At 38.3% G+C, this 72,089-nt stretch overlaps 1 protein-coding gene and 2 non-coding genes across 3 annotated transcripts; 1 reads left to right on the top strand and 2 right to left on the bottom strand.

The window, feature by feature from the left end:
- Positions 1-26,567: 26,567 nt before the first annotated feature.
- On the bottom strand, positions 26,568-56,175 carry LOC127214562 (melanoma inhibitory activity protein 2-like). Its single transcript, XM_051174937.1, is given in 14 exon segments — positions 26,568-26,710; positions 29,481-29,571; positions 30,326-30,372; positions 30,918-30,987; positions 31,193-31,303; positions 39,999-40,121; positions 44,423-44,527; positions 45,838-45,909; positions 47,102-47,225; positions 48,384-48,466; positions 50,011-50,095; positions 50,191-50,216; positions 51,558-51,689; positions 56,089-56,175. Coding segments are annotated over 14 exon segments (1,230 nt in total). The 5' UTR covers positions 56,107-56,175.
- Positions 28,112-28,240, top strand: LOC127214563 (small nucleolar RNA SNORA61). The gene has a single exon (XR_007833862.1). It is a non-coding gene; the product is annotated as a small nucleolar RNA SNORA61 (small nucleolar RNA).
- Positions 52,946-53,067, bottom strand: LOC127214564 (small nucleolar RNA SNORA26). Its single transcript, XR_007833863.1, has one exon. It is a non-coding gene; the product is annotated as a small nucleolar RNA SNORA26 (small nucleolar RNA).
- Positions 56,176-72,089: the final 15,914 nt, after the last annotated feature.

Below are 72,089 nucleotides of genomic sequence, written 5' to 3'. Positions count from 1 at the left end.
AATGAAAATGTTTAAATACTATGCTTCCTCCTCCTCCCTCTTGAAGGAAAGGTGAGGTTCTGAATAGACCCTCCAACACAGTTGGAGGAGAGAGAATAGCTCCTTTCAGTGAAGGTCAGCACAGTATATAGGGAACATATGGGAAGTGCTCTGGAATAATTAAAACAGCAGTTGTATATACAAGGTTCTTTTGTGCACCAGGAATACATCCTGGTTCCACTGCCTGAGGTCCCTTAGACTGCGAAGTCCTTCTAGCTGAGACCCATGTTCCCAGGGAGGGCACTCCCTTAACCTAGAGACAGGAAAGAAGTCCTAGTCCCTACTTCAAATGACTTGACAGATTTATATGTCCCCACCTGGATGGCATTGCCCTACATGTGGAATTGGGTGGGGGGATGGGAGTGGAGGGTGGTCAGGGTACATGTGAAGGGGGAGAGAGGGTAAGAGGTAGGGAGGGAGGGAGAGGGAGAGAACTGGGATCGACATCTAAAAGAAAATAATAATAATAATAATAATAATAATAATAATAATAATGACAATGATAATAACAGCAGTCTTAAATGCAGATCCAATTAGCTGAGCCATAAGTCAGAATCACATTCAACAGCTCTCATTGTGTTATCCTACTGTCTGTCAGCTTATGTCTAATATGTGCCCTGAACACTGCACATATTTGAACAGAGCATGGTGTTTTTGAAGCTTTTCAACAAATTAGAAGTTTATTAAAATAACAGCATAAGGTGCATATATAAATACTCACACCTTGAATTCCCTCAGCTTTACACCTATGTAAAGAATTCTGATATTTTCAAGGTTTTCTTTTTAAATTGGCGTGTGTGTGTGTGTGTGTGTGTGTGTGTGTGTGTGTGTGTGTCTTTCTTTCTTTCTTCCTCTTATTCTTTCTTTCTACCTTTCTATCAACATGGGGGTCATGTCCATGAAAGGTACAGTGGCCAATGAGGCCAGAGGCATTGGATCCTCTAAAGATGAAGTTTACATGGACCATGAGCTATTCAATATGTGTGCTAGGAACTGAACTCAGGTCCTCTGCAACAGCAATATGTGCTTTTAAAAGCTGAGTCACCTGTTCATCTCAAAAACAATTCTGATTTTTAAAATAGGAAGGTCATAAGTTTGAGTGGAATGGTGCTTATTTTTATATTTATATGTTCAATGTGGAAGGCAGGATACAAGCTCTAGAGAAATTTTACCTGGGTAAATAACACAACTCTCAAGATGTATTTTACATAAAACCAAACAAAAAACAACAGAACCACACACAATGCCAAACTACTATCTACTGTATATAGCCACACAAGTTAAACAAAGGTTGCTGTTGGTATTTAGGAGTCACTATAGGATTGAGGGAGGATGATGTGCATATGCTTTTTGTGTTTCTTTGTTATCTTGTCATTTTTTGTGTTGCATTTTATTTTGTTTTCTGAAATGGTTTCATTATGTACCCCTAGCTGGCCTGGAATTGGGTATGCATACCCAATTACCTGAAAATGAAAATGATTTCCCTTTTTGACTCAGAGTACGATTCAAACGTGTCTGACAACATACACAGATATTTTTGGAAATTTGTGACCATATACTTCCCAATAATCCAACTTAACCAGTATGATAAACGTATTTACAGAGTGACATCTCCCATCACCTTATCATACTGGTTAATGAATAAAGTATTGTTGGTCAATAGGAAAGCAAGACAGGTAGTACTAGGAGACAAGAAGGATTCCAGGAAGTAGTAAGGAGGAGTCAGCATGGAGAGACTGGGGAGACCAGATGCCGGCCCCATTCCCCGTAAGATGAAACCACTTGGAAATTCTTAGATTAACAGAAATGGGTTAATACTTAAGACAGAACTAGCCAATAAGAAACTAGTACCTGGCCAACAGCATTATATCAAATATAGAGTCTCTGTGTGTTATTTGGGGCTAGGGTGGTGGTGGGCCCAGGCGCCGGGGGAAAAAAACCTACTACATACATGAAGGTTTGCAATGTGAAAGTGCTTGATTTAAGTCAGAGCCACATAGGTCATGGCCAACCATGAAATGTTCTAGTCACACAGTTTGGGAGACACAGTTTGGGAGGTTTTATTTTGTTTTGATTTTTAGTTTTTTGAAAGAGCATCTCTCTGTGTGTAGCTCTGGCTATCCTGGAAATCACTCTGTAGACCAGGCTAGACACAAAATCAGAGATCTACATGTCTTTGCCTCCCAAGTGCTAGGACTAAAGCCATACACCAACACTGCCCAAGTAAAAGTCAGATTATAAAAGTAAACAAATTCATAAAATACTGTGGAGAATCAGAAATTACTTTTGAATTCTTCAAGTTAAAGACTCAAATATCACCATGTATTCAATATATAATCCAGATGACTGAGACCCCTATCATTTTACAAATTCATCATTCCCAATTGTGATTATGCTTCCAAATGTAAAAAAAAAAATCAACAAAATCAGCAACAAAAGGAAATTAAACACCAGGGAATTCCTGTTTCAAGTACAGTAAATCTTACAGAGTGTGTACCATCCCAACAAATGGTCTACAGAGACGATCAAAGCATGGTTGACCCATCATAGTGGCATCGTCTATATATTTGTCCCACTCCAAGCATTGTTACTACTTGAAGTCTTCAATATTTGCAGTGTAATATATATTTACATTTTAGTGAAATATGACTCTCAAAATGATTGCTGACGTCCATAGGTAGTTGAAGGTATATTCTACCCATGAAGATTTCTCTTTAATTCCACTTCAACTGGAAAGCACAATGCAAATGATTAGCTCTTTGGAAGTCATTAAAATGCTAACTTAGTAAATCACCAGCAGAGGTACTAAATACATCTTTGAAGGACTAAGCTCCCTGGGATTATTACAGTCATCAAACTCTAGACCTTGTCTTAACTTTTAAATCAATACTCTGAAATTTGCTTGATAATTAAAATAACCATTCAAAAATTCTTAAAGTATTGTTAATATGTAGTCACAATGCTATTCCACTTAAATACTTCTCATTCATTCTCCCCAAAAATAACTAATGGTACCTTATTAATAGCACTGTGCCTTTAAAGGACCTGTCAGGACATTTCCCTGAGAAAATGAGGTATCAGTCATTTTCATTAATGCTAATAAGCCAAAACCCAGAGTTAATGAAACAATTTCAAATAAAATCACCACTACAAAATCCTAAATACTGTTGGGTGAAAATGTTAATTTAAACTAAACTAAACTATTATATACAATATATATGGATACATGATATGTATTTAAAATATGGGTTATAAAAAACACTACCTCTGCCAAATGCTGTCTTTATAAAATCAGGTGAATATCCTGCTTTAGTTAGTCTGCAAACAAAAAACAAATATATCTATGTTACTCATCAGAAAGAAACACCACATTTTAGGCAAAGGCCAATTCCAAAGCAGTTCCAAGCTCAAAATCTGCTGAAAAAAAAAAAAAAAGAAAAAGAACAACCACTGATCTGCCCAGATCCATTTCTACAGTTCCACACTTCTTATGGAGGTCTGGCTTCTTCTTAGAGGTGCTCATGTTTACAACTGGATGTTTTTATAAATTGTACTTGGTTGAGTGCTATCTTACAGAGTATACATACATTCATGAAGTAGAACATACTAGATAAACTAGTAGAAATGTGTCATTTTATGACTAAGGAAACTGAGGCAGGGGCTTTACCTGACTCTGAAAGGAAAAGGTCAGGGCAACAGTGCAGAACTGCTCTGAGTTACCCACACTTCCCCTTGTAAAATTTAAAATTCCACTAAATGATGAGACTATTGCATTTCTAAAGTTTGTATCTTTAAGTGTTACATTTCTAAAAAAGTGCTACTTAATTCCTGTTTCTTAGACTTGAAATAGAACAGCTTTATTTACTAGGAATGAAGTACTCTGAGAAAGCATCACAGTGTCAGAAAGGCATCCTTTCTTTTGCCCACTCTTGTTTTTTCTACACTCATCATTCTGTAATGTTTTTACCTGACACTTTTAATAGTGTGATTTGTAAAAGCATCTTGAAGTGTCCCTGAACTAACCAAACAAAAGTATTTCACACAAATTAAACTTCATAGTACTAAAACTGACCAGATATTTTATAACATTATGAAATTTACTACATTTATTTTTAAAAAATATATTTATACAAGCATTACACAATGAAGAAACTATTTCAAATAAAGTATTCTTATGAATACTTACTTTTGTCTCATCAGAGCATTTTTTCTCTTTAATTCATTGACGTTTCTTTCCAAAGCACGAGCTTCCAGCTTGAAGAAAATAATAGATTTTGAAACTATATCTATAAAATCTCAAATGTCTAGAGCATGATGGCATATAACTTCACGACTAAAAACAGGTTAAGAATCTGCACTTATCTTTTTTCACCCCCATCACCATGCTTCTTTCAGTGACCCCCATCTCCTGACTTCTGCTGGAGTGCCAGACCTCTCCCAGAATGCCTATCCATGCAGGACCACCCTGAGTCCCTGCCTACCTGATCTTTGGCCCTCATGACCGGGACCCTGCTGGAGGTGAATCTGGGACCAGTTCAGGTCCAATCCCTGCCATACCCTTCCCTGGAAACTTCCGGGTTAGCCCTGAATGTAGCTCCCACCTACATCCAGTAGCCATCGAGAACACTCCTAGAACTTTGATCCACAAACCACCCACCCAGAATCTGCCCTCACCCCAACCTGTGCCCTAACTAGGCCACTGTCCCACTGCTTTCATTGAGCACTGGACCACAGAGCAGGTCCAATAATCCCGCCAACTTCAGGGAACTTCCTGGATCTATTCTGAGCACACTAAACCACATCAAGTCCCCTCCTGCATAATCTTTGAATCCCATCGCCTGGCCTCTGCCTGATACCTAAATAGCCAGGCCTCTGCCAGAGACCAGACTATCCATGCTGGACAACTGAGTCCCTGCCTACCTGATCATTGACCCCAATTGCCAGGCCCCTGCCTGAGAGGTAAGCTCCTAGAGAGTTTGGACCACACAGAGATACAGACATCGAACTCCTGACACACTTAAGCCCACTGGGGGAGTAGCATAAACAGGAGAGAAACCCCACATGTACCCATTGGAAGAAGTGAAGGTAAGGTGACAATACAAGAAAACACCTAACAATAGAAAGACAAGAAGGAAGTCATCAGAATCTAGGGAATCTACACCAACTACTAGACCTGAAGACTTGGAAGCAGATGAAGCAGAAGAGGAGGACTTAGAAAATATCGTCATAAAAATGACAGAGGCACTCAGAGACTATACGAGAAAATCCCTTAGAGAAATGAAAGGAAAAATATGCAAAAAAATGGAAAAAAATGAACAAATTTCTTAAAGAAAGTAAGAAAAGTCAAGAAAAAAACAGATGAAGGAAATAATTCCAACAGTTCAAAACCTGAAAACTGAAATAGAGACAATCAAGAAAACACAAACTGAGGGAATGCTGGAAATAGAAAAATTGCACAAATAATAAGAACTATAGATGTAAGCATAACCAACAAAAACCAAGAGATGTAAGAGAGAATCTCGGGCACAGGAGGAAATGATTCATTGACCAAAGAAAATCTTAACTCCAACAACTCCTTAACAGAAAACACCCAAGAAATGTTGGACACTGTGAAAAGGCCAACTCTATCAATAATATGTATAGAAGAACTTGAAAAAGCCCAGCTCAAAGGGGCAGAAATCATGTTCAACAAAATCAATGAAGAAAACTTATCCAAGTTGGAAAGGATACGTCCATGAAAATACAAGAAGCATATCGAACAACAAATAAACTGGACCAAGGAAAAAGAACCCCTCGACACATATAATCAAACATATGAATGAAGAAAGAATTTTAAGAGCAGCAAAGAAAAAAGACCAGGTAACATATAAAGGCAGACCAGTCAAAATTACACCGGACTTTTCCATGGAAACTCTCAAGGACCATAGGTCCTGGATATGTGGTTCTAAAAGTGCTAAAAGTCCATGGATGCCACCCCAGGATACTATGCCAGCAAAACTCCCAATCACTATAGACAGAAAAAAAGAATCAGCCAGATTTTCACAATACATATCTACATATCCAGGCCTACAGAAACTTCTGTAATGAAAATTCCAACACAAGGAAGTTATCTAGGCTCATGAAGACATAGGCAATAGATGACCACAATTCATCAGAACCCAACTTAAAAACAGGGCAAATATATTCAGAATACCATGGCCAACAAAATATCTAAAGCAAATAAGCATTAACAATCAATGGTACTTACTTTCCCTCAACATTAATGGTATTAAATCACATATAAAATGACACAGGCTAAATGGATAGCAGGACAGAATCCATCTTTCTGCTGAATACAAGAAACACAGATAAGCTTCAAAAGCAAACATTAACCCATAGCAAAGGGTAGTGAAAAGAACTTCCAATCAAATGGACCCAAGAAACAAGCAGGTGTGGCTCTCCTAATATGTAATAAGTTAGATTTTTAACCAAAATCAATCAAAACAGATGAATAAAGTCATTTCGTATTCATCGTAGAGAAACCCATCAGCACAAAATCTCAATTCTGGACATATATGTCCCAAATACAAAGGCACCCACATTTGTAAGAGAAGCACTACTAAAACTCAAAGTTTACATAAAACCTCACATACTCACAGTGTGATAATTCAACACCCCAATCTCACCACTAGACATTTCCACCAGATACAAACATAACAAATAATCAAAAGAACTAACAGAATTTATGTCTCAATTGGGTTTAGCAGTCATCTATAGAACATTCCAACCAAACGCAAAAGAATGTACCTTCCTCTCTGCTCCACATGGAACCTTCCCTAAAATCGACCACATAACAAACCTCAACAGATACAAAAAATTGGAATAGTCCCCTGTATTTTATCAGACCGCCATGCTTTCAAGCTGGAATTCAACAACAACACACCTCGCAGAAATCCTACAAACTCACAGAAACTGAACAGTGCACAATTGCCCCTGGATCACAGAAGAAATAATGAAAGAAATGGAGGACTTCCTAGAATTCAACAAGAATGAGGACACAACATATGCGAACTTATCGGACACCTTGAAAGAGTGCTATGAGGGAAGTTCATTGCGCTAAGTGCCCATATGAAGAAAACTGAGAATAGTCACATTAGAGAATTAACAGCAAAACTGAAAGCCCTAGAACAAAAAGAAGCAAACTCACCCCAGAGGTATAGAAGCAAGGAAATAATTTGAGGGCTGAAATCAATAAAGTAGAATCTTGGAAAACAATACAAAACTCAATGCAATAAAGAGTTCACTTTTTGAGGAAATGAACAAGATAGACAAATCTTTATCCAAACTAACACAAAATAACAAAATCATAAACAAGAAAGGAGACATAACAACCGACACTGGGGAAATCCAGACAAGTTTCAGGTCATACTTTGAAACCCTATGCTCCAGAAAATTTAAAAACTCAAAGTAAATGGACAAATTTCTCAATAACTATCACTAACTAAAATTAAACCAAGAACAGATGAGCACCTTAAAAATACCTATCATCCCCACTGAAATAGAGGCAGTCATTGGAAGCCTCCCAACCAAAAAAGTCCAGGGCCAGATGGCTTCAGTGCTGAATTCTACCATAAATTCCAGCTAAAGCTAATAACGTAACTCCACAAATTGTTTCACAGAATAGAAGTAGAATGTTAATTACCAGACTCCTTTTGCAAGGCCACAATTACCTTGGTAACTAAGCCAAAAGAAGACACAACAAAAAAGAGAACTAAAGACCAATATTCCTCATGAATATTGAGGTAAAATTACTCAATAAAGTACTGGAAAATCGAATCCAAGAACACATCTGAGACATCATCCAACATGACTAAATAGGCTTCATCCCTGGGTGACAGGGACAGGTCAACATATGAAAATCTATCAATGTGATCTACAATATAAACAAACTGAAAAAGGAAAACAGCGTAATCATGTCACTGGATGCTGAAAAACCTTTGAGATAGAGGTCTTGGAGAGATCAGGGATAACAGGAACATATCTAAATGAATAAAAGCAATATACAGTAAACCAACAGCCAACATCAAACAGAGTGGAGAGATTAAGGCAATTCCTCTAAAATCAGGAACAAGACAATGCTGCTCTCTTACTCTCAATATCTCTTCAATAATGTACTTGAAGTCCTAGTTAAAGCAATAAGACAACAAAAGGAGATCAAGAGGATACAAATTGGAAAGGAAGAAGTCAATCTGTCACTATTTGCAGGTAACATGATAGTTTACATAAGTGACCCAAAATAACTCTACCAAGAAACTCCTACCACTGACAAACACCTTCAGCAAAGTAGCAGGATACAAGATAAACTTAAAAAAATCAGTAACCCTAATTTATTCAGACGACAAAGAGGTAGAGAAAGAAATCAGAGAAACATCACCCTTTACAATAGCCACAAGCAACATAAAGTATCTTGTTGTAAAGCTTACCAAACAAGTAAAAGACCTATATAATAAGAACTTTGTGACTCTAAAGAAAGAAATTAAAGACGATACCAGAAAATGGAAAGATCTCCCATGCTCTTGGATAGGTAGGATAAACATAGTAAAAATGGAAATCTTACCACAAACATTCTCAGTTTCAATGAAATCCCTGTCAAAATCCCCACACAATTTATCACTGATCTTAAAACAATAATAATCAAGTTCATATGGAGAAAAAAATGACTGAGTATAAACAAACAACCCTGTACAATAAATGAACTTCAGGAGGCATGACCATCTCTGATTTCAAGCTTTACTATAGAGATGTACTCTTGAAAACAGCCTGGTATTGGCAGAAAAATATACAAGTAGATCTATATAATCAAATAAAAAATCCTGACATTAACCCACACACCTACAAACAACTGATTTTTGATAAAACACCTAAAAGCATACAATGAGCAGAGGAAATCATCTTCAAAAAATGGTGCTGGCACAACTGGATGATAGTTTGTAGATGACTGCAAATTGACCCATGTCTATAGCCATACATAAAACACAAGTCAAAATGGATCAAGGACCTCAACATAAATCCATCCACACTGAACCTCTTAGATGAGAAAGTAGGAGGTGCCCTTGAAAAATTGGTACAGGAGACTGCTTTCTTAACATACCTCCTTTAGCACAGACAATTAATAAATGGTAGGACCTGAAACTGAGAAGTTTCTGTAAGGCAAAGGACACTTGACAAGACCCAACAACAGCCCACAGACTGGGAAAAGATCTTCACCAATCATACATCGGAGAGAGGGCCGATCTCCAAAATATACAAAGAACTCAAGAAACTAGTCACCAAACACCAAATACCCTATTAAAAATGGAGCACAGATCTGAAGAGAGAAATCTCAATTGTGGAAATCAAAAAGGCTTCAAGACTCTTAAGAAAGTACTCAACATCCTTAGCTACCGAGGAAATGCAAATCAAAACAATTTTGAGATAACATCTTACCAGAAATACTAAAATTAGGAACACCATGAGAACTTATGCTGGAGAGGATATGAAGAAACAGGATAACCCCTACACTGCTGTCAGGAGTGCAAACATGTACAGCCATTTTGTAGATCATTATGGTGATTCTAAGGAAAAATGGGAATCAGTCTATCACAGGACCCAGCAATCCCACACTTAGGCATATACCCAAATGATCCAAATCCATGCAAAAAAGGTATCTGTTTACTATATTCATAGCAGCATTATTTGTAATTGCAAGAATCTAGAAGCAACCTAGATGCCCCTCAACAGAAGAATAGATAATGAATATGTGGCACATTTACACAATGGATTACTACTCTGCCAGAAAGAAAGAATGTAATATTGAACTTTGCAGTCAAGTGGATGGAACTTGAAGAAACCATCCTGAATGAGGTAACCCAGTAACAAAAAGAGGGACATGGTACTTATTCACTTATATGGATTTTAGACATAGAGCAAAGGATCACTGGCTTATAATTTACAGTGATGAGACTAGGATACAAGACATTTCTAAGAGATTCATACATGATCTCTCATGGGGGGGAGGAAAAGATCTCCTGAGAATATTCAGAGTGGTTGGGCAGTAAGTGCATAGGGGACTAGGAGAAAGAGAAGGGCAGGAGAGGAAAACACATGACATGAGACTAGAAAGATTGAGTCAGGGAAGGAATAGACGAGAAAAAGAGAGAGAGAGAAATACCATAAAATAGGGAGCCAATATAGGATTCTATAAAAAATGATTACAGAGAAATGTACAGAGACCTACAAGTCTCATCCCAATTTACAATTTGAGCAACATTTGCTAGGCTACTATAAATGCCCTTCCCTGATAAAGAGATTGATTACTTACTTATGTACAATAATTGAGCCCTCATCTAGAAGCTGATAGAAATAGAAGCAGATACACACAGCTAAACACTGAGCCAAACTGGAATCCAGATGCAGAGAGGGAGGACAAAACCAGTCTATAGAAACACATAGAGACAACTGACCTAAACAAGGAGGAGCTAATGGGTCCCAGAGTGATAGCTAGGAATCCAGCATTGGAACAACTCAGACCCCCTAAACATGGGTCTCAGAAGGCCTGGCCAGTCTAAAGGACCTCTGACAGTGTAACCAGGATGTATCCCTGATCCATAATAGGATTTTGGAGCATGTACCCCATGGAGTGATACTCCTTTCTCCTAGAGGCAAGAGGGAGGGCCTAGTTCCTACTCCAAATGATTTGACAGATTTAGATGACCCACCCAAGAACTCATCACCCTACATGTGGAGTGGGGAGATGTTATTTGAGGGTGGTGGTTGGGCATGGGAGGGTAGAAGAAAGGGAGCAGGAAGGGATGGAGCAGAAACTGGGATTCATATATAAAATAAGAAAAATAAATAAATATTATAAATAAATAAAAGAGAATTGGCACTTATTGTAGTCAATATAAAACATTTTTAATTTTGGGAATTATTCAAAAAGGGAATGAGTTTTAAGCCATACAAATGCATAAATGTAAAGCTGGAGTTTTATTGGTACTTGACAATTAATGTTGCTGTTTAAATGCAGTATCAGAGCCTAAAATCATTTGATGATGAAAATATCCAATCATAAGTGGCTAGCAGACTAACATAGAGCAAAGTCAATGGAAATGGATGGTCCTTAGGTCCATAATACTGGAAACTACAAATGTCTAAAACAGTTTCACAGAATGACAATACAGGTCAATTTTAATAACTAAATACAATCTGTACATATCACACTACTATTAAGTATAAGACCATTCACAAACACAATTGCAGCAGTTATTATTTGTATGTGTATATTTGTTGGTAGTGTGCAGCACCATGCCCAACTTAGTTATAATAAATACCAAGAACCTGCAATACTCTCAAATAATCATCAATAAAAGCCAAACATATGGTATTCTACATGCTTCCCATTCTGTTGACTCTACAGATCAGATATAGAATATAGAGTACATTAGATAGATCAATGCAAAATGTAAGCTTACCATTTATAAGTAGCAAATACTAACACTCTTCAAATAAAAGGGACACTACTGTCAATAACTTTGCAATATACATGAGAATTGACTTTAGCCAACTAATGCACTTAACATCCACCGTAAATATAGCTTAAATATATTTTACTACTATAATTTTTTTAGCTAGGCAATGGTGGTGCACAACTTTAATCCCAGTACAAAGGAGGTAGAGGCAGGTGCATCACTAAGGCCACCTTGGTCTACAGACCTAATTCCAGGATTGCCATCAATACACAAAGAAACCTTGCCTCAAACCCCTGCTCCAAAAAGGATGTTTCTCTGTGTGTAATTATTTTCCAATTGTAATCATAAAAATCAATTTTAAACAAAAAGGAATTCAGTACAATACCCTGAGCTAGTAAAATGTTACAATTCACTTAACTGTTTTAAAATTTTATTTAGTTTTATGTGCATAAGTGTTTCTCCTGACTCTGATATACCTGGACTTATAAGGTGCTCACTGTATGACACATAAATATGAAGATGTACACATGTTAGGTGTGTGTGCATGCACACATGAGTGTGATTGGAGGTGTCTTAAGAGGACAGAAGAGGGTCTAAATTCACCTGGAAGTAGAAGACAGGCAAATGTGAATCATCTGACTTGCTCAGAACCAAACACAGCTCTGGTCCCCTGGAAGAGCAGCAAGTGCTGAGCTGAAATACTGAGCTCTCTCTCCAACCCCCAAAACTCCTTCTCAAGACTTTGTAATTTTAAAACTAATTATATTCAGAGGGAAATGTACAAGTAAAGCACAGAAATAAAAGATTAATTCTCAGTGCTTCCTATGGTCTGGCCTAAATATGATTTAAATACTGGTAAAATTAATAAAATTCATAGAAAGTGATTATTTTTAAATACCGTCTATACCTTTAACTAATATAACATGAATAGTATATGTTAGGGGACTTAAAAACTTACCCAATAGTCATGTTCCCTTTGTTCATGAGCCATAACCTAAAAAACAGTTATTAAAATTATTCATAAATAAAAAACTTTCATTGCCACCACTAAAATTCATGGCCCAAACCATAATTCCCACTGCCGAGGCATCTCTGAAGCATTATAACCATTTTGAAAGCATAATTTCACATATACAGATGATTTTCTCTCCTGAAATTTTAAACAAACCTGAACATAAGGTTTTTAATGCCAACAAACTGCAGAAGATGATCAACTACTAGAGTTTCCAAGGAACAGATAACAAGCACAACATGGGACACTGATGGTGCCAGACAGTGCTGTGCTGTATAATACTCATTCCAAAAGAAAGGAAAGCTGCAGAAGTTTTTTATTTCAGCATCTTTGGCTCCCTGTGTATATTTCAGTTTCACAAAACACCTCAGGAGTGATGAAAGCTACAGTCCTGCATCAATTCTATCCAGTCAGAGTGCTCTAACTGCATATACAGCTGTCACTTGACACACATACCTGCACTTGATAGGAGCAAATTGTTCTCTCCAATTCTTCTTCGATATCCTTGGCACGCCGTCTACATGGAACAAATAGTTACTCCACTGTGCTGACATATAATAAAGAATAACAGCATGTGGCTACAAGAATATTACTGAGTGTTCTTCCTTATTTAATTATAACCACAAGACTCCTCTTTTGAGAGATGCTGACAGGTATTAAAGACCATCTTCTCCTCCCCTAAGTCTAATGTCAATTAAACTATGTGAGCACTATTACTTGGATGTGCCTAACACGATGTCACAAAAATTTACACAGTACAGAAGGTCTCAAGCAGCCTGTTCAGGGGCTCAGTTACAATCTTACCATGCCTCCATCCTAAGTGCAAAAGTCTCAGGCACATGCAAGCATGCCTGATCATCTGGTTTTCATTTTCAGGACTCAAAATCATGAAAGATAAACTCAGATCCTATAAAATTAACAGAGTCCCAGAAAAGGAAATCGTTTTTGTTTGTTTTGTTTTGTTTGTTTGTTTGTTTGTTTACTTCAAGACAGGGTTTCTCTGAAGCCCCAACAGTCCTAGAACTGGCTCTGTAGACCAGGCTGGACTTGAACTCACAGAGATCCACCTGCTTCTGACACCAATGCTCAGCTCAGGAGAGGAACTCTTAAGAGGTAAAAGTATAACTAACTTACTGTCTTTATGAAACAAAAAAGTAATTTGTCCTTTTACACAAAGCCCAAACTTACCCTTCCTAAGGTTGATAGAAGTGTCTTATGACTCAAGTTGCTGTGGTGATCCTCTAACAGACATTCTAGTGTTTCCTCAGGTCCACTGAGGACTGAACCAAAGACTAGCTAAGCATTTACTAAAATTCTAAGAGTGGCTTGTTCATTTCATGGCAAACTTGCTGAATGCTAATACTGTGTATATTCTTTCCCAGCTGAAAAAATATTCATGAATGAGCTTGAATTAACTGCTCATCATGTCCTTCTTGACGACAGGGTCTCATGCAGGTCAAGCTAGTTTCAAGCTCACGATTTAGCCAATATTGGTCTTGATCTTGTGACCATTCTTTTCCACCTCCCAGTGCCAACACACACAACATCCATACCTATTTATAAACTTCTTCATGTTAACATAAAATATGCTTATACTTATATGTCAAAATCCCCAAAAAGAAAATTTTCCTTTTTATATTCTCTGAATATCAACAAAATTCCACGAAATTCAAATACAAAGTAATGAAACAAAAATATGCCAATTCACTTAGTAGTTGTGTTAGGACACACAAGCCTTTAGTCCTAGCACTTGGTAGGCATAGGCAGGCAGATCTTTGAGTTCAAGGCAAGTCTGCCTCCAGAAAGAGTTCCGGATGGGTCAGGGATACAGAGACCTTGTCTGAGATCAAACAAAACAACAAAGCCATTTTATTTTACTGCTTCCTGATGCCAAGCATCAAAATAAGAAAGAGGATGTCTTACCTATAGGTGTCTAGTTCTTTGTTCACATGGTTGGTTCTCTTGTTGACTTTGAAAAGTTCTTCCTCTTTCTCCAATCGACAATTTTCCTCCACTGTTATTTTCCTTAAAAAAAAAAGAGTTTTTCATTCCTTTTAATGTATGTAATCAATATAATCAACTACAATCACAAACAGTGTATCACACAAAGCAATTGCCATACACCACAGCAAAGGCCATGTGCAAAAAAACAAGAAAAAAAAATTGTGTGTCTCTGATATGAAATTTGGCACTGGGAAAAAGTGTGGTTGCAACAAACCCTCCACTTCTGTGGAACTTCCTGGCTCTGCTCTGAACCCACTGGACCCACCTATCCACTCAGGTACACCTTGATGCTACACTTTGAACCCCACCAACTGGCCTCTGCCAGGGGAGCAATCTCCAAGAGAACTTGGATTATCCATGGTTGCAGACATCGAACTCCTGACCCAACTACATTCACCAGGACAGCAGCGTAAAGAGAGACAGAAACTCCACATTCACACACTGGAATAAGTGATGGGAAGACAGAAATAGAAGAAAATGCCCAACAATAGAAATAAGAGTATGATAAACCAGAATCTAGGGACTCGACACCAAAAAGAACTAAACATATCAAAACAGATGAAGAAGAGTATGACTTAAAAAAAAAAAGTTCTTAAAAATAACACAGGCCCTCAAAGATGCTATGAAAAAAAAATCCCTTAAAGAAATGGAAGAAATCCAGACTAATGTGGTTTGATCAAGCCAGACTGCCTGAAACAGAGTACAAGGTGATCCTACATTCAAAACAGCTGGACAAAGCAGCCTTACAGACTTCTGCCAGGATTTCTGAATCTTCTTCGAATCCCCCGTAACTGCGCCCCTTACCAGCAGGAAGTAGTTTGGAAAGAACGCCCAAATTCCCAAATATTGTGTATATATGTTTGTTTTCATTTAAATGGACTTTGTTATATAAAATAAATTAAGAAAAGAAATGCAAAAAAAAAAAAAAAAACAAACAATAAATTGGAAGAAATAGAGAAAAAGGACACAGAATATATGAATGAAATAAAAAATCTCTTAAAGAAAGTATAGAAAGCAAAGAAAAACAATAAAACAGATGAAGGAAGCAATTCAAACTGTTCAAGACCTGAAAACTGATATAGAGACAATAAAGAAATCCCTAATTGAGGGAACGCTTAAAACAGAAAACCTGGGTAAATGATCAGGAACTACAGACACAAGCGTAACCAACAGAATATAAGAGATTGAAGAGAGAATCTCAGGAGTTGAAGATAAACTACAGGAAATAGATTCATTGACCAAAGAAAATCTTAAATCCAACAAAACGTAGTAGAAATGTGGGATAACATGAAAAGGCCAAACCAAAGAATAATAGGCAGAGAAGAAGGTGAAGAACCCCAGCTCAAAGATGCAGAAAATATATTCAAAAAATCATTGAAGAAAACTTTCCCAATCTGAAGAGAACTTTTCCAATTTGAAGAAATTATGCTAATGAAAATACAAGAAGCATACCCAAAACCAAATACACAGGACATAAAACAAAACAAAACAAAACAAAAAAACTCCCCTTGACTCATCATAATCAAAACATCTAACATACAGAATAAATAAAAAATATAAAGGACAAGAAGAACAAAGGCCAGGTAATTTATAATGGCAGACCTATCAATCAAAATATCAAAATTACACCTGACTTCTACATGGTAACTCTCAAGGCCAGAATGTCCTGGATAGATGTTCTACAAGTACTAAGAGTTCACAGATTCCAGCCAAGGCTACCATACCCAACAAAACTCTCAATCACTGTAGATGGAGAAAACAAGTTATTTAATGACAAAGCCAGATTTTCACAATACATATCCACAAATCCAGCCATGGAGAATGTTCTGGAAGGAAAACTCCAACACAAGGACATTAACTACAATAACAAACAACTAGCCAATCGATAACACCCCTTCACCAGAACCCAAATGTAAAAGCATAGGAAATATACACAACAATACCACTGCCAACAACAACAAAATGAAATCTAAAACAAATAAGAATTAACAATTAATGAATGAATGGTCCTTACTTTCCACCAACATTAATGGTCTTAACTTGCATATAAAAAGACACAGTCTAATAGAATTGACCTGAAGACAGAATCTACCCTTTCGGTGTAAAAAAGAAACACATCTAAGCTTCAAAGACAGATACTAACCTAGAGAAAAAGGGTTGGGGAAAGAACTTCCAATCATTTGGGCCCAGGCAGCAAGAAGGTGCAGTTATCCCAATATCTACCAAGTTAGACTTCAAACCAAAATCAACCAAGAAAGATAAAGAAGGCCATTTCATACCCATCATAGGAGAAGTCCATCAGTACAAAGTCTCAATTCTGAACATCTATGCTCCATATACAAAGGCACCCACATATATAAAATAAACACTAATAAAACTGAAAGCTCACATAAACCTCACACATTACCAAACTTTTTATGGGGCTTGTTACACAAGTCACACAAATGCACAAATAAGAAGGAGAACTACAGACCAACATCACTCATGAACATTGATCCAAATATACTATATTAAATACAGGTATATTGAATCCAAATTCACATCAGAGGACTCATCCAACATGATCAAATAGGCTTCATCCCAGGGATGCAGGGATGGCTCAACTTACAAAAATCTATCAATGAGACCCACAATAAAAAACAAATGGAGAAGGAATAACAACATTATAATCCCACTAAGATGCTGAAAAGGCTTTTGAAAAAATTGAACATCCTTGGAAAGATCAGGGAAAACAGAAACATACCTAAATATAATAAAAGCAATATATAGTAAACCAACAGCCAACATCATACTGAAAGGAGAGAAGCTTAAGGCAATTCCTCTAAAATGAAGAACATGACAAGACTGCCCTCTCTCTACATATCTCTTCAATAATGTACTTGAAGTTCTAGTTAAAGCAATAAGAAAACAAAGGGAGAACAAAGGGATACAAATTTGAAAGGAAGAAGTCAAAATGTCACTATTTGCAGATGATATGATAGTTTCCATAAGTGGTCCGATAAACTCTACCAGGGAACTCCTATGGTTGGAAAACACATTCAGCAAATTACCAGGATACAAGATTAAGTTAAAAAAAAAAAACCTTATGTCTACTATATACAGACGATGATGTGGCAAAGGAAGAATTCACAGAAACATCTAATGGATCAAAGACCTCAACATAAAACCAGCCACACTTAGAAGAGAAAGTGGGAGGCACTCTTGAACAAATTGGTACAGGAGACAGCTTCCTGAACATAACACCAGTAGCCCAGTCACTGAGATTGGTAATCCATAAATGGGACCTCCTCAAATTGAGAAGCTTCTGTAAGGCAAAGTACACAGTCAGCAAGACCAAATGGCAGTGCACAGACTGGGAAAATTCTTCACCAACCCAACATCTGACAGAGGGATGATCTCTACAATAGACAAATAACTCAAGAAACTAGTTACCAAAACAACAAATGAAGAAAGAATTCTCAATAGAGGAATCAAAAATGGCTGAAAGAGACTTAAGAAAGTGCTTAACAGTCTTTTAGCCAACAGGGAAATGCAAATCAAAACAACTTTGAGTTACCATATTATTCTTGCCAGAATGACTTAACTTAGAAACACCAATGGCAGCTTATGGTGGAAAGAATGTGGGGAAAGGGTAACACTCCTTCACTGCTGGCAGGAGTGCAAATTTGTACAGCCATTTTGGAGATCAGTATTGTGGTTCCTCAGGAAAATCGAAATCAGTTTACCACAAGCCCTGGCAATTCCACCCTTGGGCATATACACATCCATGTTAACAGAGACATCTGATCATCTGTGTTCATAGCAGCATTATTTGAAATAGCAAGAATCTGGAAGCAACCTAGAAGCCCCTCATCTGAAAATTGATAAAGATGTCCATTTACACAATGGAATACTACTACTCTGCTGAAAAAAAAAAAAAAGAACAATGGAATCTTGAAATTTGTAGGTACATGGATGGAACTTGAAGAAATCATCCTGATTGAGGTAACCCACTCATAAAAAGAGGAACATGGTATTTACTCACTTATATATGGATTTGAGACATAGAGCAAAGGATTGCCAGCATATAAGTCTCACCGCGAGAGAAACTAGTATACAAGGAGGAACCAAAGACAATAATACAAGGTCCCTCACAGAAGGGGAAAGGACAGGATCCCCTGAGCATATTGGGAGTGGGTGGGGTCAGTGAGTGGAGTGTCAGGAGAAAGAGAAGGGGAGGAGCGGAGCACATGTGGGACCAGGAAGATTAAATTGGGAGACTAATACATGAGAGAGAAAAAGAAAGAGAATATAATAGAGGGAGCCATTATAAGTTTGAAGAGAAAATTGACTCAGAGACCTACAAGGATAACCCCAATTATCAATCTGAGCAATCGTAGAAAGTCTACCTTAAATTCCCTTCCCTGATAATGAGATAGATAACTAATTTATATGCCATCATTAAGCCCCCACCTAGTAGCTGATGGCAATACAAGCAGAAACTCACAGCTAAACACTGAGCTGAACTCTTGGAATCCACTTGTAAAGAGGGATGAGTGATAAGAAAAGTGGTCAAGACCAGGCTACTGAAACCAACACATACAGCTAACCTGAACAAGGGTCAGCTCATGGCCCCCAGACTGATAGCTGGGAAACCAGCATTGTACTGAATCAGATCCCTGAACGTGGACCTCAGTTAGAAGGCCTGGGCAGTCTAAGGGACCTCTGACAGTTATACCAGGATGTGTCTGTGGTGCATAAAAGGACTTTGGGAGCACATTCCCCGTGGAGGAATACTCCTTTAGCCTAGAAGCAGGAGGGAAGTTCTAGATACTACTCCAAATGATTAGACAGATTTTGATGTCCCCTCTTGGATGGCATCACCCTCCCTGTAGAGTTGGGGGGGGATGGGATGTGAGGGTGTGAGCGGGCCATTATGGAAGGAGGGAGTGGGAACTAGGATCAAGTTTTATTATAGTAAGTCACTATGTTTGTTAGTAAGAGGGCCAATAACTACAACTATGGCTTGTGTTGTTTTGTTTGGTTTTTATGACAGTGTCTCATAATGTAGACCTGAAAATCACATTTTAAACCAGATTAGCCTCTAATTCACATAGATCCACCTGTGTTTGCTTCTTGAGTGCTTGAAGTAAAGTTTGTAGACCCAATATTTTTAATTGGTAGTCAAAAATAATAAGAGAGTGAGCCCAATCCCCACAGAGGGATAGTCTCTTAGCCTAGACACAAAGGGGAGGACCTAGGCTTTGCCCCAAATGATGTGACAGACTTTGATGATCCACCATTGAAGGCCTCACCCTTTCTATGCAGCAAAAGAAGGATGTGATGGGGTCTTGGGAAGATGGGACGGAGAGAGAACTGGGATTGATATCTAAAATAATATTGTTTCTAATTTAAACTTTTAAAAAGGAAAAAAAAGAACAAGAGAATAAATAATCCCAGCACTAGCACTAACCCTGCACTACTTTTTTTCTTTTACTAACGAGTAACAGGTAAATTATTGAACAGTTACTGTGTGCCAGAACTGTTACGAGACATTTCTGTGGGCAATTAAACTAGTCAACAGCCATACAAAACTATTATTTCCATTGCATAAAAATGAAAACAAGGTACAGAGAAAGCAGTCAGATACCATGTAACAATAAGTCTCTGAGAAATGAAGCAACAAGGCATTTCATCACTGTGTGGACATCAGAGTATACTTAAAGAAACAAAGATGGCAAAGAATCAATGGGTGGCATTGTCCTATTTGTGGTCCATTTTGTACCACCATGTTATTATATGACACATGATTGTCACCGGGAGCAGGCTTTGGGAGCATATGGCCTCTTCCTACTTCTAGTTTTATCCGTCTTCTTCAACTTTAAGGGGGTTATGATCTCTCCTCTTCCTGCTCTAAGAACATGCTCCCATGCTCCCCTCACTATCATGGGCTCTCCCTTTGGAACTGTACACCAAAACAAGTTCTACCATCTACTAGTTGCCTTGACCTGAATAGTTTGGTATTTAGGTGCTTTTGTTTGTTTGTTTGTTTTCTTTTCTGCCATTGTATTTTATCACAGCAACAGAAAAGTAACTAATACAACCTAAATGTTGAAATTTAAACTCTACTGATAGAACTTCGAAGAGAAATCACATATATAAAGCAGTATACTAAACTTCTAGATTCAAATATTTCACTTCTTCCCAATATTAAACTTAAAGAGCTGAACATAATGTATCAGTCATGAAAAAAAACAAGAAAATAACGTGAATGAAAAAAAGCAATATAGAAAATAAGTTAACCAAAAGTATAGCCTATAGAGGCAAGAACTTATTCTGATATTTATACAGTTTTACAAAGTTTCTATGTCCTACCCTAAAGAACAGCTTGTGGCATAATTCAGCTTGATCTGTAAGTTGATTCAGAGCAGAATATATAATACTATTCAAAATAGACATACTCATTGGGCTTTTTGTCAACTTCTCACAAACTACAGAAACATGGCAAAAGAGAATCTCTACTGAGAAAAATAACTCCCCAGGACGTGCTTGAGGCAAGCCTGTGGGCATGTTCTCCATGACTAATTGATGTAAGAGAGACCCCAGCCAATGCAAGTGGTGCCACCCCTGGGTTATATAAGGAAGCTGATCAATCCATGGAAAGCAACGCAATAAACAGTCCTCCTCCATGGCCTCAATTTCAGTTGTGCCTAGACTTTTCATTATGACCAGTGTGATCAGGACAGCAACAGAAAATAAAGTAATACATTAAATCGCAGTGTGAACACATACAAACAGAACACAATGCATATTTTCACCACTACTTTGAAAATGGACAAAAAAAAATGTGTTGCACCTTTGAATTTTTAAGCATTATTCATTAACTTCATTAACTCATTAACCATTAACTGGTAAATTAGCAAATACTGGGGCCACTGGTTCCTGGGGTAATACAGGATTACTTCTCTGTTGATCACTTTTCATGAAACATATGATGTAAAGAATACACAACTTTGAATCCTGTGTATTTTATTTAAAACTCGCCATGGGACTGGAGAGATGGCTCACACCTAAGAGTGCACAAACTGCTCTGTCAGAGGACACAAGTTCAGTAATCAGTAACCACATGGCAGCTCACAAGCATTTGTAACTCAGTTTCAAGAGATCCAATGCCTTCTTCGGGCCTTAGAGAGCACCAGGCACAGGCATTGTGCATAGACATACATACAGGAACTCTCACATACACATAAAATGAAAATAAATATCCATGGGCAGGAGCAATAGTTCAGCCATTAAGAAGAGTACATCCTGCTCTTGCAGAGGACCTGAGCTCAGTTCCCAAGACCCATATCCAGTGACTCATAACAGCATGTTATCTACAATTCCAGGGAGGGCCAACATTTCTGACTTCTACATGCACCAGCACTTATTTTTACAGGTTCACACACATCATACATAATTTAAAAGAGCAAATCACAGTTTTGTTTCTTTATTTTGCTTTGGTTGATAAGATGGGGTTTCTCTATGTAGCTTTGTAGACCAGACTCACAAAGATTCAGCAGCCTCTGCCTCCTGAGTGCTGGGATTAAACGTGTACACCATCCATGCCCAGCATAATAAATCATTTTTTAAAACTAGATAAAATCTACAATGGTGGAAAACATCTGTTCCAAGCACTTGGGAAGTGACAGCAGAAAGATCAGGAGTTAAAAGTCACAGCTGACTGTAATCAGGGTCAAGCCAGCATGGACTACATGAAACAGTCTCGAACAAAATAAAACACATCTTGGTTAACATAAGTTGTGTATTTCCTAAAGTAAATTCCCAACCAACAGCACTGTAAGTTAAGACAAAACAAAGTTAATCTTATACATGGCATTTTTTTCACAAAGTATATTATGGCCTTCTCACCATCAAGAACACGTGACAGCACTCAAGCACATGCTTGGGTTCTATGTGAACAGGTACCTCACCAAATAAACAATTCTAAAAAGAAGAGGTAGTCAGAGAAGACAATTGTTTACAGAATGAGAACTGAAAGAAATTGCTGTGTTAGCCCTCAACCAGGAGTTCTCACACTGGGCCTCTCAGAATCTTCATCATTCTCAGTTTACAAATCAAAGGCCAGCAAATCTCTGGGGGAAAAAAAAACAGGCTTTAAGGTTACAAACAAATTTAACAATGGACTTTACATCGCACACACACATACATAAATACATGCACACTTAATGTATGAAGGAATAGGACAGACAAGGGACTTCCAAAGGGCAATAAAAGTCAAAGTGTGCTTGGTTTTATAATGAAAACTCTAAACTATAATTCTTATTAGGAAATCTGCAATTGCAAGATTGGTATCACAAGGGTCTTTTCTCTGCCTTATCTGGACATGTCAGGGCAATGTCTCATATTGCCATCAATATTTAAATACACTGAGTACAATTTTATTTATTTATTTTCATTTTACATATTAATCCCAGTTCCCCCTTCCTCCCTCCCTGTTTCCCTCTGTTCATACCCCCATGCCCCCGACCACACTCCTCTCCCACCCCCACTCCACATGTAGGGTGATGTCTTCCAGGAGGGGTCATCTAAATCTGACACATCATTTGGAGTAGGGACTAGGCCTTCTCTCCTGTCTCTAGGTTAAGGGAGTATCCCTCCATGGGGGATGTGCACCCAAAGTCCTTTTGTGCACCAGGTACATATCCTGTTTCCACTGTCAAGGTCCCTTAGACTTCCCAGGCCTTCCGGCAGAGACCCATGTTTAGGGAGTCTGAGTCAGTCCAATGCTGGAATCCCAGCTATCAGTCTGGGGGCCTAGTAGCTCCTCCTTTTTTCAGGTTGGCTGTCTCAATGTATATTTGTAGCCTGGTCTTGTCCTCTCTCTCTGCTTCTGAATTCCTGTTTTGCTCAGTGGTTACTTGTGGGTGTCTGCTTCTGTTTCCATCTGCTGCTAGATGATAGCTCTATGATGGTGGATAAGACAGTCCTCAATCTCATTATCAGGGAAGGGCATTTATGGTAGCCCTTCCACTGTTGCTCAAATTGTTACTTGCAGTGAGACTTGAAGGTCTCTGGATATTTCTCTAGGTTCATTTTTCTCTTCAAACATATAATTGCTCCCTCTATTATGTTCCCTCTCTCTTCTCATCTATTCCTCCCCTGACTCAATCTTCCTAGGCCCACATGCTTTCCTCTCCTCCCCTTCTCTTCCTCCTAGCTCCCTCTCCACTCACTGCCCCACCACTCCCCATATGCTCAGGAGATCTTGTCCCTTTCCCCTTCTGTGAGGGAACATATATGAATCTCTTAGAATCCTCTTTGCATCTTAATTTCTTTGGCAGTGTTAATTATAGGCTGGTGATCCTTTGCTCAGTCTAAAATACATATATGATTGAGTACATACAATTTTATTCTTTTTGTGACTGGGTTACCTCATTCAGGATAGTTTCTTGAAGGTCCATTCACTTTACTGCAAATTTCAAGATTCTATTCTTTTCTTTTCCGGCAGAGTAGTATTCCATTGTGTAAATGTGCTATATCTTCTTTATCCATTCTTCAGTTGAAGGGCATGTTGGTTGCTTCCAGATTCTTGTGATTACAAACCATGCTTCTATGAACATAGTAGAACAGAAATCTGTGTTGCATGGATGTGGATCAGTTGGGTATATGCCTAAGATGGCGATTGCCGGGGCCTGTGGTAGACTGATTCCCATTTTCCTGAGGAACCGCCTTAATGATCTCCAAAATAACTGTACAACTTTGCACTCTCACCAACAGTGGAGTAGTGTTCCCCTTTCTCCACATCCTGTCCAGCATAAGTTGTTCTTGGTGTTTCTAATTTTAGCCAATCTGGCAGCAGTAAGATGGTATCTCGAAGTTCCTTTATTTGCATTTCCCTGATAGCTAAGGACTGTGAGTACATTCTTTAGTGCCCTTCAGCCTTTTAAATTTCCTCTATTGAGAGTTCTCTATTAAGGTCTGGACCCCATTTTTAATAGGGTTATTTGGTATTTTGTTGACTAGTTTCTTGAGTTCTTTGTATATTTTGGAGATCAGCCCTCTGTCAGATGTAGGATCGGTGAAGATATTTTCCCATTCTGTGGGCTGCCGTTTGGTCTTGTCAACTGTGTCCTTTGCCTTATAGAAGCTTCTCAGTTGGGGAGGTCCCATTTATTAATTGTACATCTCAGTGTCTGTGCTACTAGAGTTATGTTCAGGAAGCAGTCTTCTGTACCAGTTTGTTCAAGGGTACTTCCCACTTTCTCTTCTATGAGGTTCTACGAGTTTCAGTGTGGAAGGACATATGATGAGGTCTTTGATCCACTTGGACTTGAGTTTTGTGGATGGCGATAGACATGGGTCTATCTGCAGTCTTTTACCCACCATCATCCAGTTGTGCCAGCACCATTTGTTGAAGATGTTTTCCTCCTCACGGTATATACTTTCAGCTGTTTTGTCCTAAATCAGGTGTCCGTAGCTGTGTGGGTTAATGGCAGAATATTTGATTTAATTTCATTGGTGACCTTGTCTGTTTTTGTGCCAATACCAGGCTGTTTTCAGGACTATAGGTCTGTTGTAGAGCTTAAAGTTGAGGATGGTGATGCCTCCTGGAGTTTCTTTATTGTACAGGATTGTTTTAGCTATCCTGATTTTATTTCTTTTTCTGTATAAAGTTGATTATTATCCTTTCAAGGATATTGAAGAATTGATTGAGCACAAATATTGATTGGAAACCCACTATTTTCCTTTCAGTTTAGGCACTGGGAATATAAATAAAAGTACCATACTTCTTACAGAGTTTAAATTAATGTGAAGCGGAGGACATTTAGAGAACAAAATAAGATGTGACGAGAAATAACGGAACAAAATAAGAGATATTGGTTTAGTTAGGGTACCGAGAAAGCCTTCTTTAAGATGACAGCGGGACCCCACATCTGAATGAAACAAAGATTCAAAAATGCAAGCACATAGAACACCACATAGTGAAAAAAATAAAAAGAAGGAAAGAAAAAGCTTGAAAGATGAAAGACCTTACCATACAGATGTGCTGGGCACACCAAAAATGAAGAAAGCCAATGGCAATAGATAGCAACAAAGAAAAGAGACATAGAATAGTCTATAGCTTCTCACAAGGTGGGTATGGTAAACTTGTTTCTGAGAATCTTGTTTTAAGTCTGTTTAAAACATTTGAGGGGGGGGTGCAGGAAAGACTGTGACAGTATGCACAATTTATGTTTTAGGAGTTATTCTGAGTTTACAGAGAAAAGACAGTGTAGGAAGATATAAAGACATTCATAGGGCTACTGTAATGAACCAACTACTGCTAATGATGGCTTTAACCAGAGTATTGGTAGATGATAAAAAGCCATCAGATTAAAGGTTAAGAAATTTGACAGAATTTGATGATAAGACAAACAAATATGGGACACAAAAGGGGCACTGAAGGATGACTAGCAGCTGCCCTGTTCGCAAATACAATGATACTGCCATTTAGTAACTACATCAAAGAATATTAAGCAAGACTAACTTGCGCAGAAGAAAGGAGTCAGTTTTATATACAATAGGAAGTTCCATCCAAAGACACCGCTCAGATTCCTGGACCCTGTATGTCAGCATGAGTTTAAGGCAATAATCTGATAAATGTTACCAGATACTGAGAAAGGTAGCTTGGGAATTCCAACATATTTACATTTTGTTCATGAAGAAAATCGTCCAAGACAAAATAACATTCTTAAAAATGAATGATGTAGCCAGGTGATGTAGGGCACTCCTTTAAAACTAGCAGTCAGGAAGCAAAGGCAGGTGGATCTCTCTTAGTTCAAGGCCAGCCTGGTCTACAGAGTGAGTTCCAGGATAGGCTGCAAAGCTACACAGACAAATCCTGTCTTGAAAACACAAACAAACACCAAATTAAAAAAAAAAGAAACAACATGAATGATTCTATGTAATTGATAACATCCAATAATCAATGTGTAAAGCCTCTAATACATAACATGCATTTAAAGACATTTCACTTGCCATTCACTGGAGTTACCAAACACCTCTCACCTGTGAAGCATCCTTTCATTGTCTTGGTACAGCTCCCTCATCACTGTGATTTTCCTTTGAAGCTTCTGTTTCTCGATTTCAAGTTGTGTATTACCTGACTGCAAAGACACTTGTTCAGACTTGAGACTTCGCATATGCTCTAGACAAAGGTACAAAATCATAAAGAAACTAAAGGAATTAAAGAAATTCTTCAGTTCTTAATAAAGAAATTAAAGGAATTTCATACAATTAAAAACATATTAAAAATATTAACGATACACAAAGTTGGTCAGATCACTGTGACTTCAAAACCCACCTACTTTATAAAGATACTAATGCAAAGAAGCCTTAAAAAACAACACAAATTATTTTACCATTATACACTCAAGCTCTTTTTTCTAGTGTCTTACTTTATCTCATTTTAAAACTTTTAAAACTAAGTGTTTGGGAGACGTGGAGGGCAGGGGCTCAGAGGGAAGGGGACTGGGAAAAAGTATAGCTCAATTAAAAAAACGTGTGTGTGTGTGTGTGTCTGTGTGTGTGTGTGTGTGTGTGTGTGTGTGTGTGTGTGTTCACCTCAGCCTGCATGCCCAGGTGGGCAAAGGTCAGAGGACAACTAGCAGGGGTCTGTTCTCTCCTTCCACTGGAGACTGAATTCAGACCATCAGGCTCAGAAGAAGGGGCTTTTATGCACTGAACCCAGACACTATAATAGGGCACTGTACAGGCCAGGTGCAGTAATTTTAAGCCTATATAAAGCAGACATGTGAGAAGGTGAGGTAGAAATGTGAGGACTTCAAGAAGCCTGGGGTTACATAGAAACATGCATTTAAAGGAAGGACACTATAAATTACCAAAAAGGCCAGAATCTATGGGAGATGAGAGATGGTTAGAGAAAAATGCTCCCATATGTTAAAAATTAATTATTGAAAAATTTTATGACGCATTAAGGAAAGAATGTTGGAGCTGGAGACATGGCTCAGCAGTTAAGAGCAATGAATGCTCTTCCAGAGAACCTTGGCTCAATTCCGATCACCCACAGGGCAGCTCAAAACTGTCTGTAACTCCAGTTCCAGAGGATCTGACACTCTCACACAGACATATATGTGAGCAAACTCCCAATAAAGTAAATAAATAAAAAACATTAAATAATTTTTTAAAACACCATGGAAAAAGAAAAGGTGGATTTGGAGGAACGCTCTACACACACAAGAGTCTCCCATATTATTTGGTGGGGGGGATTAAGACTGGCCAAGAGAAGGAGTAAACAATGGAATAACTGGTGAACTAATTGCTTGCTACACTGGTACTTCCTACTAAGATACATGTACGTTAATGTATGCCTCGATAAAGCTGCCTTGAAAACAGAGTGCCTATTCCTCTCTGTATCTTCCACACTGTTACTACTATTCTCAGATAGCAGCATTTTTTTAATTAGACTAATGTTTTTTTCAGGTCTAATAACAATACAATTAGTATAACCAGTGAGTAGGGCAATTTAATCCAATGGTTCAATGTTTTTTAAGCATTTTGCTCATTAAAAGTCTTAAAGGCCTTTGAGACCCTTTTGGTCTTTTTCTCATCAGATCTCAACCCTGGTCTTGAAGGTTATAAGGAAGATAAAGTACCCTGAAGCTGGCCTCACAACGATGAAGTCTGGTATAGAGCATAGGTCAAGATTCAAATGGATCTGGCTATCGTTTGGAAGATAGAATAAGTTAAGAATGAAAAGGAAGAAATGTGAAGTTCTGGGCAGCCGTGGCAATGGTTGACTACATATTGACGTTTCTTGTATTCATTGAGAGGATTATTTTGTTGATGTTGATTTCTGGTATGTTTATATTCAGCTGTGTAATCAGTGAAGGGGCTTTGCCTGTGATCATAGGTGTAGAGTTAGAAACAGGCAGGAAAAGCATCAGGCAGGTAAAAATGAAGCTCTACAAGCAGAAGTTTTTGTCTTATGTTGCATCATTTAAGCAAGTGTAACAGGATCAATAAAGCCTGTTTTGAAAAGAAAATATAGATGAGGAGAAATAAAAAAAAAAGATGCCTGTGGTTCCATTCTGAGTTAACCAGCACAGACATTTGAATATGTCCATCCATTCTTTTCAGATATAAAAATATGAATTTATTTCATTAACACAGTGAGATGTGATATACTTTTTACAGCACAAACACAACTGGCAAAATCTATTTTTCAATGTGAACAAAATCAGCAAACTTTTTTAATGCTTTCCATAAAAAAAATTATTTTTACAGGTGTAAAGCCACTCTTGTGTATGCTAATAAATTATATGAATATATTAAAATAGTAGACATTACAAGCTCAAGTCCTGAAGATCACTTTCTCAATTTTAAAAAATGTAAGGAAAAAATTAAATTTAAAACTTTTTAACATCTAAAACTATATCCAACATTGTACTCCTTGTGGTGGCTTGAGTGAAAATGTCACCCTAGGCTCAGAGGATGTGACACTATTAGGAAGTATTGCTTTGTTGGAGGAAGTTGTCACTGAGGGTGAGCTTTGAGGTTTCAGATGCTCAAGACTGACCCAGTGGCATTCTTCCTGCTGCCTGCAGATCTAGATATAGAACTCCTGGATCTTTCCCCAGCACCATGTCTGCCTGTGTGATCTTCTGCAGTGCAATTACTATGGAATACTACTTTATGGTATACTTATAATTTGCAGGCCCTAGAACTCTGAACTATAAGCCAGATCCAATGAACGTCTTCCTTATAAGAGTTGCCATGGTCAAGGTGTCTCTACATAGCAATAGAAACCCTAACAAAGATGCACCATACTCCACATTCTTACATACTTTTAATAATTTACATAAATATAAGAGAAAATGGACTACGTTTACCACTGAAAGTAAAACTCAGAAGTAATTCATTCTCTTTAAGGAGACATGCTCGTCAAGAACCCTTACCTGTAAGATCATCATTTGTTGCATCTATTTCAGATAACTGAGTATAAATTTGGTTTCTGTCTCCTTCTAGGGTTTTTAACGAAGCACTTAACTTCAAAGAAGGAAAAGAAGAAGAAAAGCAATTATCAATTACACAAAAGAAACACACATCCCCAATATACCCCATACTACTGTTCTGCAGTTATTTTCCCTGTGATGATGTTATCATGGACAACATAAAGACATCAGTGCAGCTGCCAAAGCAGCCTTCACCCTATACAATCAGGACTTTTTACACAGATTAACTAAAAACTGACAGAGGGAATAAACCAGAAGAAAACACAGCTATTATTTATTTCTCAAAAGAGTATATAGAACCATTGGAACCAGAAGAAAAGAATGCACATGGGGAATGATTAAATAAAACAATAATATTCTGAAGATATCTTTAATGGAAGAAATGAGTGTACAATTTGAACATTTCTAAATACTATAATTATAAAAATTTCTAAAGTTGATATAAAAAAAGAAATTGATAAGGAAATCCTAGGGGCTGGAGAGATAGTACACTGGCTGCTCTTCCAGTGGACCTGAATTTAAGTCTCTACACGCACATGGCAGCTCACGACTGTCTGTAGCTCCAGTTCCAGGGAATCTCAAACCCTCATAAAAACAAGCATACTGCCAAACCACCAATGCACAGAAAATTAATACATCAAAAGAAAAAGAACATTCTAATCATTTATCATATAACCTTATACAAAAAATTAAAGCAATCTTTAAATTAGTTACTAAGGACACACAGATTTCATGTCTGCTGTAGGTCCTGCTCCTTCTCATCTAGATTTTTACATACTAATACAAACCTCAGTAGCATATATTAGCTTCCTCAAAGCTCCCTTAGGCTGATTACCTACAGTGAAAAATAAAACCATACTTAGTGAACACATCCAAATGAATACATTACTTCTTTATCTAGTCTTGCAACCCCTCTTCTGGCCAAAATTAAATAATTTGAGGCTGAGCTTACTTGCTCTTGACTCTAATTCCAACATTTCACAGCTAAGACAAGGGGATTCCCATGAGTATAAGGCCAGCCTGGACTCCAAAGTGAATTCCAGGCCAGCTTGACCTACAGCAAGATGTTGTCTCAGTAAAAAGAGTAATTAAAATAAAAATAATAATTTATATAAGGTAGAGTGATCTATACTCAGGAAGATAGACAGTGTAGTACAGAGACCCAACAAGAACTGAATATTTACCTAAACAGTGTCCATGGACTTAACTATGCTTAGATTCTTATGGCATTACAGCATCCAGGTTAATTAGTCAACCGTGGCTTCAACACTAAAATTATTAATGAACCATGTCTCCAAGTTAAGTACTATTAAACATAAATAGAATTTATGTTTCTTCTATTATAAAATAAAAATGAAAAATACAAATATTTTATATTACTATACCTTACTATAGTTCCCCTTTTGTTATGGAACTTAAGAGCTGTGTTGTTATAATGGAGAAATATAGGCTATAGAGAAGAACAAAAGAGAATAAGTCTACAACTCTGAAGAGGTAAAGAAAGATTTACACGAAAGACTAGCTAAATAAGGTGGAAAGGGAGTGTGGTATTTCATGAAGATAGACAAAATGTGCCAAGTCTAAGTATATGAGGAGCTCGATACACATGTGGAATGAAGAGGAAACAAGGAATCAGTCGCCACAAGTCAGTGCACGTTATTCTCTAAGTCATTGTTCACTTCTACATCCAGATTACCATCATCAGTTACATCTTCCCCAAGCACAGAATTCCAGTCTTTCATCCTTAGCAGGCTCTCCATCAGAGACTGGATATTGAGTAAAAAGAGAAAACAAAAAGAGAAGGTAATGACTCATGATAATAGCTTTACAATTTAGAACTTAACTCATCTGAAATTCAATCCTGAGCCAATGAGATGGCTCGGCAGGTAAAAGCATCTGCCACTTAGACTGATAATCTGAGTTTAATCCCCAGAACCCACATGGTAGGAAAATTGCCTCCCAAAATTTGTCTTCTGAACTCCATACCCACATCATGGAATGCACATACCTGACACATACATACACAAGTAAATTTTTAAATATTATAATTTTTTAAATCAATCCCCATGAATAAATCCTTTTGTACCCTAAGTATCTCTCTGCAATTGAGATATGTAAACAGTTGGTTTTATCTTCTAACTCCACATTTAGGGACTATTAATCCTGAAAAACTAACTTGCTGAACATGGTACATCTTTTACCCCACCACTCAGAAGGAATAGGCAGGCAGATCTATGTGAGATGGGAGCCAGCCTGATATAATAAAGTGAGTTCTGGTAAGAAAAAACTACCTCTTGAAACACTGTATGCAAAAATAAATATTATGGATATTATGGTAGGGAGGGATGGAGGAAGGGGAGGTAGTGAGGGAAGGAAGGAATGAAGGAAGGATGAAGAGAAAAAGGAAAAGAAAGAAGAGAAAACAAAATCAAATACAGTGTTTTATAATGGTTCATTCTTGTTAACTACAAAGCAATAAAATATTTTCTTTTGTGTGTATCATACACACATGGGTATGCAGGTGCACATACAGCTGCAAGAGCATGAGGCAAGAAGATGCAAGTGTCTTCTTCCATCATACTCTACCTTACTGCCTGGAGACAGGACCTCTCATGGAATAAGAACTCCACTATCTCAAAAGCATGGCTGCTCAACAGGCTCTAATCTCCACTGTCTCTGTCCCCTGTGCGGGGCTCTCAGGCATGGGCAGCCATGCTCTTCTTATGTGGGTGCTTAGAAATCAAACTCAAGACCTTATGTTTGCAGACCAAGTGCACTAACCCACTAAACCATCTCCCCAGTCCCTAAAATACTTTCTTTTGACATTCTTTATATTTTTTACTAATTTACAGTTGGACTGGAGAGATAGCTGAGCAATTTGGGACTTGTTACTCTACTAAAGTATCTAAGCTCTTTTCCCAGCACCCACATCAGATGGGTAACTTGTAACTCCAGCTCCAGGACATCCAGTGGTCTCTTCTGGCCTCTGTGGGAAGCATGCAGTGGCCAATAACATATGGAATGGGATAAATGTTGTGTGGTGTTTCATCTATCTCCGAGACATACAAAAGCTATAAAAAAGATTCATACAAATCTATGAAAAGATCATAGACATCTTTGGCACTGCACTCAAATGCACATTCCTATACATGGGCACATACAAATACACACCAATTAAAAAATTAACATCTCTGGCTGGAGAGATGGCTCAGCTGTTAAGAGCAGATATTATCTTGACAAAGGCCCAAATTCAATCTCACTACCCATAGCTAGCATTTCTCAACTCCCTGTAACCTCAGCTGCAGGGACTACAAACTTTCTGGTTTCTGAGGGCCAAAAAACTCACATGATTATACCCACAAAAAATTAAACTACAGATTCTTGATTTATACAAGGAAGTAACTAGCTGGAGAGTCCAACTGAGACAAACAAAGACACGTTGTAAAATATTTTGAAGGAGTACTGGAAGACCATCAACTGATTTTTCTGCTGCTGTTGATATTTCTTTTTTTTTTTTTCTTTTTCATTTCTTTTTTTTTTTTTTTTTTTTTTTTTTTTTTTGAAATCCACCTATATCTGAGAGTCCACTCTGAGTTCCTGCCGCCGGCAAGATCCTTGACCCCTAAAGCAGGGCCTCTGCTAAAGAAAGAGGCCTCAGCTGGAGAGTCCCAGTTTCCAGTGAGATCAGACTATCATGCAGAAACTTCCCAAGTTTCAGCTCAGCCTCTGTCCTCCTCCCCCAGCCATTGACTAGAGCCATTGGCTAGTGGCATCTTCTACATTATCCTCAGCCCTGACCCCATCCCTGGGTCCCTGTCTGTGGAGAGACTTCCTATAGAGCTTGGACTACCCAGAGATATAGATATTGACTCACTGACCACAAAATCCCACTGGGGAAGTATCATAGAGAGAGGGGGAGACCCCATCAACACCTACTGGAAGAAGCTATGAGAAGACGGCAATACAAGAAAACACGTAACAACAGAAAGACAAGCATGAAACCACCAGAATCTAAGGAATCTACACCAACTAGAATGGAACACAACAACAAAGCAGAGGAAGCAGAAGGGAACGACTTAAAAATTTCTGTCATAAAAATGATAGAGGCCCTCAAAGAAGATGTGAGAAAAATCCCTTAAGGAAATGGAGAAAAAAAAACAAACAAAAAGTGGAAGAAATGAACAAATTCCTTAAGGAAAGCAAAGAAAGTACTGAAAGCCGCCAAAAAAAAAAAAAAAAAAAAAAAAAAAAAAATAAGCAGGTGAATGAAATGGTTCAAGACCGAAAACTAAAATAGAGAAAATAAAGGCAACACAAACTGAGGGAATGCTGGAAATAGAAAAACTGGGCAAAAAATCAGGAACTACAGGCACAAGCATAACCAATAGAATTCGAGAGATGGAACAGAGAATCTCAGGTACAGAAGATAAACTAGAAGAAATAGATTCATCGACCAATGAAAATCATAAATCCAACAAATCCTTAACAAAAAACATACAGGAAATGTTGGACACCGTGAAAAGACCAAACCTAAGAATAATAGGCATAGAGTAAGGTGAAGAAGCCCAGCTCAAGATGGTGAAAGCATATTCAACAAAATCATCGAGGAAAATTTCCAAATTTGAAGAAGGACATGCCCATGAAAGTACAAGAAGCATACCGAACCCCAAATAGGCTGGACCAAAGAAAAAAGACCCCTTGACATATAATAATCAAAACACCTAGCATAAAGAATAAAGAATATTAAGCGCAGTGAAGGAAAAAGGACAGGTAACATATAAAGGCAGACCTAACAAAAATACACCTGACTTCTCCATGGAAACCCTCAAGGCCAGAAGATCCTGGATAGATGTTCTTTAATATTAAGATAACACGAATGCCAGTCTTGGCTACTATATCCAGCAAAACTCTCAATCACTATAGATGGAGAAAACAAGATATTTAATGACAAAACGAGATTTTCCCAAAACTTGTCTACGAATCCACAAATCCAGCCATACAGAAATTATTGGAAGGTAAACTCCAACCCAAGGAAGGTAACTACGCCCACAAAAATGTAGACAACAGATAATCCAACTACACCAGAAACAAAGGGTAAAGAAGAACTAATATATTCAAAATACCACTGCCAACAACAAACCTAAATCAAGCAAGCATCAACAATCAATGGTCCTTACTCACGCTCAACATTAATGTCCTTAACGCACCAATAAAAAGACACAGGCTAACAGAATTGATATGAAGACAGAATCCATCCTTCTGCTGCATACAAGAAACACATCTAAGATTCAAAGGTAGACATTACCTCAGGGTAAAGGGTTGGGAAAAGATATTCCAATCAAATGGAACCAAGAAGCAAGCAAGCATAGCTATCCTAATATCTAACAAGTTAGGCTTCAAACCAAAATTAATCAAACAAGATGAAGACGGTCATTTCGTATTCATCGTAGGGGAAATCCATCAACACAAAGTCTCAGTTCTGAACATCTATGCCCATAATACAAAGGCACCAACATTTGAAAAAGAAACGCTACTAAAACTCAAACTTCATATAACACCTCACACACTTACAGTGGGAGACTTCAATATACCACTCTCAACACTAGACAGGACCACCAATCAGAAACTCAACACAGAAACAAAAGAACTAACAGAAGTTATGTCTCAACTGGGATTAACAGACATCTATAGAACATTCCATCCAAAGAAAAAAGAATATACTTTCTTCTCTGCTCCACATAGAACCTTCTCTAAAATCGACCACATACTAGGTGACATAACAAACCTCAACAGATACAAGAGAATAGGAATAGTCCCCTGTATCTTATCAGACCACCATGCTTTAAAATTGGAATTCAACAACAACACAAATAGCAGAAAACCTGCAAACTCAAGGAAACTGAACAATGTGCAATTGTACCACTCCTAGGTCAAAGAGGAAATAAACAAAAAAATTAAGGACTTTATGATATTCAACGAGAATGAGGACACAACATACCCGAACTTATGGGACACCTTGAAAGCATTGCTACGAGGGATGTTCATTGCACTAAGTGCCCATATGAAGAAAACAGAGGATAATCACATAAGAGAATTAACAGCGCAACTGTAAGCCTTAGAACAGAGAGAAGTGAACTCACCCGTAGAAGTAGATGCCAGGAAATAATCAACTTGATGGCTGAAATCAACAAAATAGAAACCAGGAAAACAATACAAAAAAAAATCAATGCAACGAAGAGTTGGTTTTCTGAGAAAATCAACAAGATAGACAAACCTTTATCCAAATTAACGAAAAAGCAAACATTTATCTAAATTAACGAAAAAGCAGAGAGAGAATATGCAAATTAACAAAATCAGAAACAAAAAGGGGAATATAACAACAGAGGAAATGCAGATAATTTTCAGGTCATACTTTGAAAATCTGCATTCCACAAAAATTGAAATTCAAAGGAAATGGACAAATTTCTGGATAATTATAACTTACCAAAATTAAATTAAGAACAGAAAAACAACTTAAATAGACCTACAACCTGCAAAGAAATAGAAGCAGTCATCGAAAGCCTTCCAACCAAAAAAGTCCAGAGCCAGATGGATTCAGTGCAGAATTCTACCAAACACTAAAGGAAGAACTAATACCACTACTCCTCAAACTATTCCACAAAATAGAAACAGAAGGTTCATTGCCAAACTCTGTTTATGAGGCTACAATAACCTTGGTACCCAAGCCTCACAAAGTCACAACTAAGAAAGAAAACTACAGACCAATATCCCTGATGAACATCAATGCAAAAATACTCAAAAAAATACTGGCAAACTGAATTCAAGAATACATCAGAGAAATCATACTCCGTGACCAAGTAGGCTTCATCCCTGGAATGCAGGATGGTTTATCATACAAAAATCTATCAAGGTGATCCACCATATAAACAAACAGAAAAAGAAAAACCATATGATTATCTCCCTAGATGCTGAAAACTCTTTCTACAAAATTCAACACCTTTTCATGATAAAGGTCTTGGAGAGGTCAGGGATAATAGGGACATACCTAAACATAGTAAGAACCATATACAGCAAACCAACTGCCAACATCAAACTGAATGGAGAGAAACTTAAGCCAATTCCTATAAAATCAAGAACAAGACAAAGCTGCCCTCTCTCTCCATATCTCTTCAATATCGTACTAGATGTTCTAGCTAATGCTATAAGACAACAAAAGCAGACCAACGGGATCCAATTTGAAAAGGAAGAACTCAAACTGTCTCAATTTGGAGATGATATGATAGTTTATATAAGCAACCCAATACACTCTACCAGGGAACTCCTACAGCTGATAAACACCTTCAGAAAATTAGCAGTATACAAGATAAACTCAAAAAAATAACAATAGCCCTACTTTTTTTCAGACGACAAAGAGACAGAGAAAGAAATTGAGAAGCATCACCCTTTACAATAGCCACAAGCAACATAAAGAATCTTGGTGTAATGCTTACCAAACAAATAAAAGACCTATATAACAAGAACATAGTGGCTCTAAAGAAAGAAATTAAGAAAGACACCAGAAAATTGAAAGATCTCCCATGCTCTTGAACAGGTAGGATAAACATAGTAAAAATGGCAATCTTACCAAAAGCAATCTACAGATTCAATGTAATCCCCATTAATATCCCCCCCACAATTCTTCACTGACCTTGAAATGATAATAATCAACTTTATATGGAAAAACAAAAGACACAGGATAGCCAAAACAACCATATACAATATAAGATCTTCAGGAGGCATCATCATTCCTGATTTTTAACTCTACTACAGAGCTATAGTTCTGACAACAGCCTGTTATTGGCATAAAAATGACAGGCAGATCAATGGAATGGAATTGAAAATCCTGATATTAACCCACACACCTAATGAACACCTGATTTTCGACAAAACAGCTAAAATTATACAATGGGGTGCAGACAGCATTTTCAACAAATGGTGCTGGCACAATTGGATGAGGGTGTGTAGAAGACTGCAGATAGACCCATGTCTGTCACAAAACTAAAGCCCAAATTGATCTAAGACCTCAATCCAGCCACACTGAACCTCTTAGAAGAGAAAGTAGGAGCTATCCTTGAACATAACTCCATTGGCACAGACCCTGAGAAAAACAATTAATAAGGGACCTCTTCAAACTTAGAAACTTATGTAAGGCAAAGGACACAGTGGACAAGACCAAATGGCTGCCCACAGAATGGGAAAAGATTTTTCACCAATCCTGTATCCGACAAAGGGCAAATTTTAGAACTCAAGAAACTAGTCAACATAACACCAAATAACCCTATTAAAAAATGGGTTACAGAATGAAGAAAGAATTCTCAACAGAGGAAATCAAAAATGCTGAAAGACACTTAAGAAAATGCTCCACATCCTTAGCTATCAGGGAAATTCAAATCAAAACATCTTTGACATACCATCTTACTCCTGCCACAATGGATAAATTAGAAACACCAATGATGACTCATGTTGGAGAGGATGTGGAGAAATGGGAACACTCCTCCACTGCTGGTGGGAACGCAAACTCATACAGCCATTTTGGAGATCAGTATGGCGGTTCCTCAGGAAAATGGGAATTAGTTTACCACAGGACCCGGCAATCCCCCTCTTGGGCATATACCCAAATAATCCACATCCATGCAAAAAAGACATCTGTTCAACTATGTTCACGGCAGCACTATTTGTAGTAGCAAAAACCTGGAAGCAGCCTAGATGCCCCTCAATTGAAGAATGGTTAATGAAGTGGCACATCTACACAATGGAATACTACTCTGCAGAAAAAAAATAATGGTATCTTGAAATTCGCAGGCAAGTGGATGGCACTTGAAAAAACCATACTGAATGAGGTAACCCAATCACAAAAAGAGGAACACAGTATGTACTCACCCATATGTGGATTTTAGACCTAGATCAAAGGATCACCAGCCTATAATTCACACCACCAGAGGAACTAGGATAGAAGGTGTATTCTAAGAGATTCATATAAAGTCCCTCACAGAACTGGGAAGGGACAAGTCCCCCAGAGCTCAGTTGAAGTGGGGGGGGGGCAGCAAATGGAGAGAGAAGTAGGAGAAAACAAGGGGGAGTAAAGGAAAACATGTGCGACCAGAAAGATTGAGCCCGGTTAGGAATAGAAGATGAGAGACAGAGAGAGAGAGAGAGAGAGAGAGAGAGAGAACATAAAAGATGGAGCCAATAATGGTTTGAAGTTAAATTGAACACAAAGAAAGGTCTAGAGAGCTACAAGACTGCTGCCAACTAACAATCTGAGCTTCTGTGGAAAGGCTATCATAAATGCCCTTCCCGAAGAGTGAGATCAACAACAAACTTATCCATGGAGTACTAAACTTGTGCCTGATGGAAACAGGAGCAAACACCCATACATAAACACTGAGTCGAAGTAGAACCAGGATGCAGATGGAGAGGACAAGACCAGGCTGCAGAAACACATAGAGACAGCTTACCTGAACAAGAAGGAGCTAATGGGCCAGCAGACTGATAGCTGGGAAGCCAGCATGGGACTGACTCAGGCCCTCCTGAATATGCCTCTCAGCCAGAAGGACTGAGCAGTCTAAGGGACCTCAGACAGTGGAGCCAGGATGTATCCCTGGTGCACAAAAGGACCTTGCGAACACATCCCCCATGGAGGGATAACTGCCTTAACCTAGAGACAGGAGAGAAGCCCTAGTCCCTACTTCACATGACCTGTCAGATCTACATGACCCCAACTGGATGGCATTCCCCTACATATGGAATTGGGGTGAGGGGATAGGAGGGGAGGGTGGATAGAGTGCATGTGAGAGGGCAGAGAGGGAGAGGGAACTGGGATGGACATGTAAAATAATAAATTAAATTAAAAAAATGCTTTGACTCCAAAATTTAAGCTCAAGGACAAGTTACTGGGGAAAAGGATTTCTATTTTTGTTTCCACAGAAAATGAAAAGATGTGGATTCCTTCCAGACTAATGTGGTTTGATAAAGCCAGACTGCCTGAAACAGAGTACCAGGTGATCCTACATTCAAAACAGCTGGACAAAGCATCCTTACAGACTACAGCCAGGATTTCTGCATCTTCTTGGAATTACCTTGTCAGAGCCCCTTACCAGCAGGAAGTAGTTTGGAAAGAATGATGCCCAAATTCCCAAATATTGTCTAATGTTTGTTTTCATTTAAATGGAATTGGTTATATAAAATAACAAAAAGGTAAAAATCATTATTTTATTTCTTTATTCATGAACACTAGGCTAAAATACTGGTGAACAAAGACATGGAGTGTTAACATATATATTACAAATCTATGTATGTTCTAGAAGCATTTGAAATGTAACAAAAAGACACAATAGCAAATAAAAGCTGTTAAAATTATTTGAATTTACAATTAAGCATAAAATTGTGACCAACTAGTGACTAAACCCAACAAGCCATTACCTTGATCTGATTTTCCTTAACCTTTAGGAGTTGCTCTGCCTGTACGTTGGATACTTCGATTGCTATTTTCTGTTTATTGAGTTGATTCATTTGTTCTTTCATGACTTTAGCTTCTTCTAAATACTGACAGGAAAACAATAACAACGATGTGAAAGATAGCACAATGTTTAGAAGAATTTTTTCAATATCATTAAAAGATACTAAATGTGTTATTAAATGATATTAAAAAAAGATAGGGTTGCTACTTAAATAGGGACTCAGATGTGGTTCCTTTTTATAAAGAACTTTCAAACAGAAGACTATAAAATAAGAAATATTCTTCAATTGATTTACAAGGAAAATTTTAATCAAGTACACAATTTTGACACATACTTGTATGAAAAATCTAGTCAATTCTTTCTATCTTTGTACCCTAAATACTCTGGTACACCTCATTACTTTTGTTTGATTGTTTTGTTTTCCCAATAGAGTTTCTCTGTATTGCTTTGGAGCCTGTCCTAGAACCTACTCTGTAGACCAGGCTGGCCTGGAACTCACAGCAGAGATACACCTGCCTCTGCCTCCCAGGTGTTGGAAAAAAGGTATGTGCCACCAATGCCCAGATATATATATATATATATATATATATATATATATATATATATATATATTCTGATATATATATATTCTGATATATATATATTCTGATATATATATATATATATATATAAAATCTGATATATATATATATATATTCTGCAGATAATCTGAGCCTGAACTGCACTGTGAGTTCCAGTTTAGCCTGGTATACATGGTAGGACTTTGAAGTGAGGATGACTCAGTTTTTATTATAGTAAGGACAATCAACACAGGAGTCCTCACCACAATGTTTTCTAAAACCTGAGATGATAGAACAAAGATGTGAAAGGAGAAGGCATCAACCCCAAAAGAAAATGGACAAACAGAAGGAACACATGTGAGACCAAAGAATCCACAGACAATAGAAGAAACATAAGCCAGTTAGAAAATCCTAAAATAAGATGACTTGACACAATCCAGAGAGGCTCATGATTGAAAGCAGTAGTAGTAGAGGGAGGAATGGAAACCAAAAGGGAAGAATTAGGGAACTGGAGAGACAGTAGAGTAGTTAAAAGCACATACTGCTCTTGCAGAGGACCCACACTCAATTCCCTGCACCTGCACTGAGTAGCTCACATGTGCCTGTAATTCTATATGATCTAATGTCCTCCTCTAGTCCCTACAAATGCCTGAACATATACACACATACCAACACACAGAAGTATACACATGCTCCTGATATCTCTCCTATTACCTCCCTGTACCTGTCTTCTCTCAAACATGCATATACACATCACATTTTCTGCCACTCATCTCGTTTTTTTTTCATTTATGCATACATATAGCTGAATGTTTCATCCCTACTGGCAAGCTTCAAAGTGCTGTAAGGTGTTATGCATACAGCAGTCCAAACATATTCATCAATGTCACCTACCTGTGAAGCACACAAGCTGAAATAACAACCCAGCAGCAAGATGTGGCTTATGGTACCACAGTAGCATAAGTGTTATTAAAGTAAGCAACCACTTTCTAATTGGATTTAAGGCCAACCAGCTCAATGAGATGACATGTTGTCCAGCACAGCAATGCACACCTTTCACCTCAGTGCTCAGGAGGCAGATGCAGGGGGAATTCTGTGAGATCAAAGTCATCCTGATCTACATAGGGAGCTCGAGGATAGACAGAATTACTTAGAGAGATTCTTTCTAAAAAAATAAACTGGACCATCCCTGACACTATTAAGGCCTCTAGTCACTACACACAATTACACATATGTATCCACGTGAACAAATGAATACACACACACACACACACACACACACACACACACACTCAACGAATCAGGTAGTCGTCAATATCATTATATGGAAGGGCTTTAAAGTTAGTCTCTCCAATATTTCTTGGATTGCTATTTGGTCACAGAAGGCCTTACCCTCCCTGAGAAGCAGAAAGGGGATAGGGTGGGTTTTGGTGGGGGTTATAGGGGTGAATGGGAACATGAGGGAACTGGGATTGACATGTAAAACAACATTTTTTCAAATTTAAATAAAAAGGAAAAAAAACAAAATTTAAATTGTCACAATAAATAGTTCTAGTAACCCACAGTTTCAAGAGTTTCCAGAATGTAAGAATCCAACATATTAATGAAACCCTATGTGACACATCATCACACAATCTCAGAGAGCCAGAGACAACAGAAAGATAATGTTTGAGAAGAAAAAAAAGGGCAGCAAGCAAAGAAGGTCCCATAATCAACACATCATTCAAGTTTCAAAACCAAACATGGAAAGGGAAGACAATGCAGCAATATCAAAATTTTATTTAAAAAAAAAAAAAATGCAGCACAGCAGAAAGATCTCCTGGTTTGAGACCTGCATGAGATTATAGTGAGTTCCAGAACAGCCAAGACTATTACACAGAGAAACCCTGTCACACTAACAACAACAAAAGCAGAATCAAAACACCAAGAAGTGCAAATAAGTATCGAAATATCAGAAACATGAAAGAGAACAAGGAGTTAGAGCAATTTCTCAGTGGTTAATACCATGCACTGTTCTCCAAGAGGTCCTGAGTTCAGTTCCCAGCACCTATATCGGGCTCATCACAGCCACTTATAACTCCAAGTACAGGAGATTCAACATCCTTCCCTGGCCTTTCAGAGCACCTTAATCATGAACACAAATGCACACAAATATAACATGCACAAAATTAAAAAAAATAATAATTAATTTTAAAATAAAATCTTTTTTAAAAATGGAAAAATAAGACCTTTACAGCTATGCAATTGCCTTTTAAAATTACCTACTGTACCTTATTATCTGAAAGATAAACAAGTTAATTAATCACAAATGTTCTCTTTTGAAACAGGAAACAGAACATTTAAGATAAGGAAACAAGAATCCTTGGCTGCTGAGTGAACTGTAGTATCAGGACAAAAATGCCCAGTAGATCTATAGAACACATTTTTCTTTTTCTTTCTTTGCTCTTTCTCTTTCCTTCCTTTCTTCCTTCCTTCCTTCCTTCCTTCTCCCTTCTTTCCTTCTTGGAGACATGGTTCCTCTGGCTATCCAGCATCTCATTCTGTAGACCCGGCTGGGCTCAAAGTCACAGAAATCCACCTGCTTCTGTTCACAGTGCTGGGATAAATAGGTATGTGACACCACTGCCACTCATTACACATTCTTATTGGACTAGGAGAATCTAAGATTCCAAGAAAAATGGCCCCCAGAAGAAAATGAAGGAGTCCAAGAATATCTATGGTTATTTCACGAGACCTGAATTTGGTTCCCCTTACAGACCATGTTGGGGATCTGATGCTTGTGGCCTCCAAAGGTACCTGCACTTGTGTGCACATATCTACAATCAAGTTACACACATGCATATAATTAAAATAAAAAATAGAAGAGGAAAAATCTGGCAGTAGGCACACACATAACTTTGAACCCAGCAATTAGGAGACTGAGTACCTCAGTAAGTTCCAGGTCACCCTGAATTTCAATACAAGACACTCTCAAAAAAAATAACAATAATGACAATAATAGAATTGTAAATGAACAAATTAGCCAACGTAGTTGAGTGATTGGCATTTCCATTGAGATAGAGTACAAATATCCATTACAGGAAGCCAAGTAGTAAAATAAAACGTCGGGCAACTCAGGATATATAGTCAAGTCAGACAGACTACTATTCAGAGATCCATAATACTGTAAGAAGAAAATGTAATTTGGGAAGATAGTAAAAGCGTTTCCACAAGAGGAAAAGGACAGTATGTCTGTAACAAAGTAAAGGTAAGGACAAACACCATGTCATACCTGTGCACAGTCAAAGTCTCACACCACACCCCCACAAACACCCCCATCTCAATATGCACACTATAGAAAGGAAGGAAAAGAGAGACAGCAAGGGAGGGAAAGGAAGGAAGAAAAGAGACAGAGGGGAAGGGGCCTGGGACCTGGGAAGACAAACAGATTTATGACAACAGCAGCGAGAGCATGTGTGGGTTAGTATCTAGGAGAGAGGAGGGTGAGGATAAAAGGTAAGATTTCACTTTACATTACCCAAGAACTCCTCCCTCCTCTAGCACCCCAATTGGTAATCTGTTAACTCTTACTGCAGTCTTTATTGTGAGGAATCCTGTTAGCCGATGTCTCCTGTGAGAGTAAAAATTCTGACTGCCTTCTATCAGGGGAGAAGACAGATGGAAGAACACACTTTTAAATCCTTTATGGGAGTCTGCAGGGGAGACTTCCTGCTCTCATAAGCTTACTCATTCACTACACAACTCCACACATGGTTCATTTGTGAGTACCCACAACATCAAAGGCTATATTCATATCTAAAAAAAAAAATATCTGTAGTCTACAAACCTGACGCACGCTTTCCTGACGTTGAGAATTTTCATTCAAGGTATCTGTTATTACTCCTTTAAGTCGTTCTTTATTTATTTCAAATATTCTTAGTGTGGTTTTGGCCTAAGTAAGAGAAATACACCATTTATAACAATTAAGCAGAAAGCCCCCTGATTATGTCTTTTCTGAAGAACATAAAATGTAAGCAAAAGCCAAAACATTCCACTATTTACAGCAGAGGCAGTATCAACACTACTTTGATAGACAAAGTCATTTGCCACATGACTTTGAACAAATTATTGAACCTTCCATGTACAATGCAGACCATTTTGTTAACTACTGAAATAGAAAAGAACAATTATTAGTTACAGAATTATTGGTTTATTTAGCGGCTTACTTAAAACACTGCTTTACTGCCTATTTGCCAAACATGGCTTCACTTGCTACCAGGAAGGGAATAACCTGGAGAAATAGCTGAAAGAATGGATTGTCACCCGTAGCAACCTGCTACTGCCATGTACACTTCAGAAAAATTTGCTTGCTTGCCTGCCCACTTTGTGATTTTAGAAAAGAAACTCTAACTAGAATTGAAGGCTTTCTGGAGGTCTCAGGAGGACAGTCCACTGGTGACCTCTCTCTTCCATGCTCACTAGTGTAGGAGTAGATATTAGAGAAAGACCCCACACCCCTTACACTTTGTCTCCTGACCTAAACTTTATACAGCAGGAAGCAAATCTATTTATTATCGATACATGTTACACAACTTCAAGAGTGCTCAGATACATTCCTAGGTTAAATATATCTAGAGGAAAATGAATTTCAATCAAAGTAACACATTAAAACAAATGCATATTTAAGATTGGCTACATTTCAAATACTAACAATATTTTATTACCTAATGTGATGGCTGTTTGGTTATCAATGATAACTGGAATTAACTAAAACCCAAGGAAGCTGTGAGTACTGTTTCTAAATTAAATAATTACAAGTGGCAAGACCCACATTTAATCTGGATCTTTTGAGGTGGGAAGATCCACCTATATTCCGGGCTATACCTTCTGGCAGCAGCCTATCTAAAGGACATGGAAGAGGAAGCTTGCTGGTCCTCACCCTCACTGGCATTACAGCCTACTTCTTTGGTATTCCAGTGTATACTGAGTATCAGGTGAGATATCCAGCCTCATGGACTGAGAAAGTGCTGGATTCTTGGACTCTCTGTTGGTAGACTGACATTGCTGGTCTGAGTGGAACACAGCCTGGAAATCGCTTTAATAAATACCCAATATATAGATAGATATCTATTTAGATAGATAGATAGATGACATCTCATAAGTTCTGTTCCTCTAAAAAACTCTGACAAATATACCTAATAATAATATGAAACATAAATGGTCTTCAGAAGTGACAGACTAATTTATTTCAACTTAACTTACTTCAGCTAGCTGTGATTTGACAGACTGTGATTCATCTGCTAGAGACTGGATCATTTTTGAAAGGTCACTCATCTGAAAAGACAGTATCAGTCAGTAAGTATTTAATAAGTCCATTTTGCTCCAAGACAACATGCATTAGTGAGGTACATTGTTAATTTACTGTTAATAAAAGGGAGAGGCCAGATAAGGAGGCCTTGTCAGCTTGCATTCCAAGTGCTCACAAGGATTTTAAAAATTATGTAATCACATGATGTCCTTACAAAAGCAATACATCATAGAACTTTTCAGGTTTAAGGTGAACCCACTAATTCGTATGTTAAATAATCTCACACACATCAAGATTTTGCTTAATCCAGAATTTAAAGTAAAATAAATGATATATATATATATATATATATTATATGTCATATATTTTTCACTATGAATATTCAAGTTATATTCTTTATGGTTACTTCCAACGTAAATATTGAAATTTTCCATTTAAAATAACAAGCGAGCCAAGTGTGGGGGTGCACACTTGTAACCCCAGCTCTTAAGAGGCACAGGCAGGAAGGTCATGAGTTTTAGGCCAGCCTCACTTATACATACAGGACTATATTCTAATACTATGTCAATGAATATAAACAATAAGAATACAGGAATATGCACAAGCCACTCATCATAACATCTAAAAAGTAAAAGTTTGATGGGAGGTGTTGGCACATGCCTTTAATCCCAGAAAACAGGAGGCAGAGGGAGGTGGATCTTTGTGAGTTCCAGGCCAGCCTGGTCTGCATAGTGAGTTTCACAACAGCCAGAACTATTACATGGAGAAATCCTGTCTTGAAAAAACAAAACATAACAACAAATAAATAAAAGAGGTGAAAAGATCAGATCAGATGTGAAAATTTTTGTTCTCATATTATTCTACATCATTTTTTTTCTTTTGATTTTTCAAGACAGGGTTTTTCTGTGTCACTTTGGAACCTTCCTGGAACTCATTCAGTAGAGCAGGCTGGCCTCAAACTCACAGAGATCTCCCTGCCTCTGCCTCCAGAGTGCTAAGATTAAAGGCATTTGTCAAGAATGCCCAGCCTGCATTCCATTTTTTATATACATGAGTTTCTTTACATTTCAGGGCAGGATAGCTTGGAACTGTTGTTTCTTCCTCCCAAGTGCTGGTATTATAAGTTTGTGCCACTATGGTTGGCTCACATATAATATTTTAATCAATATTTAATTTATAGGTAAGATTCATAATTCTCTTGGAATATATAAGACTCACCAATTCCTCTTCTTCATGATGTTTAGCTCTCTCTTCTTCTAGTTTCTTCTCTATAAGTAATATTTCTTCTTCAAGTTTAGATTTATCTCTTTCTAGATTTTTATAAGTTGCCTAAAATAGAAAGCTAACTTAAACAAGCCAAACATAAGAATTTTTAGTTAGGGTAAAAATCAGATGAGTGTAGGGTAAAAATCAGATGAGTATACTCAAATTTATAAACACTTTATACATTTTTTCATTTCTCAAATATTAAAATAACAACAGGTTTAACAGTTGCCAGCAACTTCTATAAAAAAAGTGTAAGTATTTTAGGTGCACACCAGTTAACCACGGAAAACAATGAATACCCACTGAAGGAATTAAAACAGTTGCATTCCAAAAAACTTTTATGTAAAAATAAAGAAAAATTAATGAGTTTATTTGGAGTCTAAACTCCCTGCAGATTCTACAAGGACATTCTAAATCATAAGACACAGACTTGCTACTCAGGACAGAGGATGACAGAACTGACATACTGGACTGAACACATAATCTAAGGGACAAAGTTTTTTTTCTGTTTTATATTGGTAGGAGCAGGATACTTCTATTTACTCTACAGGCTCACAACTCAGTTTTAATAACCATTCCACTTTCAAAGAGTATTGAGGCACTTCATCACATCATACTCTGTCTGTTAAGACAAGTCATTGTGTCCTCTGAATCAGGAGAGTTAACTGTCCATCTCTCCTAAACTCTCCATTCTGTGAAATCATGGTTATGGACTGAAAACTGGCTGTGATGGAGTGTGTAGACAAGGGTTGATGCACAGAAAGGGATTAAATATTTATCACCATGCCACTCTTTACAATGTAAACCTCAATTCTAATTTTAGTAAATATCTACTACCATGGTAAGAAAAAACAATATGGTCACAACTTACTTGTCTGCTACTATGCTTAAATTTGTGAGAGTTCTATGTCTCTTTCCTGGAGCAAACTATGTCAAAAGTAGGAATTGTCTTTCCAATCCATTCACCAGAGTACAGAATGCAGAATTTCTTTCTTTCTATAAATCTATAGCTTCTGATAAACTGATTTTGTATCCCTCAAAACAAGTTAATGACAAGAGATAAAACTGTTATGTTTTAAAATATTTTATGCCACCTACAACTATTCTGTTTCCACTAACTTTTTCTGTACATTGTAAGATCCAGATACACAATTTCATATTTCTCTGACATAATTATTTTTGGGGAGACAAGATATTTCTAATAAGAACCTTTTCCCTAGCTTTTACATCATACTTTTTTTTTACCTTCAAACTCTGTACTTCTGTTGATGCCTTGTCAAAGTTGGCCTCCTTTAAGGATGACTCTAAGCCTTCATACTGAATAAAACAAGGGAACACATGAGGAAAAAAATACAAATTTTATCTCAACTTGTATCTAAATAGACACCAAAGAAGGAAACAGAATTTATATCCACCATGTAAAGTACCCTTGGATTTTATGAGCTTAGTTTGCAATCTAAACACTGTGCTGAGGAAAGCCAGGTCTACAAACAAGCCACAACCACCAGCCTAGGCAACATATGGCAGAACGTTTCCTTTGTGACTACCAAAGTTGCCCCACATCTGCTGGGGCTGAAAACCCTAACAGCAAGTGTGACTAAAGTGGATCTAAAGAAGTGAGTCATCTACTATCCCCTGAACAGATTAATGGCTTCTCCAGTCTGTCAGTAGAACAATATGTGGTAACTGGCTATCAGACATTTATATCATGTGATAAGTAAGGCAAGTAAGGAAGATAAAATCTGTGAGTTTCAGACCACCCTGGTCTACAGAGTGAGTTTCAGGACAGCCAGTGATGCACAGAGAAACCCTGTCTCAGCACCTCAGAATTTGTGTTATTTAGAGACAAAGCCTTTAAATACAGCTAGGTTAAAATGAGGGATTTAAGATGACTGCAATGTAATATGGCTGGTATCCTATGTGGAGAGCACTAGGACAGAGAGAGACATAACAAGCAGACAGCAATATCTAAAGTCAAGGGACATGTCACAGAGGAAGCAAAGCCTGGCTATATCTTCATGGACTCATTTCAAGAACTGTAAGGAAATTCACTTCTGCTGCTAAAGGTATTTTGTCACAGTAGCCCTAGCATGCCCAAATGAAAACAGTAAATAAAGTCTCTACATGATAACAAGTAAAAGTACCTTTACATCCTTGATAAGCAAAAAAAAAAAAAAAATCTCATGAAACATTACACTACATTAAATTGTAATTCAAATCCTCTACTTTCTAAGACACTGAACAAAACAGAAATGTAAGCCACAGAGTAGAAGAGATTTACAATCCATATATCTGACAAAACTCTTTCTTATATACGACATAAAATAGTAAAAGCAAAGGCCCTAATCTATATGGCATAAACTGAGAAAGATTATGAGTGCATTTAAATGGATGGAAATGGGCAAGTGTGATGGCTCAGTAAGTAGTTAAGGAGCTTGCTGCCAAGACTGATAACCTGAGTTCAATCCTAGGGACCCACGTAATAAAAAGAGGAAAGTGACTCCTCCATGTCCTATGATCCTATGATCACCACACAAATGCCTTCTTGGTACACGCCTACACACATAGACACAAATAGACACACACAATAAAAATAAAGTCATCTTTTAACGTGTAAAAGACTTAAAAGGCAATTTTACAATATCTAAATGAGCAATAAGCAAATCAAGGTGATCTGACAAATTAGTCAGGGAAGGTAAACACTACACATCACCAGGGTGGCTGCAAAGAGAATGGCTAAGTGATGAAGTTGAGCAGCAACAGAGCTCTGGTCTGAAACAAAGCTCTGATGGCAGGCAATAACCCATGGAGAACAATTAAGCTCCACACTGTGATGGATTGTATTTTCAAACACATCTTACCTCCTCTTGAGCAAGGCACACTTTGTCAATCAGATCACATTTCTTTTTGATTTCCATTGCAAGTTCCACAGCCAGTCTATTCTCTCTTACTGAGCAAGCAAAGAAAAGATTATTATGACTAAAGTGTGAAAACGCTTTAAATTATATACAATCACAAGATCTAAAATCAAAAAAGACTACTTACTCAAATAAAGTCGGCTTTGAATCTGAAACAAAAATTTAACAAAATTACATTAAAACAAATATATCTTCAAGCAAATCTATCTGACTTCTACTTCCAGCTTTAAGATGCCAACTTTCTTATGGCCTTATGGTAAATAAATTACCGGAAAGCCTTCTATTTCAAATGAAAACAATGCTATATAGTAAGGTCTCCCATTGTGTGGTATCATGTGTGTTATCATATTAAAGGCTCTGAAACAGTCTTATTCTAAAGACTTAAGTCCATGTTTCCCATGCATATATTGGCTCTAAAACAAAGTATTTTAAGGAGCCACCATTATTAAATCTCCTACGGTTAATAATCAAAATAAAAATATATGAAATATCATTGGACTCTAGACCTTGACTTACTAAAAAAACTCATTAGTATTTTTCTTCTTCATACTTCAGCTTTCGATAAGGAAGGGATAAATCCACCCTTGAGAACAGTGGGGATAGGGTAAAGTGATCAAGAGACGCAAACAAGAACACTCATGCCACCTAGAAAACAGAGACAGAAAACTGGAAGAAAAAAAAATGACAAAAAAAAAAAAAAAAACAGTAGGATATATGTAAGCAGAAGGTAAGGAAGAAAAAACCATGAAGATATTAGAAATGAAGTCAGTCAGAAGCACAAAGGCCAACATCTAAAAAGAAGTCTCAGAAAGAAAAGGCTATGTTATGACTCCCTCCTTAAAAACAGTTAGCATAGGAAAAAGCAATATAGGATCCATAGGAAAAAGCAATATAGGATCCAGAAGAGCCATGAAAGTGGCGATTTTTACTCTTAGTTGGGAAGTAGATACACCTGCAAACTTTTTAATATTGTTAAAAACAATCACAGACACCCCAAATTTAAAGAAGAAAAGGGAAAGAAAGAAAGTTGGGGCTTTAGTACTAGTGTGTAGTATCCCTACAATAAAATCCTTTAAAATACACTTACATAAAAATATTTCTGTTAATCTCTGTTCAGTTTTTAAAAACCACCTGTTAGCATAACTCAGAACACTAAGACCTAACTCATTTCCCTGAAATAACAAGTTTCTCCAATTAGATGTTCAATCTAAACACAAAATGAAGGTTAGAGAGAAATGGCTCAGAACATTTGTTAGTCTTGTAGAGGACCAAAATTCAAATGCCATCATCGACATTATAGCTCACAGTCATCAGTAATTCCAGCTCCAGGCATCCAACAATGGCCCACTAATCACTTCTGTAGACCAGGAACATGTACCACACACACATGCATACAAGCAAAACAGTCATGCACATAAAAGGAAATAAACTTAAAAAACAAAAACAAAAAACTTAGAATGACCATTCACATACTATAAGTAGTTACTTACTGATCGGTATCCTCTCCAAAGAAATAAGAAAATGGTAAGCAGTCCAATGGCAACCACACATATCAGCGATTCTAATGATGGCTCACTAGGATCAAAGCTTGTTGTCATATCTTCAGGCACTGCTGCCACAACCTTCAAGACAAAGAAAATAAACTTATAAGCATGCTTCTTCAACAGTACTGGTACAAAGATAGGCACAGGTGGCTGTGGCCAACTCTATTCATATAGAATGGGCTACCATAAAATACAAAGCAGAATGCCTCCAAACATGTTTCTAGTAAATTACAATTGTTCTTATTGAGGGGCTAAGTATGGTGAAACAGTAGTTTTCAAACAGAAGTTATGGGGAGATTCCACAGAGCATAACTCCAGGAGAGTTAAAGGATAAGGATATAGTATCAAGAAAAGAACATTATGGAATATTTTATATGTGTTTCATTCTTTTATGTTGCATTTGTTTAACTCTGTAAAGCTGCATTACTTTGCCAGTCTAAAACACCTGATTGGCCTAATGAATAGCTGAACAGACCAATAGCTAGGCAGGAAAAATAGGCAGGGCTGGCTGGCATGCAGAGAGAATAAATAGGAGGAGAGACCTAGAGAAGATCCAGGGACAAGAGGAGGAGGACACCAAGGGCACCAGTCACAGAGTAAGAAGGAAAGCAAGGCACATAGAATAAATAAAGGGAAAAGAGCTCAGAGGCAACACATAAAGAGAAATGGGATAATTTAATTTAGAAAAGCTGGCTAGAAACAGCTGAGATAAGGCCAGCCATTAGTAAGTAAGAATAAATCTCAATGTATTTATTTAGGAGATGGGTGAGGGACACCGTCCCTACCAAAGATTTTTAAAATCCAGTAAAAAAAAAAAAAAAAGTATCAATGATCTGGGTTGGGTTCTTTTCCCTGAGTTCAAGTTCATGATTTATCCATATGCACTGGGTTTGAAAAAACATTTCCTGCAGAGGAAAAACACTGATCTGCAGCTTGTCCTCTGAGGAAGGGAGAGTGATAAGAAACTACTGACAGAGCTTCAGAGTTGGGATATAAACCCTTCCTTCCTGTCTCTTGAGTTAAATTAATGCAGTTTGAGCCCAAAAAAGAAAATGGTTCTTTCAAAAACAACCCTAGAAATGATGGGCTTGACTCTTTCCAGGCATCAACATATACCATCTAGAAACTCCACAGCTGTCGTCTCCTTGGGGTCTGACAAAATGAACAACAAATCCTTAGATAATTACTATCTATAAAACCTGTTTTATGCTAGTACATGACAAGGACCTTTTACAAGCTGCTATCTACAGCTTATTAACTTCTACCAAAAAAAAAAAAATACATGCAATAGTATCCTCTTTTTTTATTCCCTGTATCGTTATTTTCCTTTTTACATCTGTGACTCCAGAAAGGATCCAAAGTGTAGGTGCACAGCCTCTGCTTTGGGTTTCATGGAGAGTTCCTTTAACCTTGTGTTTTGGATCCTTAAGGTACAGGACTGACCTTACAAGGGCTCAGAAAAGGGTTGAAAATATTTTATCCTGGTCCTCTCTCTCTTTCTCACCTGAGCCACATACAAAAAAGTGTGATATCATGTTGCAAGGCAATGATACCAACGATTTGCCTCTAGGATCACAAGAATAGATATTCAGGCACGGCAAATATTTCCATTATCTCACTCCAGAGACTATGAATGTATATCCAAGCCCTCCACATACCCTCTAAAATATTCTTCCACACCTCACAGAGTAAGGCCTGCAGTTAATTGCATATTTTACCTCTTCCTGAATCCATCTTCCCTCAGTGGGTTATTCTAGTCTTTATTACCAGACCCCAATACTAACTGATCATAAACAAGTAGACTCCTCTGATAGCAGATAAAAAAGACTAAGACTAAAACTGTTACTAGAAACAAAGATGTGATGGAAAAGGCTAGCTCAGTCTTTAAGATGTAGGATTTTATGCAAGAGAACAATAAAATGAAGTAAATCTGTTGAAGTAAGGATAAAACAAACCGTTCATCAACAGTAGTTAGTTATTTTTAGATCTCACTTTCAGTGAGTCAGCATGAAAAGACAACACGGTAAAAAACACTACAAATAAGTTAGACTATCATACTAGCAAAATACTATGCAATAATAGCAGAAAATACATTCACTCTCAAATGTACATGGAAGATTCTTCAGAAAAAATCCAGGCATTAAGCTAAAACACACCTCAATGTTTTCTTTGTTTTTTGTTTTGTTTCTTTAAATAATCAAACCACATGGCCAAGCCCAGAGAAATGGCTCAGCAGCTGAAAACATTTGCTGCTCTTGCAGAGGAGCAGACTTCAGTTCCCAGAATCCATGTCAAAAAGTCCCTAAGTGCCTGCCCATGACTCCACCTCTGTGAGATCTGATGCCCTCTTGCTGCTTCCTTGGGCAGCTGAAGCTACAAGCACATACACACACATACACATAGTTTAAAATAGTAAAAATTCAATTAAAAAATTCCCATGTCGAGAAGCATCTTCTCTGATTACAACGGGTTAAAATTAGTTATCAAAAAACAGGAAGGGCTGGAGAGAGAGCTCAGCAGTTAAGAGCATTTGTCATTCTTGTAGATAAATGACCCATGTTTGTTTCCCAGGATCCACTTGGTGGCTCACCACTATCTATGACTCCATTTCCAGGGAAATATGTCACCCGTTAAGGCATCTTTAAGCACAGCAAACATGTGACGCATGGACATACATGCAAGAGCACAACATCCATGAACATAAAAGGTTTTTAAAAAAAATAATAAAATGCAACATAAAACTTACACAAAACAACTAATTCAGTGTGTAACAGGAAAATTTATAGTCATAAAAGACCTTGTAAAAAAATATGAGGGGGCAGGGGCTGGAGAGATCTCACAATGATTAAAAACATTAGCTAGTTGTCAAGAGGTTCTGAGTTCAGTTCCTAGCATCCACATGGTAGCTCACAACCATCTGCAATGAGGTGCCCTCTTCTGGCCTGCAGGGATATAAGGAGACAGAGCATACTATATATAATAAATAAATCTAAATAAAAATTTTAAATATTATTGGGCCAGGAAGATAGCTCAGCAGGTAAAAACTTTACCACCAATCCTCAGGACCTGTGTTTGACCCCCATCACCAATGTGGTAGAAGGAAAAAACCGACTCTTGGGGCTTTGGATTTACACACACACACACACACACACACACACACACACACACACACACACCATATATACACAGAAAGGAATGTAATGCTCAGTTAAAAAAAATCAATGTCATAATCCACAGTAAAAGAATTGAAGAAAAAGAAGATCTCAACAGATAGTAATAAAACATGTAAGAAAATCGACCGTCTAATCAGGAGACTGCAAACTAGGACTACTTTTCTCAATCTGACAAACAGCACCAATAGAAGACTCATAGCTAACACCATCCTGAAGGGGAGAGAATTGTTCCCTTACAAAATGCAACACACATCCACACAGCCCACTGAACCACAGAAAATCCAGCCAAGTCTGCAAAATCCCTCCGTGGTCCTCACCCCCCAACCTTATCAAAAATAAGTGTTGGTAACTGCTAGGTGCCTGTGTATTTTATGTGAAAAGCCAGAGGCTGCTGTTGTAATGTCTTCCTTCTCTACCTCAATTTTTCTAAGGCAGAGTCTCTCACTGAATCTAGAGCTCACACATTCTCTGATAAACTGATGACCAGTGAACCTGGGATTCCTCTATTCATACCTCCACCCAGCGTTTACATTGTCTTAAGGGCTCCTACTCCAGATCATGGCAAGCACTTTCCTTTCCGCACTGAGTCATCTCCCTAGGCCCTAATTGTGGATTCTGAGGGAGATGTGTGTGATCTGAAATCATCTCTCATCTACAATATGCTTCTCTTCCCATAAGGCACATCTCAGTAACTTAGCTGACAGAGCCAGGAACTTGGGACTATTCCAGATTCTTCACACATCCCACCCCTCTCTGCAGCTAATCAAGAAAGTCACACTCATTTTAGCTCTTATTTCTTCTTGCCCCATTTAGGACCAACTTCTCTATCCTTATCCCTATCAATTCTCCTTCCTGTGTTTTTTCCCCTGACATTTGATTCTCATACTATCAGGAATATCTATACATTTTTCTATGGGTCTCACCACTGATGAGCCTGTGCTGCATCTCACACCCCACAGCAATCCTTGAGACCCACTGGTCTACAGTAAGCATCATGTCACATCAGGCCCTTGGCTCACTTATGCTGTGAGCTCCTGTGTATGCTGTTTTCACACCTCATCTACTGAAACTTATTTGCTCAGTCTAAAGACTTTGCCAGCAACCCAAGGAAAAACAATCACTCCCTTCCCTTATTTTGCATGTGTACTTCTATAGGCAATAGACTTCAACTGTGGATTAATTTTGTGTATTTTCTCCCCAAACAGCCAACATGATGAAAATGACCAAAATCCTTATTTCATTTAGAACCTCCATAGAACATTTTTATTCATGGGCAAATGAACCATGAGCATGGCACTACTTACTTTAAATTCACAGAACATGAAGATAATTAGAACTGGCAGCAGCTCAAAAATCCTCCATGGGCACACCACGGTGGCAGTACGAGGCACCGCCATCCCTGTGCCCACCATGGGGGGCCTTGCAGCTGGACAGATGGACAGCAGCAGAGCAGAGCACAGTCAGTGGGACACTGGGAAAGGGAAGGCTTCTGGGGCCGGCTGGCACCACTGCCCTCTCCACCTCCTTATCTCAGTTGACGCGTCAACGCTGGCACTCTGACCTCCAGCACCAGAGTCCTGGAGAGCTGGAGCAAGAAAACCTAAAGCACCCAGTGTGGGGCTGCAGGCCTACACTCCAAGGCCTGGGGCACAGCCCCGGAGTGAAAGCTCAGCCCCCTATCCCCAGCTACTATCGCACTCTGTCCTATCAAGTCAAAAAAAAAAAAAAAAAAAAAAAAAAAAAAAAAAAAACACTCCCCTATGGAACACTAAAAGCTGAAGCACCAACTTTGGGGCTACAGCCCTACACTCCGAGGGCTGGCACAGCCCCAGAGTGAAAGCTCAGCCCCCAAGTTACAGCTACTATCACGCTCTGTCCTATCCTCTCCAGTCCAAAAGCCACACTGTAGTAGCTAGGGGGAAACGCTCCTACGCAGAGATGTCGTCCTCCGTCATAATCAGTGTCAGAAAACGGCCTCTGACGTAAGAGACGATGACGCATTCACACTTCGAACTCACTGTGATCAGCCCAGTTATACCACTTGACTCCTAAGAAATATCCTTTCTTGACTCGGAATTAATAGCAGGTAGGTGGGTGGGTGGGTGGGTGGGTGGGTGGGTGGGTGGGGGTGTGTGTGTGTGTGTGTGTGTGTGTGTGTGTGTGTGTGTGTGTGTACTAATTCCTGGAGATGGAGACATTCTGCTCAGCACTGCCCTATTTAGCATCCTATTTGTAGGCCTCATGAAATAAGCTGATGCTTTTGTGTATCTCAAATGTAGGACCTGAGAGTCACTGCTCTGAAATGTCTTTTTATTTTTCAGTGTCAGGTCTCATTTCATTGCTCCATGTGCTTCCATATAACGACTGCTTTGAATTTCCTCCAAGAAAACTATGTAGGAACTTGGCAAAGTATGTTGGAAAAGAAAACAAAAACAAACAAACAAATAAAACAGACCATCTAAAGTTTTTAAGCAACAGAAATTTGGTTTGTTTTTCCCTAAATTGGAAGTTAGAGCTGATGTGTCAGTTCATTTCCCCAGTTGTTACCATCAGGGTGATTGAACAGAAGAATCAACTGATAAGTATTAATTGTCCTCAAGGAAGTTCTGGGAGCTACCTGTGTTTGCTGTGCTCACTGAACCACACCAAGTTGCAAAACTAGGTACCACCTATACTTGCCCAAATTCAGTTTATCACTTTGGGCCATGTGGTTTTAGGACAGAGCTGACTGGTGTTGGGTTTTGGCCCCAACTAAGCTTTCTTACATGCAGAAGAAGCCTGAAACTCCAGTGCATGTGTGCTGTAGGCCAGTAGTGACACTGTTCAAATACACTAAGCAGAAAATGTCAACATGGCATATTGGCAAGGTAGTGAAGAACAGACTGAGATCCTTTATAATTTGGATCTGGTTTCATTCTTGATGACTCATTTTCATAGTTTTCTTAGTAGAATTTTTTTTTTTTTCTTGGAACAGGTTTTTCAGAGGCTGCCTGGGAACCGGCTCTTATACACCAGGCAGGTCTTGGACTCATAGAGATCCGCATACCCCAGCCTCAAAGGCTGGGATAAAAGCCTGCGACACTCCTGATTGGTTCTTAATAGATTTTCAATAGCTGTTATAATCCTTTAGTTTGGAGATGGAGACATGATGATACATACCACAAAAAGTTATTCTTTATTAGTAGTTTTTGGTATTACCCCGAGGGAGTATTCATTTATGTTAAAATACAAGCTCTGTTGACCTCCATATTTTCTGCTTTGAATTCCCATCTCCAATCTGTTACTCCATCCCAAGAATTGCACTACTAACTTATTTATTGTTTTCACTTCTCAGTGTTCACTTGAACATCTTATTTGAATCAGTTTCCACAAACATCAAGAGCTACACATTGAAGCACATATGACTTTTCAAATCCAGCTCCAATAATTCTTCAAAACTCTTCATAATTCTGTTATTTCCTTGGTGTGTGCTTCAGGATTATTGTGTAGAGGGGGCATAATATTTGCAAATTGCTTCACAATAGTGTCTCTTATATAACAAACACTTCTCAAATGTGACCTCAATGTTCACATAAACACAAGAAGATCCTCTTCTTTTTAGATGGTCTCCTGAGTCCTAGGAACACTCCACCTTTGGAATTCTTTCACTGATATACAAAACTTGCGAGCACAGCAAATGTTTACATATTGTCTTGAAGAATTAAGTGAACTCTTTCTACACTTTTAATTATTTATTTGTCAGTATCTGTGTGGGCAGGTGAACCCTTGCCATTGTAAACATATGGTCAGAGGCCAAATTAGGATTAGAATTGTTCCCTCCTAATTTTGAATTGTGTAAGTCTAGAAGACTTAACTTAGGCCTTTAGCTTTGACAGCAAGCATCTTTACCCACAAGGCTATCTCAAGGCCTAATGAATCAGATCATAAGAATTTGATTTATTATTTTTATTTGATCAGTCAAATGAACAAATTTAAGTGAAATGAAGGAACAATAGAATTATTTTTCCTATTTTACTTGTCTGTTTGGCCGTGTGTGTGTGTGTGTGTGTGTGTGTGTGTGTGTGTGTGTGTGTGTGCTACAGAAAGGATCAAGAACCATGTGTGTTTTAACATGAGCTACACTCACAGCTATGTTTTATTACTTTACTATCTAGGGATGATATTCTTTTCCTTTTTGCACTCTCTGGGATGGTAAATTCCCTACATAGACAATTAGCTATACTCAATATCTGGATTTCTTACCAACCATAATATAAATAGTAAGGGCCTGTAATGGAGGGTGGATGTCAACTAGTTTGGAAAAAAGCCTCAATGTCGGGATCAAAATATTTGAAGTTTTTTGGTTAATGTTAGTTGCATGTCTTGCATGAATAGAATAAAGTTATACTCTTTTCGTGAGTGACCACTGAGGAGAGTCATTTTGTCAGTGAGATGAAGAAATTCAGACTGCCTCATGAGAGAGATTTGCTTTCCATGTGTTGTGAAAGAAAACAAATTTAAAACAACCAGAAATTAACCAAGTGGCACCTAGGGTTTTTCCCTTAACCACTCATGTGTCTGGTGTTCACATACATGGCTGCCCTTTAATTTGTGGTCCTTCCAAGTGAGTTGAGGGACAACTAAAAAGGAGAAGTTGGATGAGAATAACATTCAGCAGATGACCCCAGGACAGAGAAGTTGCTTTCTTGTGATTAAATCCATAATGACAAACACATCTTTGTAGTTCTGTGCTGTGTCTTTGCTGTGTTTACTTCCCCCACCTCCCTGTCAGGGCTAAGTCAGTGTGCTGTAATCTAACAGAGATCAGTTCTCAGCTTTTTTTTTGAAATGATCTGTCCAGTCATAAGGAGTTAGTTTTCCTACTAATTCAATAACTACATTCTTCAATAAGATTTTAATTTCAAACCATTGGAATAACTTATTTTTTTCTACCTCCATGTGAATGTGGGTTATTAATGAGTTCATTAGACCAAAGATAAATGATAAACAGGTGTTTAGTGAACAACTTATACAGCTAATAGTAAAGAACCCTTGAAACGGTCCTGCTTCAGAAGATGCAGTCTCTGCCCTTCTGATGCTCTCCAAGAACCTGAGAAAGTACCCACCCCTACCCCCACTTCTCTCCCTTCAGGTAAAGGTAATTATCTTTATTCATAGTAAGAGGTAAGTATAATTTTAAAAGTGAGTTATATATCAGAAGTAGACATAATCACAGGCATACGGATACACAATCTGTTTGTTCCGTTGGCACTGTAATTTAGAAAATTAAACATGGGTACAAGATAAAGTTCACATTGCTGAAGGCAATTTAACTAGAGCATTTTCTCTGTTGGCTACACTCTTGTCCATAGATCACGTGCCATGTCAGGCCTCTCCACTCTTGTGATTAAAGAAAGCTCTGATGTAGACTTACCAAAGACTATGTGCCTGAATTAGAACTAGAACTATATCTTAGAAGTACCATACCACTCCAGGTGAGCCATCATCTCCTGAAATACTCTTAGGTGTCAAGAAACTGTCATTCCTCCCTTAGAGCAGAATCCCAAAGACCCAACTGAGTGTTGGTTGAAAGCATGCTGAATCTAGTTCAACAGTCGATTACCCATTGGTAGGTAAGGTACACAGTAATCAGTGGATTTCTTTCTTTGGGTATTTGTGTGACAGGGGCTCTTGTAGCCTAGGCTGGCCACAAACTTATTGTATAACTCAAGACTTCCTGGAACTTTGGGCCTTCCTGCCTCTACTTCGCCAATTCTGGTATTGCAGGAATGAGCAACTATTTATATCTGGTAGGCGTGGTGGTGGGTGTGCATTATTCCTAGAGATTCCTGCATTAAGTACTCTACTAACTGAGCTGAGTACATGTCCTTTTTGACAGCATTGTTTGTGTTGCTGTATTGTTTAACTTTTTAAACTCTTCCCAGACTGTTCTCTCTGTTTACAGCTCAGTTTTAAGTATACATATATAAGTATATATTGAAACTATATCAATTACTAAAATTTCAAACATTATTAATTTCACACGATGTGGGATCTAATGTAATTTTTCCCTCAGTGCATTGAAAAATATAATAGTTGTTAAGGCAGTAATATTTCAGGAAACTAAATTGCTACAACAGCCCAGTTCACAAATAAGAACGCTTGATGCTGAGACGAGTTTCATTTCAGAGTGTGACATTCTAAAGAGTGTGCAAGTAGTCAGGGAATGCTCCAGTGGACAGTCTCCTTAAGTTCCATGCATCTAAACAGAATCTGCTTCTGAGATGTGATATGATGAAAGGAAGGTACTGCAAAGATGGGATGGGGTTCTTCTCCTGTAGGTAGATCTGGCTGGGATCATGTTCCTCTGCCTCACTGAGCTTCTATCCTTCCACAGTAACTTGTATTCACAGAGGTGATTTGTAAGTAGGTTTCTGTGGCTTTTTCAGTGGAATAAGGCAAGTATGTTAGTTAGGTTATGATCACACACTAAACAAGTTTCCCTTGATGTGTTACTACCTATACAGACCAGCTTTCAGTTTCTGCAAAGTTTCTTTCAGGGATGCTGATGTTGGGAGATGGGAGTCCTAGAATTCAGCACTGCAGCTGATGTTGGTTAAGTACATCACTACAACTTTGGCTATGTATATGGGAACAGAATTTCTAAGTTTCCAATGTCACAAGAGATGTGGAAGCAACTCCCATGTTTGGCTCTCTCAAAATAGTCAGGTCTTTACTTATATCGAGAAAGATCTTCTATCCTTGTACTCTCAGGAAACTGTCAGCTGTCAGTGATCACTGTTGCTCAGAGATGTCTATGAATGTTTCTTGGAAATGAGCTAATTGGGAGCTACATGAGAAAACTAGCCAAGGAGACATGGAGAAGTGTTGATGTTGGGATGTCGTTTGTTTTTAATGTTACTTCAGTTATAATCTGTGGAGTTTAGAATGACCTGCAAATGCTGACAGAAAACTCCAGACTCTTGAACCCTCCTCCAGACCTAATGAATCTAGAATGAGCACCAGAACATGAATTTTTGGTATATTACCCGCGGATAATAAACCCTTATGATCCTTCTATTGCTCTGAAGTTGCCTTCTCCTACTCCAACCTCCATATATCATGCATTCCTAAAACACGTCTGAGATTACTCTTTTATTTTTCCACTCTAAGGGATTTCCCCATTCTCTTTAGTAGGCTATACATACTTTGCAACCTTCTGCTCTTTCGATATGAACCTCCTTCAATTCCAACCTTTGAACCTATAGCTGACTTCACAAGAATAGGCACATCTAAACAGGGAATGAAAACTGACTTCACAAGTTCACCTTTAGCATTCATATGCCATGGTGGTACACATGAGTGCATAGAGTAATCATAAATATTAGAAAGATTTCAGGCTATATTTATTTCACAAAAACACATACAGTCAGGTGTGCATAGTGTGTGCACATGCTTGGCAGTCTGTTTATATATATGGACACCTCTTCTATCTTTTTCCCTTTAGGTATTTGAGAAATTCTGCTTCCTACTTGTTTTGCAGACCAAATTGAAAGTTAATCTCCTCTGGACATTTCCATCTGATTGTGTCCATATTCTCCCCCCTCCTTTTAATTGTCATTCTATCAGATGGATGCTGTGCACCCACTTATCATTTATACCAGCAGAGTTCATTGTATTCTGTAATTACAGATGTGGGAGGTTATTACCAAATGGCTACCATTAAACCGTCTAGTATGTACTGTCCATACCCTTTCCACACAACACCCGTGTGGCTGTAGAGAAAGAGTGAAGAAATGGCACCGTGCTCTTCTGAGGCCTGCTCTGCTACATGTAAACATAATGACTTCCACATCTCTCGTGGACTCTGGAAAGGGCAGCTGCCATTTTGATACTTGTACAGCCTCTGGAGTCACCCAGGTTTGAGGAACAGAGTCTTTCTATTAGCATGCAGATTTTTAAGCCCAATCCCAGACTCTGGTGACTAGAGATTCCAGTAGTACATAATTTTACAAAGAGTCCATCTGGCAGATGTATTCCCTAATTCTGTTATACAAACACCAGGTGAAATGATAAATAGCTATTCCTGTATGTGGAGGGTGTGTCTCATACAGTGACACTATGCAATGATGGTGTCGATACCTCAGATCACTGATATTGGCCTCTGGCTTCTCCTTAGCCCCAGGAACTCATAAGCGGTATATTTACGTGTGTGTACAGGAGTATGTACATGTGTCAGCAGAGGGCTGAAATTCACTTTAAAGATCTTCCTCAGCCACTTTATATGTTATTTTTAAGAACATTTCACATTGATCTTGGATGTGACTGATTTCAGTTAGAACAAGGAGATATTGAGCCTCAGGAAATGTTCAGTCTGTGCCTCATGATGTATAGTGTCTCATCAGATTTTTATCAAATTCTTAAAAATTAAACTCGGGTTCTCATATGTATTATATGTATAGCTCTTAGACTAAGCCATTTCCCAAGGAGAAATAAATATGGGTCTTGCCACTTCTGTTGCTCTCACTGTAGGTAGAAAGAACATACCTACTCATGCTACCATGAAGCACCAGGATGTTCACACACTGGAGAGGGTGTACTATAAGTGTGTCATCATCTAACTGATATACCCAAAATTCTAGCCACTCTGCCAAAGAGACCACCTAGTTAGCCATGGCTAGACTCAAGGCCAGCTGCTCTTCAGAATGTATTGATTGATATTTAAAAGCTCATCTTTGTCCCATATCTTGTGGCACACATTCTGCTGGCCACTTTTGTTCTCCTTCCTCGTTGAATGCTTCTCTCAATTGTGTGTCATGTCTATCACTTAGTTCCCCCTGTTTTGTGAGTCAGGAGATTGAGTCAAAGAAGGTAAATTTTCCAGAGTGGTTGTGAGGAACACAGGTTTTGGAATTCATCTCAGAGGACTCCCTAGCTGGTTCTCACAAGCCTCTTCAGGTGCCCCCACCCGATGACTGAATGATGGAGTTCCTGCTCAGGTGGTTTTACACAGAACCAGAACACTGCCAGAACAACCACCCAGAACTTAAATGACTTTTCTATGTGTCAAAACATTTTTCTTTTTCTTTATTCTTCTGTCATACATTATATCCCAACCACAGACTCTACCTCTCCCCTTCCCCCAGTCCCCTTTTGCTTATCTCTCCCATAGATCTACTGCCTCTGTTTCCCTCAGAAAAGAGCAGATCTCCCAGTAATATCAACTGAACACATCATAACAAGATGCAATTATACTAACCATAAACACTCACATCAAGAAATAACAAGGTAACCCTGTAGCAACAAGTCGGTTTCACGAGCAGGTAAAAGAGTAATAGACACCTTACTCCAAATTTTAGCAGTTCAACAAAAACCCCAGGGTAAACAAATACAGCATATATTGCTAGGGCCTAGCACAGACCCTTGTAGGCTCTGTGGTTACTTTAGTCTCTGTTCTGAGCCCCGTGATTCCTAATAGTTCATTCTGTATGCTGTGTTTTCTTGGTGTCCTTCATCCCTCTGGCTCCTACAATCCTTTCTCCACTCTTCTCCTTGAGGGGACAGGGGTCCTGAGCTCTGCCTCATATTTAGCTGTAGGTGTCATTTCTGCTCCCATCAGGTGGAGGAAGCCTGTCTGATGGTGATTAGGCTAGGCCTCAATCTATGTGTATAGCAGAATATCACTAGGAGTAATTTCACTCTTATTCCTCCTGCCCTCCCTCCCACCCACCCTCCCACCAACCACCTCCTTTAGTCCCTATTTCCTTCTTCACCTTCCAGCATCTGGATCTGGCCATTCAGGCAGGATTGGGGAAGAGCTCCCTCTAGTGGCTCGGGTCTGAAGTGAGAACAGTCATCCATACTCCTCCAAGCTCTGGACCACCCACCACTACCCCAGTGCATGTTACAGGCAAGACAGGTTATGGATATTCAGGGTTTTTCTTTTTTGTTGTTCTTGTTATTGTTAGTGTTTTGTTTTGTTTTGACTAGGTTGGTGTCTCAGACCTGCTACTGGGAGCCTAGTCTGACTACAGAACATAGCCAGTACAGGCTCCATATAATCCATTACAAGGAGTGTGCACAAGGCTCATGCTCATGAAAGTTTCAACATTGTCTCCTAATCCCCAAACACTCACCTATTCCAGTTCTGCCCCTTGTACTGTTTCCATCAGTCTCTCTCTCAACCTGCTCCCAATCCACCCACAAAATCTATTCTAGTTCACCTTCCCAGGGATATCCTTGTACCATCCCTGCCCTTTATCTAACTGCACTTGGTCTGTGGATTGTACATGGTTATCCTTTATTTAAAAAATAATATCCAGTATGAGTGGGTACATAACATGTTAGTCTTCTGGGTCTGGGCTGCCTTATTTAGGCTTTTTTTTTTTTTTTTTTTTTTTTTTTTTTTTTAAGTTTCATCCCATTGCAAGAAAATTTCCTGGTGTCATTTTTTTTTTCTTTCTTTTTAATAGTCGAATAATACTCCATTGTAAAACTGACCACATATTTTTATCCACACTTGCAGTGTCAGTGTGATTTTTCATTTAGAGAAATAGGTTCAAATTGGTAAGGAAACTATTTTTCACGAGTAAATATTTCCTTAGTAGTGAGAGAAAGCTTACAGACTATAAATACAGTTACTTTGTTGTTATAATGGAGTAATTTTATTTTACAGGTGAGAAAATTAAGGCCCAGGGTTATTTAAACATTTAAAAGCTAGTGATGCCTAAATGTAATTAACTTACAAAGCAGAAAAGGAAGAAGGCAGAGGAGAAGGAAGAAAAATGGATTCCTGGGACGATCAAATAGCTGTAGCATTTAAAGTCTTTGCTGCTTAGTCCTAAAAACCTTAGTTTGATCCCTGAGATTTACATTGTAATATGAGATGAGAAATTTGCATAAGTTACCCTCCCACTACCACATGTACACTATAATGTATACAAATATACACACACTTAAATAATTAATATATTTAGAAATCAGTGTCTTCCTTGCTGGGGAGAACTGTTCTGCCTATGAATTATTTGGCTTTTAAGCAGGAGGATGTGATTTGATCTCTGGAACCATGCTAGAGATGGTTGTGTAGGGATACTTGTGTATTCTTGTAATAAAGGCAGAGGTTTGGGGTTCACTGGTCAGTTAGCCTAGCCCAATTGATGAGCTTCAAGCCAAAGAGACATTGACTCAAAAGGCATGGAAGACATTCTTAAAGATGATACCTGACATTGTACTGTACTCTCCACAGTCAAACACTCACATGCACAATAGTGCACACATTCTTGGCTTGCTGGTTCATTAAGCTGTTTATATGCATAGAGAGTTCTCCTCTGACCTTACAGGAACCCAGAAATATAGAAGTTCTGCAGGGAAAAGGAACATGGAAGGTATTAGTTCAGGCTTTGGGTACTATGGCTAACTACAACTGATGGAATGCTTCTAAGGAGTTTAATATGGTAGCAAACTCTCCCCCAATCTCTGACGCTCAGTGAAGGATAATACATTTGTCCCTGCTATCATTACCGCAGTAGCCTAGAGACTATTGAAAATCAACATTTCCAAATGAGAAGTGGACAGCCTTTCCTGCACAAACCAGCCTCCTCAACTGCCTGTGTATTACATGTCAAAGTCCAAAAACTTGACATTAGACTGACACACCACTGTCTTCATTTCCTGGCTTGGGATTTTTGACTTTTGAAGATAAATCAGGAGTGTCCTCAAACTCATATCACTACACTAACTCAGGTTTTCTAGGTTATTTTTACAGGGCTACCGAATATTCAGTATGCTCAAGTCAGCTAGAGAGCTTTGAGGAAATGCCATTTAGTTCCCATGAATACCCAGAGTGTAATAGCTTCAGCAAGGTGAGTTTCTAACTCATAGTGACCTCCATCAACCACTTGAGAAGGAACTTGTAAGTTGCGATTATTTCTGCTCCCTTATATATGTGCCATATATAGAAATCTTGGATTCAATTGGATTATTGCTAATTAAAGCTCCTGCCACATGTGCTTAGAATTACTAACAGTCACTATAGGAATACTGTTCTGTCCATTACAATGAGGGTAATGTGTTCATTATTATGTAGACCCTTTGTCATTTATCCACTGTGGCAAGTGCCTCTGCCAGGTACTCTGCTTCTGTTGGATGTTGTGGGATGAGTGTTTGCATAGGGTCTATTTCCTTCCTTTTGTGTTGTTTATTATTGTCCAAACTATGGTCCTCCTGATGGTATAAGAAATACTTTATTCTGAGCTATCTTGCCAGCTCCTCCTCTAGCAATCCCAACCACAGATTTACATAATACCTGCTGTAAAGTGGGGTTGATGTTTGGATGGTTACTGTTCTCCTTTAATGCCCTCCATTCACCTGACCCAACTTTCAATTTTGTCCCTATGACCTGTGAGGTATTATGCTTTACTCTGACCAGGGTTTAATTCTATGTGGCTATGCCTTGCTATTTCCCTCCCTTGCTTTCCACACTTTTGTCCATTTTTTCTGGGTTCTGCAGTTTCTCCAGGTTATATAGTCACCAAAACATGTAGTGATGTTTAATGGCACCTAAATGTAGTGAATAAAAAAAATGATTCTACTTATAAAAAAATGAGGTGCTAGCTTGTTGTTGTTTTGTTTTGTTTTTTGGGGGGTTGTTTTGTTTTCATATACTTATTTTCTTCCCTGGACCTATATAATTTCCCTAATAATAATAAAGTCTTTTCAAAAGTCATCATAGAATTTACATTTAATAATTACATCACAACTAGGATTTTATGCCTGCATTGATTCAAATACATTTTTATTCCCAGAAAAAAACTTAATGTGGCAAAGTTATATGAATAAATATTTAAAGAAAATTCATTTATTTATTTAAAAAGTTTGTAAAATTGGATAATGTTTCTTTCTCAGCATGGTTTTTAATGTTTAAGCAATGAATCCACATGGCTGTTTTCCCCTTTTTCTTATTTTACCATGTCTCTCCTCTCTTTCCCCTATCCCTCCCCCTCTCTTTACCCATATTCTTCCCCCTGTATTTCCTTCTCCTCCCTCCCTCCTTCTCTACTGTAGAGAGCTGCGAAGTGCCAGGCCTTAAAGATGGCACTGGCTTCCGCCTTCCACCTTCCCAATGGTGAGCTCTCTCTGTGGTAACAAAGTCATTATTTGGCTAAGCCTGTTCAGCTTGCTTGCTTCCATATAAGAGCAGCTTATCTGCAGGATGCACATGGCATTTCCCTGGTGTTAGAAGAAGAAGCTTGTTCAAGGATCCTGATTAAACTGCTAGAAGAAGATCTCCCCTGAGTTGCGTATTCCTTGATGGTCGAGGGTGGGCACAACACTCTACTTTTTTCTTTATATTTTGTCCTGTCTAGTCTGAAGTGTCCTGAATACCCAACAAACTCTACTCTGGGCTTTATGGACTGATGAAGTGGGTTCTGACCAGACTCTTCCTGCCAACCTAGAGAGAGTAATTGTCCTAGACACTGACATCACATTTGCAACCGACATAGCAGAGCTCCTGACCATGATCTGTGTGTGTGTGTGTGTATGTGTGTGTGTGTGTGTGTGTGTGTGTGTGTGTGTGTGTTTGTATACATGTATATACCATAGTATGCATGCGAGCATCAGAAAAATTTTGAGGTCAATTCTCTCCTTCCACTTTCAATAGCAGGGGTTGAACTCAGATGACTAGGTTTGCAAGTCAAGCAGTTTAACTCATTGAGCCATTTTCTCAGCCAGTGTTAGTTTGCTTTTAATGTTGATGTTGGGATTGACTTTAGACCCTTCTATGTGGCAGGCAAGCACATGCCATTGAGTGATAGTCTGGATATGAGCTTAATGATAGTGTCAATAAGAAATCACAAAAATGAAAGTCAGCTCTAATTTCAAAGTAGTTAAGCAAAACTAAATATTGCTTTACTTTAGAAACTGAATGCATGTTCATAGAAAAACCAAGTTTAGGAGACTTCATAGTTAGCAAATAATTATGTATAATTTTTAAATGTAGATCACAGTTCCATCTCCTTCCCTCCCTCCCTTCCTCCTTCCTTTCCTCCCTCTTACACTCTCTGCCCCCTCATGTGCACCTTGACCAACCAACCTCCCATCCCATTCCCCCACCCCAATTCCACAGGTAGTGCAATGCCATCCAGGTGCGGTCCTGTAGATCTGTCAAGTCGTTTGAAGTAGGGACTAGGAGTTCTCTCCTGTCTCTAGATTCAGTCAGTATCCATCCATGGGGGATGTGTCCACAAGGTCTATTTGTGCACTAGGAATACACCCTGGTTCCACTGACTGAGGTCCCTTAGACTGCTCAATCCTTCTAGCTGAAACCCATATTCAGCGGGGCCTGAGTCAGTCCCATGCTAGATTCCCAGCTATCAGTCTGGGAGCCCATTAGATCCTCCTTGTTCAGGTCAGCAGTTCTATGTGTTTCTGCAACCTGTTCTTGTCCTCTCCCTCTGCATCTGGATTCTAGTACAACTCAGTGTTTAGTTATGGGTGTTTGCTTCTGTTTCTGACAGGTACTAGATGATGGGTCCATGAAGGTGGATAAGTTAGTTGTTGATCTCACTATCTGGGAAGAGCATTTATGGTTGCCTTTCCACGGTTGCTCAAATTGTTAGTTGGGGGTCAGTCTTATAGATCCCTAGACCTTTGTTTAGTTTCAGTTTTCTCTTCAACCAATAATGGCTCCCTCTTTTATGTTTTTTTTTCTCTATCTCTCTCTGTGTGGGTCTCTCTCTCTCTCTCTCTCTCTCTCTCTCTCTTTCTTCTGTCTTCAATTCCTACCTTTACTCAATCTCCCTAGTCGCACATGTTTCCTCTCCTCCCCTTCTCTTTCTCCTACATCTCTCTCCATTCACTGCCCCCCCACTTCCCATGTGCTCTCGGGGACTAGTCCCTTCCCCTTTATGTGAAGGACTTTATATGAATCTCTGAGAATACTCCTTGTATCCTAGTTACTCTGTTGGTGTGAATTATAGGCTGCTGATCCTTTGCTCTAGGTCTAAAATCCATATACGAGCAAGTACATACCATGTTCTTATTTTTGTGACTGGGTTAACTCATTCAGGATGGTTTCTTTCAGTACCATCCACTAGCCTGCAAGTTTCAAGATTCCATTTTTTTTTTTTTTTTTTTGCAGAGTAGTATTCCATTGTGTAGATGTGCCACAACTTCTTTATCCATTCTTCAGTTGAGGGGCATCTAGGTTGCTTCCAGGTTCTTGCTATTACAAATAATGCTGCTATGATTTAGTTGAGCACATGTCTTTGTTGCATGGATGCAGATCATTTGGCTATATGCCTAAGAGAGGGATTTCTGGGTCATGTGGTTAACTAATACCCATTTTTTGAGGAACTGCCATACTGATCTGCAAAATGGCTGTACGAGTGCAGATGATCAAATGTTGATATGCTTTTTCTATGTATATTTTTAAATTTTAATTTTTCCTTGTATTGATAAATTATTATGATTTTTTTATTTTTTCACATATACTATATTCTGGTTGTGGTTTCCCGTCCTTGTGCTCTTACCAATTCCTTGCCATCTACACTTTCATCGAGATCTACCACCTTATCATCTCTCTTAGAAAGAAAACAGTCTTCTGAGGGATAATAATTAAATTAAAAATAGCACAACAAGATAGAACAGAAACTGTCATATTTGAATAGGACAATAAAATCAAACGTAAGGAAGAGAGCACAAGAAAATGCTCAGGTGACAAAGGTGCATAGACTCAATTGGTCACACACTCAGGGATTTCATACAAAAGGGAAACCACAGCAAATAGAAAAAGTATAAAAATAGAAAACAAACAAGTAACAGGGCTGTTATGAGAAAAGTATCATCCATTGAGTTTGTTTCCTCTTGGTCAACTAGTGCTTGGCATTAAGCGTGGTTTCTCTAGTGGGATTCCCTTGGAGAACACCAAACCTTCAGTTACAAGTGTTCATCAATTGTTGGTAGTGGCTGGATTAGTGATGGGATGGGATAGGGAAGGTGTCTATTTCACTTTTCAGCTCGACTCTATCAATCAGACATTGTGCAGGCTGTGTGCATGCTGCCATAGTCTCTGTGGTTCACATATGAGTCCATTGTCTTGATTTAGAGGCCTTGTATCATTGGTGTTCTCCCTCCCTCTGCTCTGGCTTTGACATTATGTGCCCCTCTTTTTCTGCAGGGTTCCCTGAGCCCTGGGATTTGATATTATATTCAGCGCTAAGTGTTACAAGATCTCACACTCTCTGCACATTTGGGTTTGTTCCCATATGCTTCAGGAAAAAATTTCTCTGATAATAGCTGAGAAAGGCACTGATCAATTAGTAGAACGAATTGTCCCCAGGAGTCATTTTGTCATGTTCTTTCAGGAGAACAGTATTGTTTGCTTTTACCATCAGTCTCTGGGCTGTCTAGTCTCAGATTCCTGGTTACTCAGGCAGTACCACATATGGGTTCCACCTTGTGAGAAGGACCTTAAGTCAAATCAGATATAGTTTAGATTAGTTACCCCCCACAAATTTTGTACCACCATTGTACTTACATTGTTTGAAGGCAGGACACCATTATTGATCAAATGGTTTGTAGCTGGGTTGATGTCTATATTTCTCATTGGGTAGTTTGCAGAATATTTTCAGTACTTTCATGCACCAAAGTCATTAGCTCATTGGGGTGAAGGCTCTATGGTGGCAGTAGCTCTATGTGTAAATGTTCAGTAGGCTCCATCTGTCATGATGGGAAGAGCAAACTATAGTCTTGACAACAGTCTGGGTTGTGTGTGGCTTCCCGTGAGGCCAACAGCACAGTTAGATATAACACATTCATGGTAATGGAGGCTTCCTTTGTTGAGAATATATAGCCATTCTTTGGCTTCATGTATTTTAGGATGTTTCTTCTGTTTTGTGCTTCTATACTGCCCTTCATATGGTCTTTGATTTTACTGTACCCTTTTGTATCTCTCCATTGTCACTTTTTTTCATCCCCACTTGATCCCTTCCATTCCAGTTCCCAAATGTTGATATAGATATGTAGAGATATGCTGCTGCTTCCTCTTCGTCCTTCAACTCCTCCTCTTCCTCCTCTCCCTCCTTGTCTTCTTCTTTTTTGTAACAAATGATGCCTTTATTGCTGAGAACATCTGGGAGGTAGTAAAAAAGACTATGGGTTTTGGAAAGTTTGAACTATTTTCTTGGTTTTGCTGTCAGTAGTACTATGAATTAATATTTTAAGCATGTATGTAAAGCTGGATTTGTAGCTTTCTCTTCTAGTCTGGTTAGGTTTTTATTATATTTGTAAATATGTGAAGTACATGAACACAAGTGTACAGCTAGAC

Source organism: Phodopus roborovskii, unplaced genomic scaffold (genome assembly GCF_943737965.1).
Source record: "Phodopus roborovskii unplaced genomic scaffold, PHOROB, whole genome shotgun sequence".
Lineage (NCBI taxonomy): Eukaryota > Metazoa > Chordata > Mammalia > Rodentia > Cricetidae > Phodopus > Phodopus roborovskii.
This window is presented reverse-complemented; position numbering and strand designations above follow the sequence as displayed.